This window comes from Schistosoma haematobium, chromosome 6 (genome assembly GCF_000699445.3).
Source record: "Schistosoma haematobium chromosome 6, whole genome shotgun sequence".
Classification (NCBI taxonomy): domain Eukaryota; kingdom Metazoa; phylum Platyhelminthes; class Trematoda; order Strigeidida; family Schistosomatidae; genus Schistosoma; species Schistosoma haematobium.
This window is the reverse complement of record NC_067201.1, coordinates 17658571-17730659: the sequence shown is the minus strand read 5'-3', so window position 1 is coordinate 17730659 and position 72089 is coordinate 17658571. Positions and strand designations below refer to the sequence as shown.

General features: G+C 31.7%; 1 protein-coding gene across 1 annotated transcript; it reads left to right on the top strand.

The window, feature by feature from the left end:
- Nucleotides 1-13581: 13581 nt before the first annotated feature.
- MS3_00008682 (uncharacterized protein) lies at nucleotides 13582-64579 on the top strand. The gene is made up of 10 exons (XM_051217015.1): nucleotides 13582-14477; nucleotides 43359-43420; nucleotides 45792-45920; nucleotides 47589-47687; nucleotides 50740-50822; nucleotides 52247-52373; nucleotides 55080-55175; nucleotides 57083-57205; nucleotides 59034-59198; nucleotides 61844-64579. Exons 1-10 carry the CDS (start codon nucleotides 14270-14272, stop codon nucleotides 61967-61969), a joined length of 1218 nt encoding a protein of 405 aa, XP_051065645.1. The 5' UTR covers nucleotides 13582-14269; the 3' UTR covers nucleotides 61970-64579.
- Nucleotides 64580-72089: the final 7510 nt, after the last annotated feature.

Here is a 72089-nt window from a genome sequence, read left to right as displayed (position 1 = left end):
GCATTATTTCTTGACCTTTCTCCTATCAACATTTTATAGTTTTCTTAGGACATTAAAGATAATCACTTTTACACTAGACATGCATGTAACTTTCTGCACAAATAATCGGGTTTATACTCGAATACATGTTTTCGTATAAGTTTAGAAGACAGTTTCAGAAAATTGTAATTCTTGAATCGACAGTGTAATGTATTATTCTATATGATAATCGAATAATGAGACAGAAACTGTTTATTGGTATTTCAAAGATTTTCGTTTTTAATAAACTTTATTGTCAGAAGGGGTTCTGTGGATATTGTAGTAATTTCAATGGTTGAGATCATGACTAAATTGAAGCTAGACCACCGTGGAAAACCTGGAAGCACTGAACTGCCGTTTCATCCTATTTTGGGACTCCTCAGGAGTGCGCATCCACGATCCCACCTCCCGAGATTCAAACTTAAGACCTATCAGTGTCGCGAGCAAGCGCTTAACCAGTAGACCACTGAGCTGGCACAAGACTGATAGGTCCCGGGTTTGAATCTTGCTGGGCTGGATCGTGGATGCGCACTGCTGAGGAGTCTTACAACGGCCATCTAGTGCTTCCAGGTTTTTTCGATGGTCTAGCTTCAATCCACTCATTATCCCAACCAATGAAAATATTTTATGTTAGGCAGTTTGTTATCTATATATTCTGAAGTTTAATATATTCTCATAATATTCCTATAACTAAAGCTAATAAGTAACAAATAAATAAATTACACTTGATTAGAAATAAAAAGTGAAATTTTGTGGCCTCGTTTCTTTAATTTCAGTGAAATAACTTATTAATTATATCCAATACTGAAGAAATAAATAACCTTAAATTTTTTCTTCTGCACACTTTACACACTGAAGTTGGCCTGCCTTAACAGTTTTGATGACATTTAGTGACTTAGAATCTTAAATTCCAATGTTTCAAATTATATTCTTTAGTATTATAGTCGTGTAGCCCATTGAATTTCATAGGAATCATTTGAAGTTAGAGTACAATTAAAGAAAAACAAATAATACATATTTTTCTCTCGCATTGGATAGATCAAAATAGTAAGTTAACTTATATTTTCCTAGCTTAATGATTTGAAAAAAGAAAAGACTGTTCAAAAGATATACAACATGCATTTATATTTATTTCACCTCTAGTTGATATGAGTAATTATGTCTTAAGCGTGTGGACACATATTCTATTTGATAATAATTCTATTCAATCAGATTTTCTAGATATATGAAAATAGGCTCAAAATCCATTAACTATCTATCCATAGTCTGTAATAATATCCTATACGGATATTGTAAAACAAACACAATTCTCCTATACCTATGACATCCAGATAAACAAAATACTTACTTATATCGTCTAGTCTAACTATAAATTGTTTACAATGAACTTCATTTAATTCATGATCTGTAAAAAGATCATTAAAATGAACTACATATCTTACATTTTTCTGAAGAGAAAAAAGATCAAAACTAGTTATGTAGTTTAAGTGTTCAAATAAAAACATATAAGAATGGAAGAAACAAACTTTCATATGATTAAATGTCTGTTCATGTAAATGTTTGATTGAAAATTAAACTTGAATCTAACTACTTCTATCAATCCAGTGTTCATTTTATTGTGTTAATGAGGTATGGCAGCTTGGACCGATGCATAAAATATATGTGCCTAGTCCTACGTTGTAGCTGACTGACTGAATTTAAATCGATAGGTTCTAACAGAAATTAATACTTTTTTTATAAAAAAATACATTTTTCTCTGTTCATTTTTCGAAGAAAATTTTGGTCGATTATTATTAATCAAATTAGTTTTCGATAATATTTAGATCTTATTATCGATTCTATTAGCGAGACATGAGTGTAGGATTCATCGATTCAAATTCCAAAGCATTATCCATATTACTACGAAGCCATAATAAGCATTACTTATCTTTATATTGTGTAAATTAAATAAAAGCTTAGTTAATTTAGTTGAGATTTTCTAGAATTAATTCATTATGATGATTCGCTTTATTGAATTTTGTTAGTGAAATAAGAAACTTATCTACAGTTTTGTCTAATGTTTCTATGTATTATTTTATTTTATTTAAACATGTAAAGATTGGTACAAGGAGGCACCAAATACATATGCTCCACATAAATCATTCGATTTGTGTGAGGACTGGGATACTGCACAGGTGCCCAAACTGAAACGAGTGGTTCTCTTAAGAGGCCACACACGGATCATTCGACCTAAAGGTTTGCTCCAAAAGGCAGTGGAGCAAGGTCAAAAAATTGCAGTCTCATGGTAGACGGTGAACAACGATTGGTTCATATGCCATTTGTTTCCTCAGGATACATGGGTCCATGTGCACCATTGGTTTTGAATCAGGGTTTTCCAACTCCGCTAAGTGAATTTTCCATGTCCACCGACCCGGTTAAAGTTCCGGCATTCGCTTTTCATCCTTTGAATTTCGTAAACAACAATAATGCCGTTTGAAGGCAGTGAGTAGAGCTTCTCCAGCAGTGGTTGTATACATGTGTTCATGTGAGTGCATTTCGAGAGCGAGAGTGGACTCTCCTCACGCTCAGCCTTACCAGGGCATTTGGAGGCAGATTTCGGTTCTATGTGTTCAGTACATACTAAATGAAGCTATCGATTGTCATTTTATTTCAACTTCATAATACATGGATGCAAAGTAACAAAATTAAATGTTGAAGTAAACTTTCTCCGTGTTATGTACAGTAGTTATAGCTGAATACTATGAAGTATTAAGTGGAACCTCGTTAGTTTCTAATAACATAGAAACAATAATGGTAACCATTAAAAATTAAATAATATTATAATCGTTTAGGATTCGCTTGCCAATAGACATGATATTATTATTCTCGAACTATTCAAGTTAATCAATATGCAAACAACTTTCGATTTATTCTGCGTTATTAGATCTATCGTTAAAAAAATCTTCTGTATCTGAAAGGACGTATTTTTCTTGATTTACATTGTTGACTTCAGTTTCAAGAGTTCATTAATTAATATTTCTTCCATGAATTTGGTTATAATTTTGTATCGCTTGATTAATATATGAAATTTACTCAACCAGTCAATATTTCAACTATTGCATAACCTACGGTATCATTTTCGGTCATTTCATAAATAGTACATAGAAAACATTATTTGACTAATAAGGTCAGGTAGCTACAGCTTCATGAGCGTTTTGTAATGTTAGATGCAGCATAGAACAAAGCTTCTAGAAACAATTATTTTATTGAAAATAAGACGAAGAAGTCATGTTTGCTAATAGATAGTATAGTGTGGGCTGATTCCAGTTAAATTACAGGGTACTTGTAATTACGTATCACTACAAAGAGGATTACAAAAACAGAGAGTGAAAAACAGTAGCTAAACATTACTGTGGTAGTGTGGTGCGTGCTACTTATATTGATATAAGTAGTATATGACGAGAGTCAGGAATGTAATGTCTGCCAGCAGAAGATGGGGGAAGATCAAGAAAGCAAGAGCGGGAGTAGAATGTAATTCGTATTAAAATGCAAGGAAAATGAAGTCTGAGGCATTTTGAAACAACTGGTGGACATTTTGCAAATTAACGATTCGATATATGGTCTCAGATTTTATTGAAATGCTCCGTAATTTTGTGTCAAATACGTTCGACTGTCCCCCACCGGTTCTGTTCACTGCAGTAATTCCGTCGACAGATATGTGTTGTATTGTTTCGCACCACACATTGGTTCAGATAGATTTTGTTTAAACTAATCAGAAGATATGCAACCTGTAAATAATAAATCAAATTATATTAACAGGGTACTAACTCTTAATAACTTAAAACACAAAGTGTCAGCATGATGTGAATTTGAACAAGTACTTTCAATAATAGGTGTCCACACATTTGATGTTTCATTTATTTCAGTAGTGAAGTGAGATATAATCATTGGTATATTCATTTTCATGGTAGTACCAGAAGAAAAGTTACCGATATACTATACAGACGGTAATAACGAATATGTTTTGTAGATAAATTGTGGTAGAATGTCTTATATTCTCAAACATTTGCTTGTAAAACTATTCATAGTGACCTTAGAATCAAAATCTTTACTGAAAACATTTGGTATCAGAGTGAGGAAAGATTTCCCATTTTTGATGAGAATGATGAAACTGAGTTGCTCAGTGGTCTAAATTTTCAAATTCAACCAATTTGTGATATCGATTTGAGTTGTGAGTTGCTAATTCTAGGAAGTTCTAAGCTAAAACAAAAAAGATATTGAATAATCCCTCACTTCATAGTTAACTCCACAAAACTGTAGTTAAATGGACAGCAATTTATTTTATTAGCGATTTGTGAATAATAATTGTTTATTAACATAGAATGCTACGTAACCTCCGTCTGATAATGACATTAAAAGTCTTTTTCGTCTTTGGTTTATTTTACCATCTCGTAAAACCAACATCCTGGATAAGAGATGAGAGAATATAAAATATTATATAAATTTGAAGATAAATCTGATCGTTCTAACCATAAAGTATCAAGACTTCCCATCATGTATTTGTGTTATTCTAACTTAGTACTCCTATCAACAATCATTTGATAATAACTAAGTATTAGTAATTGAAATACTGTTTTTATATTTTGCCTATAAAAAGTTGGCCGAAATGGAAATTATTTTTTAGTCAACCATTATCAAAAATGTTTTCTGTTTGATACCATAGTTATTTTGATAGAAAGAATTTTTTTGAAATCAATGATTCTTACGCCCAGATGATATTAGTTCACCGATGTTGTAAGGTTTTCTTTTAAACCGAATGCAACTATTGACAAATTGTCTCATTAAAAATGTATTTATCAAAATCAAAAGTCATATTGCAGCCAAACATATGCGTTTTTTAAACACACGTCCTTAAGAACCATTGCCTCCACACTCAAATCCCAGTGCATAAGCTAGGTAAGTTATGACATAGGTTATAAGGAAGGTAGAAAGTATAAGAGGGTGGCAAAAAGATAAGTTCACATACACACACAAACACTTAAGAAACACAACGGTAGTAATCAAGTACAAATGTTTCGGCATATGTAAACATACATGTATACTTCTACATGGGTATAAGTTAACTACGTAAATCACGGAATATTCTTAAAATGAAATACAAGAGATAGCTAGTCTAAGTAACACTTGGTCAAACATGCATGTGAACAGATTCTATTAATATATATGCGATTATAACTTCAAGTTATTGGTTCGAATTTGAAGCAGAATGGTTTTTCCTATTAAGCTTTAACTTGAACGATATCCTAAAACTTTTAAATTTTGACACTGGAACAGAGATATTATGGCCAGGGAAACTTGATCTCCATGGCTGACCCACTAAAATCTCTATATTTATGTACTAGATAGACAAGAGGGATCACTTTTGGCTTGAGCTATCTGTCGTATACTACATAAATTACCGTATAATCTAAATATATATTCATGTAACTCAAATAATGTCATTAACACATCACTGAATTCAACCTTTGCACTCTTAGAAACTTTGTACAGTCAATATCACTATTATATAATATAATTTTAAAAGTCGCCACGTATATATGCTCACGCTTTTGATTGATCATTCTACAAATACTCGAATCGAAACATTAATTACTTCACATTTTAGATCGGTAATCACAAGGGTAATAAATCACATCATCCTTTAAATTGGTTAATTGTTGGAATCTAAGCACATTTAATTAGTAATGTTTACAAAATAATGTCACAATATATATTGAACGACAATATCATGATTTCTGTACGTAGAACATATTAACTAGATCTTGGTTTCAGATATTAGTTCTTATTAACGAGTGTTTAAGCCTTTTCAATGTTAGTTTTATGATTCCGTAAATCCTGATGTGTAAAAGGGAATGTGTTTACAATTAATAATAAACTATATTCTCAAATTGCTGAGTTATGTTACTGACTTCCATTTACTAGTTTCTGTTGATAAATATTTTGTCATATTACACCACATATCTGGAAGCATCAGAAGTTATGTGCGTATATATTTATACAAAGAATGGGCTAAGCCCCAATACCTTTAAATGCTAATACTTGATTGCGAACTACTGAGTCATCATACCCATTAAAATCATACGTGAACTGGGCTGTAATGTATAAGGTACCATGATCTTATCAGTGTTGTACAGGTCAATATTCTGTGTGAATACTAATCGAAAAGTTAAATGTGGGTCAACTTAAGAGGGATCAATAACATAAACGGACCTTTTCATAAATGAAGTGGGTAAAGCCTTAAATGCATTTAGATTGTGGCTAGAAGTAGAATCCAATGTATGCCTTTTGTTTTATTTAGAAATCGTCAATTGGATACACCTCCAGTCCAGTTTTGATGTTCATATCAAAAATTACTTCAAGCCCAACGTGTTATCTACGAACTGAGTTTTATATACAAAATAATTTATCCCAACTTTTAATAATCAGTTAATTGTTGTCAATCTAGGATTTATTTAATCTGAAATCATCAGTGTTACCGTATTTCACATGAGCACAACAAAAAGATTTCAGTAATAGCATTCCATGTTCCATATGAACATCCTGACGAGCGACCTGAAAGCGAATGTCGGTATAGACAAAACTAGGTGTGAAGGCATCATGGAGAGGCTACATGGACTGTGAAAAAAACAAGAATAATTAGAGACTAGTATTTCCGTGTGCTTTTAACAATATCGTTACAAGCTGCAGTATTTCCCTCATAAACGAATATAGATAGCTACATTATTTTCACCGGACCACACTATGGGAATTTAAATCGATCACATACTCATAAATAAAAGATTCGGAAGTTCCATTAAAGAAGTAAGAACAAAGAAAGGAGCTGATATAGCTTAAGATCATCATCTGGTGGTGGCCAAGCTGAGGTTTGAGAAACATTGAACAGACCGGCAAGTAACACTAGAAAAGATCTATACAATCGTTCTTTTATTAGCCAAAATGCTCAGAGAGTTCAAGACTGTTCTCAATTCTAAATCTGACTAGATCAACCAGACGAAGAATAAACTAATATGGAGAACATTTGGAACGAGTTTGAAGAAGTGGTAATTAGAGCTGATAGGTGGAAATATGTAAATAACCTAACAATGACATTAGAAAAAGTTATAAAAAAAGAAGGAAATATGACACAACTATACGACCTAACGAAGAAGCTCGAAGAGAAATATAGTAGATCACAATGGTCAGTCAGGAATAATCAAAGAAAACCACTTAACGAGGACCATATGCAGTGGAACAAGCTTGCAGAATATTTCGAAGTGTTCTTGTGTCTACTAACATCACTAAACTTACCGGATATCGAATCAGCATAAACTGATTTCTCTATGGGCGATGTCCCATATATAATCAAAGAAATTAGCGGGAAAATCAGACAAATTAGAAGTGGTAAATCAGCATATCCAAACACTATACCAACCGGACCATTAAAGTTAAGTATAGAGACAACAGAAGTGATGCCCTACGTTCTTGTAACATTGACTTGCGAGGAGTAATAAACTAGAAAGTAGGATATCTCTTTAATATATCGAAGAGAACTATAAAACAAACGCACTACTTTCAGTACCAGGCAAAGTACCTGAAATTGTTACCATTATATGGAACTCCTAAAAGTGGCTGAATTGAAAATTCTTGGATGAAGAACATATCAAATATTTATTTCAAATGAAGACTGGTGCCAGATAAGACCGTCCATTCCCATATTTTTACTTTTTGTTAGCTGTTGGTCAGATTATGAAGAACTACACATCTCAGTAGACACGGAATATAGTGTAAAAGAGCCATACTAACAAACATATGGTGTTGGCAATCGGAAGCAGATATCATGACATTGAGTAGTACTTGATAAAAACTGAGGAGAGCCCAGGACGGAGTTCCTTGAAGATCCCTGGTCGGTGGTCTATGCTCCAAGATAAGAAGCAGGCTTCAGTTTTTAATTACTAAAAAGTCACTAAAAATTCATATCCTTTTTTCTTCTTGCTTTTTAGTTATCCACCAGCCAATTTACTATGTCAGTCAATATAATTTTTAAGCATATATTCGCACCTTTTTATAAGCAAGATAAAGGTATATAAGTAGCCATTATTTTCACATAATCTATATTATGGGTTTTAAACAGTTTATGTTCTAAAAGGACCCCACAAAATAAGTGGATCCATACTATGCTGTTCGTAGGACCAGGTAGAGTTTAATAGAAAACTTTGGTTTTCGTAAGTAGTTTTTTTCTCAACAATCCTATTTAGACTGACTTCACGTAAAAAAAACAGGATTTTCAATTAGCTAAAACATAAATACAAAGTGTTTTCTTTATCATGTGTAACATTTTAAACGAACATACGAATTAATTTTGGTTTTATGAAGATCATTTACAAGTTGATGGTAGTTTTCTTCATGAACTATTACAATAAATTCAATCTTCTATGTTAATTCGTAGATGAATGTTACCACTTAGCAGTTATAAAATTAAAACTTAATAATATACTCAATCGCTTTTAAGTTTTATATTATTTCAATAGTTGAGATCATGAGTCGATTGAAGCTAGACCACTATGGAAATCCTTGAAGCACTGGACGGTCATTTTTTCCTATTGTGAGACTAAGTAAAATGGTGAGATTATAATTTATGGACGACCTTTGAGCAACGCCGAAGTGACCTTGAGAGACGACACCTACTGATTAGAATTAAATGAGGGTTATAAAGCAGCTAGAATTCTCATTTACAGTTGATGGTTAGGGTTTAAAATTAGATTTAGGGTTTTCATCACAAACTGACATCGGCTATAATGCCAAAATTCTATTTAGTCAAATGAAGTTCACGCCAAAATCGTGATATCTGATTGGTTCGTTCATAAATTATAGTCTCACCAGTAAAATAGTTTCAGCTATTTAATTATTAGTAAATTAATATAGTTTCTTCATTATTTGTAAACTATCGAAGGAAAATTGGCAACTATACTACAGATATTAAGGCTACGGTTTTATTTTATTTTCTAATCTCTTTCAGGTTATGGAAGAAAAAAAGATTATAATCTAGCTAAATGAATTGATGTCATTTATTTATTATTCTCAATGTTAAACTTTTGATTTCAGTTTGTGTAACTCAGTAGAATAACATAAAAGAACATTCAATGCCTATAGATAACTAACAGAAATTAAAATTTGAATGATGATCACAAGAAGAAGAAGAAGAAGAAGAAGAAGAAGCAAAACTTCACTGTTTTTCCATCATTATCATCATCATCATCATCTTTGCCATTGAAATGCAATCCAATTCAATATAAATTGGTACTCCTTTTTTATCCTACATACATTTGTATACATTCATGAAACCTACATAAAGTTTATGTCATTTTGTATAATTGACAGTTGATGGATAACTTTAAAAAAATATTACTGAATTTACAATGTAAATGAACTACATGATATTTATGTAAAGATTTGAAAAGTTAGTTAAGCTATATCTAATATACAGATATACAAATAGATAGATATATACGGGCACTAATATACACTCGGTAATATGTCTATCGAGTTATTCTGTTCAATTAGAATAATAGCTAGATGAAATCATATAAAAAATTATTTACAATTTACCAAGGTTTATTATGATTATTAGAAATTTATTCTGTCTGTTTTTCTTTTTAGTTGTCAAAACCACAAGATAACTGACACTTGAATAATGGATTAAGTAAAACAATTACCATATTAGCTTTAATTCTTCCATTACAACTATTAGCACGAATATTTTTCTTTTTTGAAAAATTTAGTTACAAAGTACAGATATTTAAATTTTACAATATTATTTGTATGTAATAAGTGTCTACTGTTTCGAACTAAGCAAAATTAAACTATTGAGTATACTTAATGTCAGAAAGGGGTTTTTATGGAGTAATAATAGTTGAGTTTATGAGTCAATTAAAGCTAGACCATCATGGAAAACATGAAAGCAATGGACGGCCGTTTGGTCCTAGTATGGGGTAGCCCAGCAGTGCGCATCCACGATCTCGACCACGGGATTCGAACCCATGAAATTCAATCTCGCACTCGAGCACCACCCGTCCACCGTCCACCATTGTCTTCAGTGAATTACTATCTCACAATTTCGTGGATTGGTTGAAGTTAAACATTAACACCATTGGACCCCGGCACAGTGGTCTAGAGGTTAAGCGCTTGCGCCCGAGACCGAAGGTCTTGATTTCGAGTCTCGCAAGCGAAATCGTGTATACTTAATTTATTCTCATGATCTTGGTTCTAGTAATTGTTAGTGTTGATATAGTATAGGAGCAAGTGCAGAAACAATAATATATTTATCAGAATACTGTAAAAATAACAAATGACACTGTTATACTATGTGAACGCATATGAGCTACTTATTCCCACTGATCGAAATGCAACAAAACATGATTTTCTATAATTATAAATGATAACTATTATCAGTGATCTTTTCTGCATATAAAATCATTTGAGTATTGAATTGGAAAAAAAAGACGTGAAACAATGGCTTAAGGCATGAACTTTCTTGAACAGGGTAATTAAAAAGACAGGTAATGTTACAAGTTTGAGAGAGCTAACAAAAGTTCTTGGAATAGAATCAGTGAAAATCTCAAAGTGAATGCATCGATGTTTTTAAAGTAATTAATTAAAATTAGAATGAAATGGACAGTTAGAGTTTTTAGTAAAACTTCAGTTGACTATACTATATTGACAATTTTTTCCGTTTGAACGAATAAGTTGAAGTTTCAATAAAACTTTTTAAAATAAACTATAATAAATTATATTTTATCGATTATTAGTTCAGGTAAGTAGCTCAAAAAACGCTGACAACATGACCGTTATCAGTTAAGGGCTTAGTTATTAATCTCTTTAGAACTGTGACGCTTATGACTAATAGAAATATGATCATCTACTGTTTCTCTTGTACCTTCAATTCATATCCTTTGCCGTTTATATGTAATTTGATAAAAGCAATAAGACTAACTACTTTGGTCTGTGTTTATCACTTAGGCTTAAATTTCAATCATCTTTTTTGTTATTATTAGGGACCAGTAAAAGTTTCCCCAGTTTTTAAATTGCACCACAGTAGCCGTTATTTTTAAAGTAAGATCCGTTTTATAGCTGAACATAAATCTTGGAGTTTATATTTATCACTTATTCTTACTTGGGAAGTGATTGATTTAGATAGATCACATGGTTTCTCTCTCCCTAGTAACGCTCCGAATATGAATGACGGACTGACGTTTCAAGACTTTCAGATTTATTCCCTTTATGTTAAAAATTATCAATTTTATTATTTTCGGCTCAACATTTGACTGTTAACTTAATGAAAAATATTTCAGATCATTGTTATTTATGCATGATAGGATGTATTATGATAGTAGTCTTATAGTGGGATATACTAAATAACCAAAAACGAAAATTCTGCAGTTATTAAGTTTTACATGCTACCTGAGCGACTACTTTATGATATTTACCATTTATTGTAGGATTATTTATATCGGTTTGTGTGGAGTTATGTTCATTTTGAAGATTGCTTTCAGTATGAAACGACAACGGCAAGAGAGTCATTCCACAACTAGAAGTCATTTAATGATTAAAAGACTAATATTTAAACGAAGAATATTCTTTTCGATAGATTCTCTTCAGGTTCTACAATTCATATATCCAAATTAATAATCCGAAAAATGGCCAGGTTAAGGGCAAAGTACATCGTTCAAAGCATGTGAATTTAGGATTGTGATAAACAAAATACAATAAAATTGTTAATGTTGATATGACTCATATAGAATGTTAACTTGAATCTGCGTATATGTTAAGTGAAATTTTAAGATCCATGATCAGAATAAATATGGGTGATATTGGGTGAGAGAGAAATAATAGTGCGATTACAATTCGATCAAATAAGTTAGACATAATACGGAGGGATGAATGCGAAGTGAATGAATCATGTTTAGGGGAGATTAATAAGGATGTTTAACCAATAGTAATAATAATAACAATAATAATAATAATATAAAGTTCACTTGGTGTTGTTTTACTTGGATCTTTCCATTGATGTTTAGGACTGCAATTGATCAGTCTCTTATTGGCATATGTACATATTGCATGTATTGCCTCGATATTGCCTTAATTTACAAGCATTATAGGCAAAGATGGATAATGGCAAGCAGTGGAATCCAGGACGCGCGTTTCAAGTAAAACAATACCAAATGAATTAAAATTCACCCCGTTGCACAAGCAAGTGGCTATCAAGACTCAGTAGCTAAGTGGATAACGTGATGGCGTTTGAAGCAAACGGTACTGGGTTCGAGTCCCAGAGTGAACATCAACTCAGACTCAGGTACATCCAACTGACGAGTCTCAAATAGGATGGAACGCACGTCCTGGATTCCACTGCTAGCCACTATCCATCTTTGCTAATAATACAAAGATTTGTGAATAAAGATAATAGAGACAATTACAATTGACTACAAAAGGTCATAGTCAATGATCTTTTTTATATGCGATATTATCTCTAAAGTACAGATGACACATAATTTTGAATCAAAACACATAAATTTCAACTTGAACTTGAAATCACACACAGCTCTCATTAAGTATGTCATTATCCTAAATCACAATTATACACTTTTCATTTTTTCCAGTTACCATCATTGTATGCAATCAAGATTAGACTGAATTAATCTATTTTCACTAACTGAACTAATTATAAATTACCAATTAATTAAATAACAACACCTCAGAAATTTTAGTTTCGTTAACGGTTTAACGTCTTCTTTCGTCACTACAATCAAACTTCTCCTTTTCTATCATCAAACAGAAAAAAACACAGGATGAATTGAAAATTATACTGTCAGTTTTTTAGGATTCCATAGTGTTATAGTATGTTCAACTAACCTCGTTGGTTAGATTCAATTAAAGGTTAGATTTCAATGAGCTCAATTCATTTAGATTATCATTTTTAGATTAAATGATCTACATTTTACAGTTCAATAAAATAATATTGGATACAAGTGGGTATCATAAAATAGATGTATTATAAATTATTGGATTATATTTCAGTGATCTCATTGCACTATGCTCGCAGTAATGACTGATAGTTTCTGTTTTCCAACCTATATGCTTAATATTTTAGCGCAATCAGCACTTGAGCATATTATTTTACATCTTCATTATTATTATTATTTCGGCACATGAGAGCTAGGATTTTTTGAGAATTACCACTGCCATTTTCATAAATTAACGTCCGCTGAACAAATAGTATATGTATACGCTTATTAAGTTCAAAATTAATCATTTAGGATATATTTGAGTTATCACTTTCTTAATAAACCTATTCATCCAATTACCTCAGTTGATAGAATCTGTATCATGTGATTTAAGACATTCACAACAGTAGTGTCAAAATCGAATAGAGTTGTGACGTGTATATGCGTATTTATATAGTGTGTACTTATCCCATGTATTATACCTACAAGATGATTATCTAGTGCACACAATATGGTTTATTTGTTTTCACTTAATAATAAGTACATGAAATGCTTTAATATTTTAATGTAGCCATTGGACATGTTACTTAACATATATGTGTAAATATAAACATGTCTGTCTAACGATTTTTCATATTATTATGATTTGTTCTCCTGTATGGAGACACACATAGTATCCATAGTCCGTTAGTAAACTTCAATATTTGTGTCTAGATGTTTGCATGAACATGCAGATGTGTTATATAATGTGCACATATGGCTTGTTCGCTCAATCACATTACACTGTTATTATTTAAGTTAGTAATATTAGAATTACCAGTTATTATGGGCTTTTTTCACTTTAAAAAGGAACCAATAAATTTATGACTCTTATAACTAAAGGAATTAACCATACATTGATTTAACTATTTAAATAAAATGAATTGATAATGAAGTACTCAAATTTATTCACGTTTATGTACATATCTATACTGTAATGCAAAGGTTTACATTGGGAAATCGTAACAATCATCAGCGTGATTACCAGCTTAAAACTTAACAACTCAAAGTGATCTAAGAGCGGAACTAGACATATAAACACACACAAACATCCCTTAGAAACTAATTTTAATTATTTGAAGAAAACACAGTTTTTAGATAAAAAAAACTTTCATGAGATTTGATTTGATAATTTACGCAGTTCAAGAAAATTGCATCAAATTAAATTAAAAATTGTGAATTAATTTGAAAATTAAATGTCTGGTGATACTGAGGCCACATTTATTTTATCTTTAGATGACGATGAAAATGATATTGCATCATCTCATCCAAATCACAATAAAACAATAACAGCAGATTATTCAACAGAAAATACAGTAGTTGAATTCTCTATTTCAATTAATGATGATAGCGTTGAAGTGAAAGGAGGCGATTCAATGTCATTGGAAGAACAATTAGCTTGGTGTAAGTAGAATTCATAAAAGGAACCAATTGCATGAAATATAATTTCTTCTTTTTTAAAGTGTAGAACTTCACATAATTTTCATAATGAATTAATATAAACAATCAAATAGGTGTTCTGTAAGTTTTAAAGATTAATTAATGGTATACATTCGAAAGTGTTTCGCAGGAATTAAAACTAAGAATTTTCTCCTAATTTGTCTATATACTTATCAAACTCAGTTTTTACTGTTTTTTCAGAAAAGTAGGTTTGATTTTAAATATTCAAAACATAGTGAATGTAGAACCATTAAACTGTATTTCTTACCTCAAGCACTTATAAGCATTTGAAAACTCCTAAACCATTCATACCTTTGTGAATTTTGTATTTTCTATTTTTGAGTGCCTTTAGTGAATATAGGTATTCGAACAATAAAATGTTGTTCAATGAATGCGTTTAGATTCATTTCCTAATTATTATTTGTGAAGAACTTTTGAACTTTTGAATATAGCTTTCTCTGCCAAGTGATATTAAGTGATGATCCATGGAATCATATGGAACAATAGACAACTATATCGTCATTATTTGAAATTTGGGCCTTGAGATCTTTCAGGAGATATGATTCCTTCAAACCAATGAGGTGAAACCAGATGATCCACATTCTGACCCTAAGTTGATTCAAGATAAGCGATTAATTCGATTCCGTGATTTGGGATGTACATATTTACTATATAATTATAATCTATTTAGTTTTTTTATGAATACTTTATCTAAATGGCATTTTACTTGCATGAAAGAGTTTGATTGGAAGTTATATTGAAGACATATTCGTATAGTATAGCAAGGGTGTAAATAAATTTAATAGACTGAATATTGTAAATATATACCTTATATGATGAAAGAACATTGTGACAACAGTTCAAAAGGCTAGAAACAAGTAAACATGGATAGGAATAAAATGAGTAGAGTTCAGTTGATAAAATAAGATAGTTGGAACAAAACTCAATGATGTGATAAATGCAAGAAAGAGTTTAAGGAAAAGAAAAAAATATTAAGATATAAGGAAGGAATATTAATCACTAAGGCAAGGAAAGATTAATAACCATCACCTTTTGAACACATAAATCAGGCTTTTGGCGCCTGATTGCAACTGCTTCAGCAAACTTCACAAGACGGGAGTTTGGCTGCTTACTAATCACCTTGAATGATTGTAGGGTATCGACCTGGTGTCCTGTCTCGAGGAGATGTTTAGTGATTACACTATTTAGAGTCTTTCTTTCTCTTGTTCTGAGGCTTTATGGAACATGTTCAAAAAATCTGAGATATGCCCTCCTTTCTGTTCGGCCAATGATTTTAAATATCACAGGTTGTAAGCAGATGACGAGAACCAACGAAATAGAAATGAATTCATGCTATTCTGTTAGAATGTTTGTTCTTGCTCTTTTCAAAATGATAAAGGGAACTATGTGTATAAATGGTATTTTATTGTAATTTTATAGCTTATTTTCTTGTCTTTAGATTATGACTTTTATTTCGATTTAGTTATATAATAATTCTGATGTCTGTAATACAATGTAACATTTACATAAAAGATTAAATATGCGAAGTTTTAATGTCAAGGTTATGCAGTTACTACTTGTTATAAATAACATGAATTTCACTTGATAACTAACTAATTAATAACAAAAATAAAACTACAATCAATCAATGCGAATATTTCGATCAATTTTAAAATTAAAACAAACATCGAAATCAATAAACTTTGAAATTGATTGTTTGATCATACTAATTATTGACATGTTTTTCTTATTGGCTTTTTTGAAATTGATTATTCCTAAGAATTATTGAACTTCAACAGATTATTCCCGATATTGATTACCAATAGGGTTCATATAAATAAAGTACATTGTTTTATTTGTGGCCTAATAGTAGAATGCTATTGCATTCTATTGGATAAGGTTACCTCTTGTCACATATATATATTCCATATGACGTCTTCACACTTCATATCGTGTGACTAAATAACTAATTAACTAATTCTTGGATGTTAACTACCTCACATTGCTTGAGATACCAGTCACAGCCATTTGAACGTTGTCGTCTCACTGAATAGTCCGGTTTTTATGGGTTAAAATTAAATAATCTAATTTTGTTAATAATTTGAAATCCTTTAAAAATCTAGGGACACTGAAAAACGTATTGGTAGATAATAACGGTAGCGGCACAAGAACACCTTTGAGACAACTCAATGATGATTGCGGAATTAGAGAAATCACACTTATCAATATCTGCGAGTTACTATCACTATAAGTTAAGACTATCTCTAGTAAGACTTTATGATTCAGTGAACCACAAACAAATACAAAGTACAAACCAATCATGACTTGCAATCATGGATAATTGGAGATTTATGATAAACCACACAGTTTGATGACAGTATTTCATGTAAATCCTTCATCTTTTTTTTACAAAACAAAGTGAATAAAACAAGCATTGAGAAAATTGCATAGTGATAAATCAGTATATCTATTTCTCTACATAATTCAAAATCACAGCATATTAAAAGTAGTTCAAGTTAGTCAAATCAAAATAAGGTATTTCATAGAAAATCATGTGAATATGTTAATATCTTAGTAAAAGCAAATGTCTTCTACTTTAGATTAAATAATCTAAGTAATTATTATTTATCAGCAGGGTTTTTGTGAACATTATAGTGATTTTAATGGTTGAGATCATAAGTCAATTGAAGCTAGACCACCGTTCTCACAATAGCACGAATCGGTCATCCAATGCTTCCATGTTTTCCATGGTGGTCTAGCTTCAACAGACTCGTTATCTCAATCATTGATTTTATTACTTTATTTAATAATTTTTCAAAATACAATTTTATTCACTAATTATTTTTTACTTGAATCTTCCCATTGATGTTTAGGACTGGAATTGATCAGTCTCGTATTAGTATATGTGCATACTGTGTGTATCACCTCAATATTACCTTAATTTACAAGCATTCTAAGCAAAGATAGTTAGTGGCTAGCAGTTTTATGCTTGAACATTTAAAAATAAATATTACCTTATGATCCATCTTCAATGATCAAACTTTCACACTTTGGAAACTAAAATTCAAGTTAAAAGTTAATTTACACGAACGCTCCAAATTTAAATTCTATTAACTGTATTTGTTTTGTTTTGTTCATTTTTTTTTGTTGAGTAAAACAATTCACATATTACTAACCTGTTTAAATGTACAATAATGGCGTTCACGTATTTTTATTCAAGGACTCATACATTTTCACTGTACAGAAATGAATGATTACTAGTGATTATTTTTTTAATGCTAGTTTCACTTGCAAATTATACCTGTATCTACTCATTAGTTATCATTTAGTCGTCATTTACTCTATTTAAAACATGAGATTTAAATCTAGTGATCTTTCATGGAGCATACATTAACTTAACTAAATTTCGAAAATCATGTTTTTGATAATGATCAATAATAGAATAAAGAAAACGTATTTCAAGGTTATTGTATTTCTATTACGGTAATAGGGATTGTCCACGAGAGTAGAACGTAATAGTTATAACTTTAGACGTAACGAAAGCCATTTACATATTCTAAATGAATAATATATTTGTAATATCCCAATGAGTAGAAAAATTAGATTTTCTGACGTTTCGTGACTTAATTGCAGTCCTAAACATCAATCGGTAGATTCAAGTAAACAATACCTAGTGAATAAAACTATATTGTAAAAAATTATTAAGTAATAATCTCTGAAGAAGTGGCTTACATTAAGTCACAAAACGTCAAAAAATCTACTTTTTCTACTGATTGGGATATTACAGATATGTTGTTTATTTATATCACTCTACTCAATGCTCAATTTATTCGAAATTATCAAGTCAAACCTTGGTAATGTTATGTGTTTACATATTCATCGTCTATTTATCAAATATTATATTTACCCGGGGGTTCTTAGTCCCCTTCCTGCTGTAACCTCCTTCTACTTTCTTCATAAAAAGTGTTCTAACTTCCTTAACTGAAAGAATTATTCTGGTTGTACCTTTCCGTTTCCCCATTATTATTATTGTTACACTACCATGCATTAAGCTGTGGTCGTTATTGTTTTTTTCTTATACGCAACTTACCTTCCTTTTCTCTTCCCATCCTCATTATTTTATGTGGCGCATATATATCTGGTGCCCTCTTGTGTTCAAATAAATAAATAAATAAATAGTCCCCTTGTTTCTGATATTCAAGGTCAAATTAATTTTTGGCAGTCAGTAAATGGGTGACTACCGAATAGAACTTAATATTTGATAACCATATAAATGTTACTATCATCTAACTGTCCATTCTAAAGAAATGATCAATGCAATCATAAGTACTGATGTTTATTTTATTGTAACAGATTGGTTTTCCATGAATATTATTTTCATAAATGGGGCACTTATTTTGTTCATTAATATTGTCTTTAGAATTTTATAAGTTTTGGAAAGGAAATTTTACAATGATAACCATTTTGTTGTTCAAAGCTAAAATATTAGTCTATGTATGATGGATAAATTCAAAACTATCATCAAATTGTCATTTATAGTACTCTAATGTTTCCCTTCTAGTCATCATTTCTTGAAATGGAATTTAATTTTTTTAAAGAATATTCAATATGAAAAATATGCTTAAACTAGATCACAATTGGATCACAACGATATCCAAAAAAATTCACCAGCTAACGTTACCAATCACTAATTACTATGTTCAACTGTAATTTTATAAAAAGTAATCACTTTAAAAAGATCCTTACATAATTGGTGTTGTTAAAGATGTTTTTTTTTAAAAGTTGGTAAATCGTTTTTATAAATGATTGTGTTGTTGAATCATTTCAAAGAATAAGATAAATATTCAATAACTAACTAACCAATCTTTAACGGAGATGAGTTTATGACGAAAGTTTTTTACAGTCTATCATAAATGCCTCTGGTCTATGATGGTATCACTGAATAATTAATGTTGAAATCAGGACTAGTATTTTTCTAATATTTCAATCATTTTAAGTAATTAATTAAGATATCTTGTTCAAAATTACTCATGAACTAAAAGTTAGTAGTGTAGCATACAATTATTAGTAGGTTTATATTCAGCCTACAGTCATCTTGTTGTCAGGAGAATCAGATGAATCGAAAGGGTGTGATAATTTATACCAAAGTAGACAGAAAACTGAGAAAACGATTAGAGATTAAATCAGTGAGGGATAAGGATACAATTAAATTTATGAGTGAAAACAATTAACAGCTTACGAATATCACTCCAAAACGTTCTAGTTATTGAGCAGTGTTTTGAAGGAGTTCCATCAATTTTTTCTAACTTAACATTAGTATGTTGAACACGGTTAATTCAGTAAGACAGTTAGTATATAGCTTACGTTAATTTCATCCATTACAATTTATGTGCTTATGACCAGCACTTTCACTTACGTGAAACTAATCGTCCATTAGCTGAACAACAGTCGTACTACACTTAGTAGTTTTATGTTATTTAAGTTGGATAAAAAAGTAATTTCCCTGATCATTATATACACTATGGAATATGTTTCATGATCAGTTTTGGAGTATGCATGATCCTGAACCTGAATGTAACGTCAAATTTCTACTACAACGAAGGGCTGCATCAAATTGTTTCACCAACTGATCTTTTAAATTATAGATACATTGAATTTACTTTAATTTATTATTGTACTCTGCTTAATCATTGAAACTGTCTTTAAGTGTTTTTGATTTTAACGATATAAGAATAGAACCTACTAATTCGAATAAAATTAAGGTAATTTTTCATTCTTATCAGAAAGGGGGTTTGTGGAGATTGTAGTAATTTTAATAGTTAAATTCATAAGTCGATCTAAACTAGACCACCATTGAATATCTGGCCGTCCAGTGCTTCCAGTTTCCAATGTAGGTCTAGATTACATCAACTCATAAATTCAATTATTAGAATTGCTACAGTCTCCACAAACCCCTATTTTCATAATAATAATCACTTAATCACTAGTGATTGGATTCAAGATGGATTTCCTGGAGTTCTAGTGAAAAACCGTAACCAGTGGAGTCCAACGCGTGTCATCTAGAGACAGGTATCTACATCAAATAATGGATGAATGGTTGTGCAAAGTCATGGATTGATTGAAGTTAGGCGTCAACACCGTTGGATACCAGCTCAGTGGTCTAGAGGTTAAGCGTTCGCGCATAAGGCTGAAGGTCTTGGATTGGAGTCGCACGTACCGGATCGTGCATGCGCACTGCTCGGGAGTCCTATAGTAGGACCAGACGGACGTCCAATGCTTCCATATCTTCAATGGTGGTCTAGTTTAGAACAACTCATCAATTCAACTATTAAATTTTTGGTTTTTGCGTATAAATACGATTTTGTATTATAGCTAAAAATACTGTCTATCAAGTTACCTAGATGAATAGATACATTTTAAGTGTACTTCTCAACACATAAACTAAGATCAGTCGCTAAATTCATTAAAAATTCATTAGTATTGAATAGGTGTTTGGTTTTACCCTGGCATTTCTTAATTGTGTTGCCCATTTATGACAAAATACCTGAACAAACTATATAACTTAATATGAATCTACGAATTCAGTATCTTAAGAACAGTGAATCGAAGTTTTATGGTTCACATTTTCTACTTATCATTATTTTTCTTATCTTTACTTGTTAAAATCTAAAAGCTTAATTGAACAAACGAAGTAACATAAAGATGATCAGCAAAAATACTTTAAGATCCTAGATCTATTTAATAATTGTGATGGTTCAACAAGAATGCTTTATAGTGTGATGCTTTTATAAACTGATCGAGAAGATATGAAATCCTTTGATTTATTTTTTGTTGTTAAGTACATAGTTCATTTTTATTCATATTTCACTTACACTATACGCTGGTGTAACACCATAAAATTTAAAGATCGATATTTTGAATTTGAAACACTTAAAAAAGTAATGTAATAAAGTTTTCGTCAATATTTCCAATTAAAATTGTACAAATGACTTATCACTACAGGTTTAATACTTTTGTATCCAGGTGGTTTGGAAATTTTTTTAATGTTTATAATTTGTCAATGATAACACAAGGTGTTTAATCCAAAATTTTCTAATGATCTTTTCCTCTTCATATAATGCATAATCAGCCTTACTTACACTTATTTACTTACGCCTGTTACTCACAATGGAGCATAGGCTCCCGACCAGCATTCTCCAACCCACTCTGTCCTGGGTCTTCCTTTCTACTTCTATCCAATTGTTGTTCATTCATAATCAGCCCAGTGGAATACATTAAATAACCTAGAATATCTTTTCCAAGTTAATAAACCGTAACAATATTTCATCGTTCTTTAACAAACATACATCATTGTGATATGAATTTACCTATATTTAGATAGAAATCGATAACCTTGGAGTTAATCTTGCAAAAAGTGAAAATGTTAACAAGTATGACATCGAATGAGAGTCGATTTTTATCGTTTACCAACTAAGGTTGGAGAGTAGATTGTTAGCTTCTAAATCAGTTGCCTGAAATTACATTGTTTTTCTCAAGATATAAAGATCCTCTGTTCAACCTCATATAAATTCAATGCTACACACTGTTGAAAAAGTTACAAATGTCCAGTGCTCGCTAATTTTCAATGACCTTCGAACTGATATCTCTCTTTAATGAAAATTAGCTTCCACTATTTATATTGACTCAACATACAAACATAATAAATCATAATACATCTTTTGTGAGATTTTTCTATTGTACAATGATGTATAACCTACATTTGGCTTCCAATTTTAGTATCATAACACACATAACCTGTGCAACAATAACTTAACACTATTAATTAAGTGAAAAATAATTTTGGAACTGCTATTTATCTATGGTCGTAAAGTGTCGTTCAGTATAGTTGTTATGCCTCGAAATGAAAAACAACAACTGTTAACAGCTGTTTACTTTATTATCATTACTATCGTTGTTTATGTTAATCTTCAGTGTACCGATTCATTTAGTTTGTAATAAATTTTTACTACAGGGAATTTTAACATCAAACGTTTTAAGCAGATGCCTTCTTATCTGTGTGTGCATGCGTTGTTCACTGTATTATGCATATTTACACGCATATATTTATCATATATATAGCGGACGTGTTAGATATTTTGACTTAAAATAATCTAATGAAAATTTTTATCCTCAATTTTTTTCAATAGTACAACTGTTTTCTCACTAGTAACACTTATTCCTGGTCCGACTAAATTAACTCTCTGTGAAAGACATAATATATAATTCATTCGTCAATGGGCTTCGTTGCACTACAATGTTTGGTCAATCTCAACTATGAATAAAACTAGATAGAATAGACAGTCGAAATTTAGACACCTTCATTGACTATTCCATATTAGAAAACCGTTAATTAAGCTAAAATATTCATTTAAGTATTTGATCTAGGGTTTCGTAAATACTTAGTGGTTTCAACAACAATTTACTACTTGAGTTTTATTGAAGTACAGTATTTGTTTGGTCTAACAAATTTTCCCATTAACTAACTGATAGATATTATTGTTGATAATTATCTCTGGCTTGAATTTATCACATTAGATTACTTAACCAAGTTTATGAACTAAGCAACTGAACTTCAAATCTATATCATGACATTGGTAAATTTTCAACTATTGACTTTAAAACAGCTGATTATAGATAATTGAAATAATTTAACACTCTCAAATAAGGTCATTTGTCTGACGAATGAGGCTTTCAAACTGGATTTCAGTGTTGTGTTCATTAATATTAGTTGACGTTTTACAAAATTTAGGATCAAGCGATCATGCTTGAAGCTGAATAGTCGATAATGTTATACTTGAGTAATTGAAAACATATTTATCTGGAGATTCCGGAAAAGAAGCTTGAGTCTCGGTCTGTTGTAAACTTTTCATTAATATCATGATCACATCTTCCGTATGATTTTTGCTAACAATATCAATGTAATCTTTGAATTTGAAACGTTTATCTTCTGACAAATCAAATAATTTATGTGAACGTAATGAAATATTCCGTTCTAATTCTGGTATTCTAGACGTAATTTCATAGACATAATTCACGGTGAAACGTTTCAAAGAACGGTGATTTGAATGGATGTGGTTTTGGCGTAATGATTTGAAAAATGGTCTCGGATATTCACGTTTGTCCAATCTGAAAGTCTCATTCGTCAGACAAATGACCTTATACCAGTATCTAATAAAGATTATGGGTATTTCAAATCAACTCTTGTAGACTGCTGTAATCAATATGTAAATAAAACACTTCCAAATAACTTACATTGTTTCTCAATGAACTAACTAGAATAATTATTTAGTTTAAATAAAGAAGTGATTTAATAATATCAGTTAATTTAGAGCGTTCTTCAACACTTAACGAAGAAAAACTAATTTCAGATTAGTAATAGTTAGTTGTTGGAAAATTCGATTTCAACCAAAAGTCAGTTCTCAACTAAGTCCCATACACATGATGAGCACGTTGTTTGTTCATTGAATATCGTTATCAGTATGGGTTTGTGGAGATTGTTAAGTTTTTGATTGAGATCATGAAACGACTGAAGTTAGACCACCAATGAAAACCTGGAAGCACTAGATGGCCGTTTCGTCCTAGTATGGGGCTCCTCGGCAGTGTGAATCCACGACTCTGCACGTGGGATTTGAACCCAAGACTTTCGGTTTCTCGCGCGGGCGCTTAGCCTGTAGACAACTGAGCTGACATCCAACAGTGTTAATGCCTGACTTCCGTCGATCCAAATTGTAATCTTAAGACGCTAACGAGCACTTTAGCATAACATTGATTATTACCTGTTTATAATCCCGAATTCCAATGGTTGAGATCATGAGTCAATTGAAGCTAGACCACCATGGAAAACCTGGCAGCACTGAACGACCGTTCCCACTTCGTCCTATTGTGGGAACGGCCGTTCAGTGCTGCCAGGTTTTCCATGGTGGTCTAGCTTCAATTGACTCATGATCTCAACCATTGGAATTACTGTAATATCCATAAAAAACTTTCTGATATGAATTTCGAATTCCTTAAACATTGATCCTAAAAAATGAGCATCAATAGTAATTTGAGCTAGTGACACTGATTAGTAGGTTAGAAAGTAAAATAAAAATATTTTTATATCAGTTATTTTTATTTATTATATTGAAATAGTTTCTTCCTTGCTTTATTAGTTGTTATTGTGTAACTTGTGAATCTGTTATATTTCTAAAAATCTATTAATATTCATCATTTACTTGAATACCCCAATAATTTAAGTTTTCAAAGTGACAGTCGTATGATAAACAATCTATCATGTTATTTCCTATTTTGTTGTTTATAAGAAAACTACCGTCTGTTGTTTGCAATCATGATAAATGAATTTACTCAAAAAATCAAGCAGTCACATGCATAGGATGTCGTCATGTTCCTTTGTCATACTAACAGTTAATGGGAGGTTAATGATTCAAGTCTGTAACTTGACATACAGAGTACACTGATGTTACTTGTTAGTTGGTATTCATCAACATGGTAACTGACATCCCACCATAAAATTCGATCTGGTGACATTTAGTGTCATAATTAAAAAATGTTAATGATCCATCCTGTTCGTGACTGACTTCGTACAAGAAGGATTTTGATGTGTATACTAAGTGATTTATAGGTAGTAAATGATCTCATTTTATGTAGTCTTTAATTTCTTGTTAATAGGCGACAGTTTGTGCAAAACTCTTGTCTTTTTTTCCCGAATTAATTCAATACATTTAACAAAGTACATAAAAAATAAATCACATTGGCCATGTGAAACGACTAGTAATTGGTGCAGAGAAGAGCACACAGAAAATTCAATCGAATTACATTACTTAACAGGTCAAACGCATTGATCTTCATTATAAATGTGACAGTTATTTATATCAACATATTTCATACATTTGGGCAAATTACCATGACCTTAATATCACCTTACCAACTAATATCACAGCAGTAACAAATCATGTAAATACAATAATAATATGATGAAATTATTAATAGTAACAGCAAACTTTGTCACTGATTTTTTGAATACAATGTTATTTAAAAATAAAATCTCTAATGGTTACATATATGTTAATTTGAGGTTAATTTTTAAAGATATAATTTCTTGTTGTGCCGGTAGATCAAATAAAGAACATTGTGATTAATCATATAAGTTTTAAGAAGAAACAATCTTTTGTTATTTATTCAGTTGTAATTTTATAAACTGTGATTAACATTCATTTTATCCTACATCACCATTATCAAGACATTTTTCGGTACAATCTTCACTATTACTTAAACATGTCTAACGTTGTAAAACAATTGGTATCTATCCAGTCGTTGAATTGCTTTCTTCTAGATGTCCATGTGTGTTTGAAGGTGAATAAAACAATCCTGGAGTTCTAGTAAGAAGCAGTGACCAGTGGAGTTCAACCGGGTCAGTTTTGAGATAGCAATTCACTGATGACAATGGTGGATATGTCCCTCAATTTCGTAGATTAGTTGAAGTTAGACATTAACACCCTTGGATGCCTGCCATCTCAGTGGTCTAGAGGTTAGGTAGTCGCGCGCGAGACTGATAGGTTCTGGGTTCGAGTCCTGCGAGGCGGTGTCGCGGACGCGCACTGCTGAGGAGTGCCATACTAAGACGAAATGGCCGTCCAGTGCTTCCAGGTTTTCCGCGGTGGTCTAGTTTCAGTTGATCTTAACTACTGAAATTACTACAATCTCCACAAAACCCTTTCTGAGTTTATTATCTAATGAAATAGTAAGAAAACAGTTAATGATTTGAATATATGAGAAATTATTATAGGCATTCGTATCTAGGAAAAAATCATGCTTTATTTTGTTATAGGTCATTGGTGAATATACTTATAATCAATAAACAGTTATCGACCATGTGAATCAAAATATAATCAGCATTATTATTTAGTAATTAATTTCTTTTAGTTAAAAAATCACTTAACTTGTTTATAAAAAAAGACAACAGTGTTAACTACCTCCAACCACAATCTTATCTCAACATAGTGCACGCAATGTCAAGTAACTTAAACTGGTGGTCACATTGCAACTTGATCGATAGGATTCGATCTGCACTAAAAAGGACTTGACATACATGATATTGATCACCACCCAGTGATCAATCAACTGTAAAAACAACACTTTTTTAATATAATCAAATGTATTATTATTGAAATGAGAAAGATAATATTTACGAATGAAATGATAAAATGATTTCTGATTGAATATGAAATGAATTTTACAAAATCTTCAAATCAATTCATTTAGTTTAATCATAAAATGGTAAATTTAATATTCAAGAAAAGTATATTCCATTATTTCTTTATACTTAAGTAATTTAAATACTTATAAAAGTTTTAAGAATCTAATTGTCAATATGATCAGTAAATATTTATTGTAAATTAGTTTGTTAATTATGTTCTATTCAATACACTGTTGATTGAATTGGATTCTTAATAGTTTTCTACGAAGTTCTATTGTAAATAATTCGTATACTATTGATTCTCCCATTAAAATCGGTCATGTATCCATTTATCGACAGTTGTTTAAAACAATTTGAAGATTAATAAATATAAATTGAATAGTTTATCAATAATAAATCTAAAATGAGATACAGACAAATATGAAATAGAAATACATTAACTAAGAAATTTAGAATAGTGAAGTGTTTAAAGATAATGAATTCATTTTTGTATATTGGCTGTAGCCAACGTTCGTTTTCAACTCGGATACGGGAACATGTCCCAGTTTGGTTCTACAAGGGTGAGAGGAAAACAGTTAAGAGTTCTATATTTGAACACCTAATCGACTGTTACTATTCTACGAATCCATAGTTTGATTTTATGGTTCAAATCTACCTAGATTTTTTCATATCTAAAACAGCCGAACCTCTTACCATCCATGAGCTTAAACAAGGACTATGCGTACAAAAGAAGTACGTTCTATCGTTATCATTACCTTGGCCTTAATTAATAGTATTATTATTTAAAACAATTAGTCCCATTGATAAATTGCGTCTTCTCATTGGATTATCGAAAATTATTATTATTATTATTACTGCATTCCCCCTTTACTTATGTCTTATATTCTCATTATTTTATTGATAAATACTCATCATATCATCTTATTTATTTTTACACCTCTATGACCTTTAATTATTATAACAGAAACATTATCAATCATCCTATTATATTCACTAAATCTATTGTTATTATTCATATTACGTAATCTAGTCTTATAATCTTTATATTACGTCATCTTGGTTAATTGTGTTCACATTTCCTCACGGAATTAGCACTTTAACAAAAACCAAAAAATTTTTCATAAATATACGATTGTACATCTTGATAATCAATTCGCTGAAACGAGATCCCTTCGCTGAACTTCGTGTTTTTAATTTTTATATTTGTTTGCTTGATGACTTACAAAGATCAGCTTAATTATGTGTTGATGAACTGTTGAAAATCAACCAGAAATAAACAGAATTATCTTTAAACTACTATTTGAAAATTCTTTTATTTTTGTAAAAAAAAAAGTGAATTTGTTTATCTCCACTACTACTATTATTAATTAACTGTTTGTTTAAGTAAATGTTCCAATTGGCTTTTAGAATCACTCTGATATTCTATTAGATTTAGAATTATTTTTAAACCAGATGATTTAGTAGGTAAGGAGTAAATTGAACAAATGTACTTTACATCTGCCATATGTATATAGTGAAAACATTTTTTTAAACAATACAGTACCGTTCAATTGAACAATTTGAAACCGGAAAGAATTTTCTAGTAATCACTTAATCCTATAAAGAAAACAGATGTAAGTGATGTATATAAACTTATTTTCTGAGATTGTTTAAACAGACTTATTACATGTATTGTGATGTGTGAAAGAGATGTGCCAGCCACAATAACAACATAAAACAGAAACATCATTAACTGTTGATAGATAGTAAACATGTTAATTACTACTTTTTTATATCTTACAATATCGGAACATCAAAGGGAATATTTTTCCATGATAGCTTAGATTATTTTGTATTAGTATTTACGCAGCAACTGAATTTTGTCAGTTGACAATGTTTATTTCTTCAATCGTAGTTCACAATTACTTCTAATGCTTTCATAAAGCCTGCTAAGATCTATACACTGAACGTTTGAAATATCGGTTTCCCAGGAGTTTTAAAGACATTCTGAATCTATGGAAATCGGAGATGAAAAAAGTGAAGGAAACTTTTATTCTTAAGGCTAAGCTTAACTACCGAAAGCTGAAAGGGACTTACTAGGTCATCGACAACCATGAGTTTCTAAGTGTCTCTGAAGGTGTTCTCAGAATTTCTAGTACTTATTCAGTCACATTAAGGAAGGAGCATGAAATCTCGGTTTGGATTGTTTACTAGAAACGTCCCAAAGCTGATAACTTGCAGAAAGGAATTTTAGGGCTTTTCAAATGATATAGTTTATTAATTTTATAAATTATTCATTTGGTAACTTCCCAGTATGGATTTGCGGAGATTGTTGAATTCCCCTGAAATCATTAACCGATCAATGTTACACCACCACTGAAAAACTGGAAGCACTGGTCGGCTACTTCGTTCTAGTATGGAAATTTCAGGTTGAAGTCCCATGTGTGGATTTGTGGATGCAAACTGCTGAGCAGTCCCACACTAGGATGAAACTAATTTTCAGTTCTACCAAATTCTTAATGATTCTCCGGCTTATTTCCGTCCGTCATGAAAAATATCCTCAAACTGAACTATGGTTTACCCCAAAAACCTGAAATTAAATTAAATATTTCTATTTGGAGTACGAAATTCTATGTTCATAAGAAACATTTTAAGAAACCGACTGCAGATAATGGTAAAAACCATTTTCAAGGTGCTTAGTTTGTTGTATTTTACCATTTAATATTCAGGGAAAATAAATATCAACCAGCACTAGAAAATCCAGGGTAAATCATTAATAAGCAGTAAATAACTACGATAATATTACTACCTAGATTTTAAACATAATGTTAAATGTAATGAAATAAATCAATATTTTGGGTTTTCTTCCCATAGTTGTATACAAAATGTAATAAACAATTAACTATCTAGTTCAGTTCGTTATATTTCCAGTTTTAAGTTAACAGAAACACAAGTATTCAGTTACTGAGTTGATCTAGTGCCTACATTCTTATTTCATAAATTGACACAAATTATACGTATACAATCGACTAATATATATGATAACAAATTGATTGTTTGTAAAGAAAATATATGACTTCAGGATTGTTTATTATCTACTATAATTACAATATAATCTGAACTCTGTCCACATATTATTTATTATTTAAAAAGGCTAAAATGGAAAAGAATAACATTTTGGCGATAAAAATACAACTGACTAGTTAAAATTAAACAGTTATCCGAAGAAATTGACAACTCATACAAACTTATGAAAAGTGTAAATTCTTTGTGATGTATACTCTTATTTGAATTTACTTTACTTCTTACAGGACAAAGTGATAAGACTGTGTGTTATTTATGTTTTGCGGTGAGACACATTTACTAGTTCTAGTAAAAGTCAGTCAACAACTAAGTAGCTGAGTGATAACGTTTCCGATAGTAATTAGGAATTGACTCCCACTAATAGAAAATTAGCTCCTTCGAGATCTCAAATACATCTTGTTGATGAGTGCCAAACATAAGCGAAACACATTTTAATATCGATTAAATTACACAGGTAGATATATTACTAATGAGTTCGTAGAATTCAGTAAGCATTAAAGGCTGGGATATACAACAATGACTGCTAGCAAGTAATAAATTAACGAAAACCTTCTTTCATGAGAAATTACAGTCATATATATAACTACTGAATACGTCATACGGAAACGAATTAGATATACAGAAAGTCGTGTTGTATATTTCATATAAATTTTTTACGGAAGCAAAATCTGTTGAGATGAACTTCAAATCTCTATACCGTAGTCACTTACTATGAAACTTGAAAAAATATATATATCTTTATCAAAGAGTGGAAGTGAATCTCACTTAAGATGCAGATATTTAGATATAATCTGTTATATTAAAAAATGTTATGAACCTACAACAAATTGTACTATATTTGGTGAGACTATAGTTCATGGACGACCTTAGACCGACGCTAAAGTGACTTTGAGAGTGTCTACATACTTACTAGGGCTAAATAAGTATTACAAAACCCTATTTAGCCAAACGGCTGAATGAATTTCGCGCCAAAATCAAAGACCTGTCATCGCAAATCTAATTGGTTCATCCATGAATTATAGTCTCGCCCTATAATTCTATGATCTCAACTTGATTCACAGCTTGATATCGAAATACATCCATTAATTAATTAAATAAATTGTTGATTATTCTACCATCCTAATGTACATATTATTTTCATCTTATATTTTCTATTCGATATAACCATATATGTTATCCTTGCATTCATCATTTTTTGTAAATTCATTCTGGAAATTAATCAATAAAAGTATTACGTAGGCAAAAACAATTAAGATTTTCAATGGTTAAGATCATGAGTCAGTTGAAGCTAGACCACCATGGAAAACCTGGAAACACTGGACGGCCGTTTCGTCCTAGTATGAGACTCCTCAGCAGTGCGCATCCACGATCCCGCACCACGCGGGGCTCGAACCCAGGACCTACTGGTTTCGCGCCGGAGCACTTAACCACTAGACCACTGAGCCAGGTTTTCCATGGTGGTCTAGCTTCAACTGACTCATGATCTTAACCATTGAAATTACTACAATCTCCACAAAAAAAAAACCCATCTGAAATTAAGATTTTGATTAGGTTTTTTCATACATCAGTAAAATTGACATTTAAGACTAACTTTAATATTTCAATAAAATAATTGAATAAATAATGTAGTCTTGATCTTTGTTAAACTTTAAAATAAAGAAAACCAGATAAGACAACAACAGATCAGACAGTAAATATTGGAATGATGGCATATGGTTCAATAATTTCTAATCTGGTTGTTTATGAATATGTTATAAATTAGTGTAGATAATCTTCACTTGATATTGTTTACTTGAATCGTCCCATTGATGTTTAGAAGAGCAAATGATCAGTTTCTTATTGATTTGTGTGCATACTGTGTGTATTTCCTCGATATTGCCCTAATTCACAGTCATTCTAAGCAAAGATGGATAATGAATAGCAGTCAATCAGTCAGTCAGTCAGCTGCAACGTAAGATCAGGCACATATATGCATCAGTCCAAGTTGCCATACCGCATTAACACAACATGATGAACACCGGATTCATAGAAGTAGTTAATTCAATGATGGTAATATATAAAAGAAAGATTACATATAAGGATATAGTACAGGAAGAAAGAACTAATTCGTAGAAAGAAAGATATGAAGCGATGTTAATCTCATAGTTTGAAAGAAGACAGAGAGTGTATACACCTACGCCATTGTGGTCGATTCTGAGCCATGTCACATAGAGTCTCCAAACATTGGTTACGATAGTGACGAGGACCCCAACCAACTAGTCTGCATCTACCAACATGGTTCAGACTAGAAGTTAGTGACTTCAAGCACTGATGCCATGCTTTGATTTAGTCAACCCTAACTTTCTTCCAACCATCACCAACACTATTCCAGGATGCCCGTTTCGTCCTATTTGGGGCTCGTCAGCTGGGTGTACCTGCATTTCAGAGTTGATATTTGTTCGGGGACTCGAACGAGTACCGTTCACTTCAAGCGCCAGCACGTTATCCACTTAGCTACTGAGTCCTGTTAGCCACTTGCTTGCTCGATGAGGGTGAAGTTTAATATTACCTGGTATTGTTTACTTGAATCTTCAGCATTTATACATATGAACATGTAACATGTGGTTAATTTATGGATGAATTCTGAACTGGTGGAGGAAGTACAGGGAATGCACACACAGTTAATGTAATTTAACAGTGTTTTTTACGCTGAATATAAATTATCACCAAAGATGTAAATTGAATCATACACCTTCATCGTTTGTTTCATTGACACCAATCAAGCCCTTCTTCTAACTGACCAGTGTTTTTTACTATAATTAGGAATGAAATAAACCATGATAACATTTTGACGTGATTTATTCCGTAAATCGCTAATACAAAATGAGTAAGTAAGTAAGCTATTTCCGTGTAGGAAAATGAATATTTTTAAAAAATCAGTTTAATTGTAAACTTGATTAGGTTACTCTGTAAATTGCTAACAAATCCTCTATGATTATTGTAAAGGTTTGATAAGGGTATACCCTTGCAAATCCATGCTAAAAACAACAGTTATTATTTAGTATCAGAAGGGCTTTTGTGGAGATTGTAGTAATTACGATAGTTGAAATCATGATACTAACCAACATATGCTCACTAAAGACTGCCTTCAAAATGTATATCCTGGAGCTCTAGTGAGAAACAGTTACCAGTGGAGTTCAACCTGGTCAGCTGTGAGATAGTAACTCACTGAAAACAATGGTAGATGTGCTGCTCAATTTCGTAGATTAGTTGAAGTTAGACATTATCACCGTTAGACGCCAGCCATCTCAGTGGTCTAGAGGTTAGGCATTCGCGTGTGAGACTGATAAGTCCTAGGTTCAAATCACGTGAGTCCCACAATAGGACGAAACAGCCATCCACTGCTTTCAGGTAGCTGGAAAATGTGCGATTTCCATATTTTTAAGAAAGTTGATCGTCTTATAAGCAAAGATGGATGGTGGTTAAGTGTGGAATCTAGGACATGCATTTCGTCCTATTTGGGACTCGTCAGCTGGGTGTACCTGCATCCAGTTAATCATCTTGTTGTATGTTATGTAGCTTGGACGTTTTATGTTTTTCTGTGATGGTTAATTGATTCCTCAGTGTTCCTTCCAATTATTATCATATCAAAGCTAACCGAAATAGTCACATGTATTTAGTGTCCATGGTAGAATAATAGAAAAACTTCTTTAATATTATAAAAGCCTATTTCAACAGATGCTGAACACATTCAGTTTTAACAATAAGAAAATTTAATGGGTAAGAAAACTTTGAAGATTTTTTTCAAATACAAGCACATTACCATTCGAATTTCTCCATTTACATTTGTTTATGTAAACGGTGGTATTTTAGTCTGAAAAAATGTCTATGGGTGTATTTCACTTTATCAAATGGTACTGATGTAGTATTACTCTGAAACATTTTTTGTACTGTTTGTAGAAGAAATGAAAATTTTAAGCGATTTTCGACAAGTCACAAAATAAATTCTTAAATATATTCTGGGAAAAAAAGCCAATACATATAATCATTAAGATATATATATATATATAGTCCATTTTTCCATGCAGATACAACACATTATCATCAGTCCCATGCATAAACTTACGAACAATATAACATTATTTTTCTAGTCTAATTTATTTTACTTTTCGATTCAAGATGTCCATCTGTTTATAGAACAGCAGGTATATCGTTAGAAATTGGTTTTAAATTTATTTATGGATATAAATAATGGATTATGAAAGTAGAAAACAACTATATGTCCAAAGACCTTATCATATGTTTAGTTTGAATCAGCCTTTGTGTATGGTGAAGCTATTCCGATTAAATACAAATAGCAATGCAGTATAGAATATTTAATACTTATTCCCTAAGGTTATTACGATAAATGTTTCACAGGCACAATGAACAATTTCTCTAAAATTCCATACTAGCAGGCATAGTAGAAAACTAGAAAATAAATAATAGAACTTAATACGAGGAACAGCATCAGTCTAAAAAAACACTTCTTAATTTAATCAGTGTGCAATAACATCATCATACAATGGCATAAGAGATGTCCGACTTATTTCCAACCTGGTTGAACATCATTAATCTGGAGTCTCGAATTAATTAGTAGACATCACTATTAGTCATGAAAAATTTTCAGTGTCAAAATTTTTTCACAAGTTCATCACCAGCAGCTTCATCTCTAACAACTAAAATAAATTTATCAAATAATGAAAGAATAATTACGCGTAAACATTTTCACGTAGCAAAGTCATATGGAAATCATACTTTCAAAGTGATCAATAAAACACAACATGTGTCTAAAATCTTTAAGATATGCATAGAGAATAAGAATTTCCGACTTGAACTTGTTCAACATTCATATTCTTTGATTTATGATCTTATGTGTAACAAGAGTGAGGACTCAGTATGATCATTTTAATTTTGAACATCAGTGCTATTCATTTTCTCTGTCCTAACTACGTTATGTTTGAAATTGTTAACTAATCATCTGAGCTATGTTAGTAGATGGAAACTCCTTAATTATGAACCAGCTACTTTATTTTACAGTTATAAACACTGGTGACACTGTCATGAATCCACCTATTCGTAATCTTTCTCCAAATCTTGTTTCGTGTTTCGTATGTTTCAGTTTCACCTGATCTTTTCCAACTAGTCATTTATGTTTAACTTTTCCGTTCATCGATGTTAGTATTTTTAAGCAATTGTTTTATATCTTCTTAACATTTTCTGATTAATTTGTGATAACATCGATCGATACACGTTCGTGTCAGGCTCTACACTGTTCAGGACTGATTATGTTTGAATTCAATTTTATTGAATTTTTCTCTAATGAGTACATACAGGCATAGTATCTTGTTCGTCAAAGTAACTTAGACCGACCTCAAGTAAAAATTCTTGCTACTTTCGTTTTCAGATTTCCTTGAAATTACATGTCATCTTTACCTCATTTCATGATACAAGTCCAACTCATTGATCTGCTTGACTTAATTTCTTTTTAATTCTTCTCATTAATCACTTTAACAGGTTAAGAAATGAATTTTATCTAGCTGTAAATAATGTGCATTATAGTGAGTGTTTGGCTAGTTTAAATTAATTTTTCATAAAAACAAACAACTTTTCTAATAAGATGGTGTTCTAACATCAATCAGTTCATGATCGCAATCAAATACTTAATAATTTCCACGACCCTATACTGATTATTATCATGTGCTCACTTGTGACTAGCTTCGTGAGTGAATTCTCGGATTTCTAGCGAGAAGCCGTGACCAGTGGAGCTAATCCGTGTCGGGTAGTGACAGGTATCTACCTCAGCACAATAAAAGATGTTCACGCAATTTCGTGGATTGGCTGATGCCGACTCAGTGGTCTAGAGGTTAGGTGTTCTCATGCGAGACTGAAGGCCTTAGGTTCGATTCCCGCTCGCGGGCTCGTGGATGCTCACTGGAACGGCCGTCCAGTGCTTCCAGGTTTTCAATGGTGGTCTAACATCAATCAGTTCTTGATCTCGATCAAAAACTTAATAAGAACAATAATAGGCCATCGTATCCTAACACTAAATTATATGTATAAAATGAATGTTTATATTTTGATTGCATAAGGAGAATAACAAAAAAAATGAAAATCTACTCCTTACAAAATGTGAACATAAGTAAATACATGCTAAGGACATATTTCTGTTATAGAGTATTAAATTATGTTAATCTGTAACCTTATTTCAATCTTTGTCTAAGCTGAACAGAAATCTGTACAACATTATTGATAAATCAGTCTAGCTCAGACCGACTCATGAATTCAACTGTTAAAATACTTCAATCTTCACAAATCCTCATACTGATGAATCATTAAATGTAATGAGTTACAGAAGTAAATAGAATTACTTTACAATATTCTAACATGTAAACTGACTTCTTGTTTTAGTGTTATTTCTTCCCCGCTATTCAGAACAAACAATAAATAAATAAATGAACACACTCTACATACATCTTTAGTTTACTTTCCGAATTGGATAGTCAACTGTGTTAATATTTCTATCATCAATTCATAAGACAATATATTAAGCATAGATAGATAGTAGATGGCGGTGGAGTCCAACACGTGAGTTCCACCCTATTTGAAGCTCATCAGTTGAATATACCAGAGTTGAACTGGACCCAGTATCGTACACCTCAAACGCCATCACATTGTCCATTTAGCTACTGAATCCAGATAGCCAGTGGCTTGTATAAATAATACAATATAGTTTTCAAACTTCTTTCTCACTTCAATGCACATACTCTTGTAATTACCAATTTTTTTAAAGCTCGATATGATTAGATCTAATATGCTCTAGCTAATCTAGTGAAATCATGTTAGATGAATTAAGACGACCTGTCGAAGATTATATATATATACATTTACTTCAAGCTGTGAATATGCTTGACTAAGACAAAAAAGATTTTTTTGGTTCTGTATTTTTTTTTACAATAAATTTTTCAATGTAAAAGAAATAGGTTGAATACAAATTATATTTCGACACAAAATCGTTTGTTTAATTTAATTATCTTGTCTTAATGTATTTAAAATAGGCTCATAGAAATAATGAACTGAATGGAATAGATTTGATCATATGAAATTAGTTCATTGGATTCTGCATCATTTAATCTGTAAAGCATGTACTAACTGAGCTGCTGTAACAAAAACACATTTTTAAATGATTATAGATAATTCTAACAGCAGAATGGGATTGGACATAAAATCTGAAATGAAAGTATTATGTTTTAGTGTACTGAATTTATCAATTGCATGTTTGTATACTCGTATTTAAGTCAAATGTTCCGTGTATATATATGTGTGTGGGCTTGTGGCGCCATATACCCTTTAATTAGTAAATTAAAAGATAAATAAGTAGGTATCTTTAATACATTTTAGAAAAACAACACAAATATCAGATCCATTTCATAAAATGTTTTCTTCTAACCTGTATGGTTGATTTTATTCACCAGCTGTTATAGTTATAAGTAAATATGTATGAAATCCACAGTGAAATTTTATTTGCTTGTTTTTTCTTACTGAGAGAATTGCTAGCTAGCTACAATTTTTATATTCAATTCGTTGATTTTGTTATCATAAATTAATCAATAATACAGTGTATTATTTCTTTTAGCATTTTACTCTACGTTTGTGCATACTATGAAAGTACTGTAGTTTCTACATTTTCAATTGTAGATGATGATGATGATGATGATGATGATGATGATGATGACAATAATAACAATGTTTCTTTTATTCATTCAACTTTCATATTATGTCTGATAATAATGATTGACTGAATCCTATTTATATTCAGGAAAAATAAAGTAACCATTGACTTTTGAGCATTATATTAATGTATAACCATTATGAGTTGACCATAATCAACTGTAAACAGAATTTATTTAACAGAGCTTATTGTCTATTTAATCATCTGATAGAAAATATCTAATATATATATATATATATATATATATATATATATATAAAGGTAAATTACTTGTCTGTATCTGTCTATGATAAATAAATTTCACGTTATCCATTGACAAAAGTCTAATTCCTTTGATCAGGGAAAACAATTCACAAAAAAATAAAATCTTCCCATGAAATATGATAAATCACCCAGTTGTTTATAGACATGTCTACAGATAAATAATTCGAAATATCAGCTACTTATTGTTGTTAAGCCTGTTATACAGATTTTGTTATTGGATTTTGTTGATCTGCTTAGCGAAACAGTTTAACTAAAAATATAAATTAATGAATTCGAAATCAATTGTTTAAGTGAATCACTCCGGTCACGAGACTGGTGATTGATTTCTAATTAGGCTGTACCCATTTACTGTTTACGGTAAATCAGTGGATGAGGTTATGAATCTTCATCGACCAAGATGGTTGGGACACGTGTCGTGTATGCCTGAACACCGATTACCACGACGCGCGATGCTAACCGATGTTGGAGATGGTTGGAAGAAAGTTAGGGTTGACTAAATCAAAGCATGGCATCAGTGCTTGAAGTCACTAACTTCTAGTCTGAACCATGTTGGTAGATGCAGACTAGTTGGTTGGGGTCCTCGTCACTATCGTAACCAATGTTTGGAGACTCTATGTGACATGGCTCAGAATCGACCACAATGGCGTAGGTGTATACACTCTCTGTCTTCTTTCAAACTATGAGATTAACATCGCTTCATATCTTTCTTTCTACGAATTAGTTCTTTCTTCCTGTACTATATCCTTATATGTAATCTTTCTTTTATATATTACCATCATTGAATTAACTACTTCTATGAATCCGGTGTTCATCATGTTGTGTTAATGCGGTATGGCAACTTGGACTGATGCATATATGTGCCTGATCTTACGTTGCAGCTGACCGACTGACTGATAGGACTCCCTGGCCCTCATCGGCTGTCTTATTGATGTCAGTCAATAAGAAATCTCTTTAGATGAACTAATCCTGACAAACCAGTAATTGAACAAAGCATATATGTACCACTAAATTTTAAAAACAGCGAAGTATGGAATTCCACTAACTAGAAGGTTCTAAAATTTGTTCCAAGTTAGTTCCAATACTAAGAGGACGTTTTTTCTGTTTTAACCTCCAAACTGTAACATTTTGGTCAAATTGAATACCATATTTTAGTTGAAGTAAATTAGTAATATTTTCAAAACTACAGAAATATAGTAGGTATTCTAAAATTCTAGAAAACGAACTTCTGTTCCATTCTATACAGCATATAGTCTCTTTCTAATAGAACTTACTTCAACCCTTGTAAATGAACAATGATAGATTATGAATAAGAAAAACAAAAACACATGGATCTATTAAGTTACAAGGGTCTATCGACTTTACAAAGTTGTTTCATGAGTTAAGATCATTGATTGAGAAGATTAAAATTTCATTTTTCAATCGAGAAGTACTTATAGGTTTACTATGACTGTTATTCTTCCTCTCAATTATAACAACCTGTGACATGAATAGGAACTGAATTCAAATGTCAACCATTGTGCAATAAATAATCCGTTGATTTATTGAATGTATACTTATGTGAGCTAAATCTGAAAATTGTGTAGGTGATGATTTATAAAACTACTGAACGTTAGTAATTTTTCGTTTAATTCAATTATCTTCACTTATCACTAATTTCAAATGGTAGAACACTAAGTAAGGTTTTTCAAGGAATGTCACATAAATATTCGAAGGGGTTTTGTGGATACTATAGTAATTTCAATGATTGAGATCATGAGTCATTTGAAGCTACATCACCATGGGAAACATGGAAGTACTGGACGGCCGTTTCGTTCCATCGTAGGACTCCCCAGCAGTGCGCATCCACGATCCTGCCTCGTGAGATTCAAACGCAGGACCTATCAGTCTCGCGCGCGAGCGCTTAACCTCTAGACCACTGAGATGGCCGGCATCTTAGGGTGCTAATATCTAGCTTCAACCAATGCTCACAAATGCCATGGAACAGTCGGGAGTGGGGAGAATCAGATTTCCCTCTCGAAATGCACTCACATGAACACGTGTATACAACCACTGCTGGAGAAGCTCTACTCACTGCCTTCAAACGGCATTATTGTTGTTTACGAAATTCAAAGGATGAAAAGCGAATGCCGGAACTTTAACCGGGTCGGTGGACATGGAAAATTCACTTAGCGGAGTTGGAAAACCCTGATTCAAAACCAATGGTGCACATGGACTCATGTATCCTGAGGAAACAAATGGCGTATGAACCAATCGTTGTTCACTGTCTACCATGGGACTGCACCTTTTGACCTTGCTCCACTGCCTTTTGGAGCAAACCTTTAGGTCGAATGATCCGTGTGTGGCCTCTTAAGAGAACCACTCGTTTCAGTTTGGGCACCTGTGCAGTATCCCAGTCCTCACACAAATCGAATGATTTATGTGGAGCATATGTACTTGGTGCCTCCTTGTACCAATGTTTATATGTTTATATAAATCAACCAATTCACGAAATTAAGCGACTTATCCACCATTGTCTTCAGTGATTTACTATCTCACGACAGATCTGATTAAACATATATATTCATTTATCTTGAGACACCTTAAGATGATTTCATAAATGATCATATATTAGCGAAAGCCTGATGATCGCCTAACCCAATATAAATTACTGATTAGTGTAACAGTAAACTAAACAGGTGAATCAAAACATACTATCAGTTTAAAAGCTTAGTTAAATATAAACTTTCTGAACAAATTTCATTAGTTTCTTTATGTGAAATTTCTTATTATAACATATCATAAACATTATCTTTCATGATCTACTAAACAGAAATAACAGAAACAACTAAACAACTAGATCTATATGAAATCATTCAACATATCAATACAAAACTTATTCAAAGTACATTTTCAAATTATTGTACGAACATTTTGTTTTAATCATTATCAAAGGTTATTTTTGTTTACTTTCGGGTTTTTTAAAAAAGAAATACACTAATCTAGTTTACATTTTGTTTATTATTTACTAATTAAAAAAAGAAAAAAAGAAAATCATATTTCTATTTGGATTGATTGACAGAAATATTGTTTATTTGAAACTATAATACAAAACATTTTCACTATATTTTAAACGATTAAATGACTATTCAATGAAAATGGTTTTTATATGATTTTTGAATTTTGCTGATAACACATTTATTTTCATTAGTTATCTTGTTTTAAGTCTCAATTCGGATATTATGATTCAGAGTTCTGGAAAATTCTATCATTTATGTTAAGAAAAAAGAAATGAGGAAAGAAAACAAATCGAATCTGGTTACCATTATTCACCTTAACTAATATGACCTAAAGAATAGTATAATATATAAGACAATATATTTTAAATGAAATTGAAGATAAACCATTCAATAAGTAACATAAATAACAAGATAAATGAGGATCATATTTCCAAAATTTTTGATTTAAAAAAAATGTTAATGCACATTATAGTAAAAAAAAACTGACAGATTTAAAGTAAAAATTAGGCCCCACATTGGAACAGTTCGAATCTCCATGGTAATTTTAACAACTGAATTTCTAAGGTCATTGAACAGTTGTTCATTCTCTGAAAATATAAAAATAACATTTAACTTGTATTTATCAACGAGAAATTGAAAGTAATACTGAGATAATTTCACAAAATTTATGGCCATAAATTACTGCATTCTAAAGAGAAAAAAGAAAGAAAACAATCGGTTAGATCACAATAAACCACAGAATTCGATTTCTTTTCAAATACCAACAGCGAATTTATGTCGGATGCTTTAAAGCTGGAGGTCTTGATCTCATTATTCAATAAGAAATAGTTTGTGATAATATCAACGTTTGATAGTAATAAGCTAGCGTCAAGGTGTTTTTTTCCTGGGTCTGGTTTCAGACACTTCTGTGAACATATATTGCCAACGGGTGTGCGGAATTTAGGTCAAAAGAACTTGATTTTCAGTTGTTGTTTTTAATGTAAACTTTACAGTGTCTTAGTTAAAATTATAAGAATGTGTAAAAACTTCCGAGGTTGTTTAACCAACGGTTAAACGTTTTTTTTGTATGATTTATCAATTTTAGTGAACATTTCAAAGCGGATATCCTTTTTCATTTAGATCCAATGAATAAAAATGGAGATCATGGAAAACAATTTTTCCACAAACTAATGTATTAAAATAAATTAAAACACCTACAATCTGATCAACAATGTCATTGATGACATAAAATTCACTTCGGTAAAACATTCGAACAACAAATTATCATCATTGAATATACTAATCACTAGAACTCCTACGAAAAAAGCTGGAAACTCAAGTATATTGGCAGCCAACCCACTCAAATAATCATTTCTAGTAGCGACAACCCCAGAATTCACAAAATCAACTGCATACAAACTACATTTAGGAGGGCGGGAACATATACGAATAAATCCATCTAGTGACTACCTTTAAAAAGAGTGGCTATTGACACAGGTTCATCAAGCGATATCAATACCACTCATTAACAAAAGCAAAATTCGATTATGGAAACCGACAAATGGATCATCCTACCGTGTGTAAAATACATGTCAGAAATTACAATGGTATTGTTGATTCAGTTTAGAACGTGTGCAGCACATAAAGTGGCAAGATTACTTCAATCAATCTTATGCAAGGCAAAGGACGATGTGACAAATAAGAAAAAACGAACATCTACAAAATAAACTGATACAATTCCGTACAACACTACATCGGAGAAAAAGAACGCCCTCTTCATCTTCGCCCGCACGAACATCAATTAGCAGTCAAACTTCATGACCTATCCATGCTTATATCAATGCACGTGGACAACTATGGAAACACTTTCGACCGGAAGAATGTTGAGATCATGGATAGGCGGAATTCCAAAAACACTAGGGAATTTTTAAAAGCTTGGCACTCAGGTCAAACAGCAGTCAATAAACACATCGAAATAGATCCAATCCATCAACCAATAATAAAAATCATGGACAAATATAGGAGGAAGAATCAAGTCAAAGGGAGATACAATCAAAATAATGAGGTAGACAATGATAGGTTAGAGGTCAACAACGGCCGATCACCCCTCCCACCTCTTTTTCTAAATATACGCTTCACTGTTCAATTATCCACACACTCCTCATTACGTAATCTTATAGATTTTATGAATGTTATTCCAGTATCTATATTTTTTAAGTAATTGACCTATTTTCCATGATGAAACATGGATTCAGTGCTTAGTTAGTCTCATCACAACTAGTACACCTATCATCATGTTAACGACTTGTATTCTTTACTTATTGTATTTATTTATGTAATTTATTCCACTGTTATCATTAATTCATAAACAGCTTTGATTTTTTTAATAATTTCATATATGCATATAAATATTACTGTATATTAGAGTAAAGCCTGATGAAGATCTAATTGAAAACAATATTGTTTATTTAAATATTTTGTTTTAATTTATCACATTAACCACTGAAATTATGGTTTTCTATTTTTCTATTTTGTTTTTGTTTACTGATACATTTTAGTTGGCGATTATCTTGAAAAAGAATCTCGTGTATTTGAACAAAAATGGTCACACCCAACTCAAGTGAGTTATGAAACTTGAATAAATGATGAATATCAAGGACATATTGTTTCATTGGTTTAAATAGTGATGATTTAACAAATTTAAAATATTGAGCTTATTCTCTGTCTATTCTGTTTGTGAATCTCTTTATTTTATTTTTAATATTTGACTCTCGGTTAATTGAAATATGCCCATTTTCATGGATGGAATTTTGTACACCATTTTTAGAAATTAGTTTATATTCAGTTCGATAATTTCCTGGACTACAGCGGTCAAACTTAATTAGAGATGGTGAAGATTTGTAGCTCAGATGGATGATTTAATTGGAGTTTTGTTCTCTGACGAAACCACCCAGCCTAAAGAACAAAACTCCACCTAAAACTTAATTAACTTATGAATGAGATTGTATTTCTTATTTCGACTAAACAGAAACGTATTTAGTTCATTACTTATATACACGCATAAATAATACAGGCAAATTGAAACAGTAATATATGTAATTCAGTTAAAACCACGTTTTTCCAATCAAACCAACTGACATTGAAAACTACGTTGACTTTTAGTTTTTATTATAAGATTTCTGTTAGTCGTGTTTAAGGGTTTATTCAAGACACTAGTTTCTAAAGTGGCATTACAATTACGCACTATTTACAAATCAAATTTAGAATTGTAACCGAATTAAAATCCTTTGAATTAATGAACTTGGATTCCAGTGGTGGTTTTCAGACCAATCTTCGAAACTGATACTCAACACTTCAGATTCCACCACATTGTTCACCAGATCACTTAAATACGATAAGTAATATTACTATTCACTGAGTAAAAGCTATAATAAAGTTAAAAGTTCAAACACCTAGGAATTCTTTTAAGGAACTCATATGCTAAAAAGAGACCATTTAATCTAGTTTTGAATATGATCTGCGGTAAAATGAAAACCTTTAAATTTCTAATTCTCAGAATTGTTATCCCTCTTGTTTTGATTTTTATTTATTTATCTAAAGTACTGTAAGACCTGAGATAGTAAAATGTTGGTTTTCGCTCCTGTTAGAACTCTCACTACTAACTCAGAAACATTAAACTAATAACTCTTAAGTAAAATCAATCTTAGGTCATGACGTTTCATTCTTTTAACCCACAACGCGGTGAGAAACTCAAACGACGTCACTATTAATGAGCACTTGTAAGAAACTGATAAATCAATAGAGAATTTTTCAAAAACTAATAATTAACATGGTTTTTGTAACTGAACATACAAAAAATTACCATCTTGCTGAAATGTGTATAATTTGTAAATTTCCAAGAACTATCATTAAAAACCTCTTAATTTTGGACTTTAAGTAGTCCGAATTCAATATGTATACGACCGTAATGCCAGCAGTACAATGTGAGTATTGTTACATTCTTTTGAAACTTGGTATTTACACAAAATTACGAAATATCGGTTATCAGTTGCTACTCATGAGGTGGCTGAATGGTTAAGGTGTCCGATTTTCAATCACTAATGAGTTGCAGCTACCGCCACTAACCTTCAAACTTAAAGTGTGACTTGATGCCAAGTACATGAATCTGTATCTGCGAAATAAGTTAAATAGTTCATATAAACTTTATTAATTTGTCATTTCACTCTACATGAACGAAATGGGGCTTAATGGTAAGTTCAGATAGACCATATGATGGACAAATGTCTAATTAATATCATTCATATTACTAAATTGAGTACATTGAGTTCGTTCAAACAACTCATCTATAAACACATAAATGCTCGGCTACAAAGTACAATAACACATAGTAACAACCACAAAATTACAATTCCACGTCAACATTAAAATAAATATCCTAAGCCAAAAAAAGATTACCACTACAAATGATTCATGCTGTAGACGTGATCATAACTGTCTGAAGAAATAAATCTTTTTGAATCTATTACCTGAATAAAATAATCCAGATTAGAATAGTTTTCTCATATATAACTTTCGTTTAACTTTATTTAAACTCATGCTGACCATATCTTATACTTTATTTTACTTAAAATGTTTAAATTAACCAACGTCTACCGATTGGTCTATCAAATAAACAAATACAATACAGATTTTTAAGATAAATCTATGTACGATCGTTTACATTTCACAAGTCATTGACATCATTGTATAACTTTTACATATTTTAGGTAAATGAAATGATGTTTACAATGTCACTTAGGAACAGATTTCCATCATGAATGAAAATTATTATTAATTGAATATACAATGTTATTTATTGTCTTTGATTCATATTAAAATTTGTAAATTTATTTAAAACCATAGAGAAATATATTTTATTAAATACACGGACATTGTTATATATCCTACTTCTTTTCTCTCTTATTTTTTGCATTTTAACTTCCATTTGTCAGAGTAATGCAACCTTGAATCAGTTCGATCGTATAAAAACACTTGGTACAGGATCATTTGGTCGTGTCATGTTAGTGAAAGATAAAAAGACACAGATGTATTATGCAATGAAAATTCTAGAAAAACAAAAAGTAATTAAACCTATTTTTCTTCTATGTTTCAATTCTACTGATTATCAAATTTTTGTCTTGATAAAAATTAAAATAAATTTAAGCTGATCTAATAGTTAAGCGCTCACTCGCGAGACTGTTAGGTCTTGGGTTCAAATCTTGCGAGGAAGGATCGCAAATCCGCACGGCTGAGGAGTCCCAGAATAGGACGAAACAGCCGTTCAGTGCTTACAGGTTTTCTATGGTGATCTAGCTTCAATCGACTCGAGTTCAACTATTAATCTTTCGAAATTATTATCAATTTTATATCAATCACTGAACAGTGTTCAATTGATAATGATTCTTAATTTACGTATATCACCACTGTGGGCACTGGAACATATTATTACCGAAAAACTCAAATGCTTGTTGTCCACTAAATTCATATAGACGTTCATTAATGACATGATGATGTCCCGTTATCTAATAATCAAACAAGCAACAATTGAATAAATTTTAAGTAATTATGAAATATGACGAATGAAATTTTTATATTTTTCTGTATCTACGTAGTTAGTTAGTCGGTCATTCTTGTGGTGTAGGTTACTTATATTCACACAAGTAGTATATAACGGTGGTCAGGCATAGAATGTATTTCAATAGAAGATCGATGAGGAAAGAACGGCAACGGAACAAAATTGGTAGGAAAATGCAGGAACAATGAAATATGAGACAATGGATTGATATTTGCAAAAGAAACAGTCAAGTTTGAGACGATGGGTTGATATTTTGCAAATTAACGATTTACTATATGGTTCTCAGATTCTAGTGAAATGCTCTGTAATTTCGTGTCAATTACATTTTGGTTGTCCCCACTCGTTTTCTTGTTCACTGTAATTCTATTTGGTTTCTGTTATGTACTCGACATGAGGCTGCATTATATAAACAAGTTAACATTTCGGTCACTCCATCTATTCTGATTAGTTCAATAATCAACTAAGTCTTCATAATGAGTTTCTGATCATTCATGGCGTTAAGAAACAAGTTATAAGTTTTAGATCGTTGCAAACTAGCATTGATACTCAGGTAGAGAATTTCGTTCTCCTAGATCATACTTTCGTTGATAGATAGCTCTGACTAATCATTACATTGTAACCACTGATCTATGTATCGACTGAAAATTCATTTAAACTAACCTGTAGTATATATGCAACTTATATTGTTATCATTATCAACAACATCAAGAAGTAGCATTAATAAAAGATGGATAGTGGCTAGCAGTGGAATCCAGGACGTGCGTTTCGTCCTATTTGGGGCTCGTTGGCCGGATGTACCTGAATCTCAGAGTTGATGTTCATTCTGGGACTTGAGCCCAGTATTATTCGCTTCAAACGTCACCGCGTTATCCACTTAGCTACTGAGTTTTGATAGCCACTTGCTTGTGCAATGGGGTGAAGTTTAATTCATTTGGTATTGTTTTACTTGAATCTTCCCATTGATGTTTAGGATTGCAATTGATCAGTCTCTTATTGGCATATGTACATACTGTGTGTTTCGCCTCGATATTGCCTTAATTTACAAGCATTATAAGCAAAGATGGATAGTGGCTAGAAGTGCAATCCAGGACTCGCGTTTCAAGTAAAACAATAACAAGTGAAGTAGTATTAATAGTTTCCAATGTTTTTTTCGTTGTTTTGAAATTTGTCACAGGTTGTCAAACTCAAACAAGTAGAACATACATTGAATGAGAAAAAAATTTTACAAGCAATCAATTTTCCTTTTCTTGTCAGTATGGATTTTAGTTTTAAAGTAAGTAAATGTCAAACTAATAATTTCTTATTAGCTACAATGAATAAAATTATCAACATTTTGTTTAATATGTAAATATGTGTTGTTGTTTTTAAACTTACTGTTCATTGACTGATGACATTAGATAGAGATTGTACTATACAAGAAAATGATTAAAGTTAAAATCTTATCATTTGAATGGGTCATATTTATAGGTAAAATTAGGAAGTATTAGATTTTAAACCTGATGAAGTCGTGGATAGACACTGTCATGATTTCCTAGTTGTTGTTTTTTAATATCATTTTGAATTCTGTTCCAATAGACGTTGGTTGAAAGTGAATGTCACTTTAAAACTAAATAAATCTTTGTAATAATCTTCATAATACTCTCGATACATAGATATCAAACTATTTTCATTAACTGTTTTTAGTTAGCTTTTAATGACAACCTGAGTTTTTCCTCAAACGAACGTGACTTTCACCCTGATAAAAATGATCTGTGCATATTTAGCTACATGTTCATTGTTGAATCAATAAAATTTACGATCGTATTCGTTATCTGATCGGTAAAATTAGCAAACAATAAGAGTCAAACAACATAACAATTGTTTATATTAAAGAATGATTAACATGATCATTTTGGTGGTAGATCGATGTTAGAAACGGGAACAAAAGTTATGAGAAGAAGAACAGGACACAAAATGTATAAACATAGTTAAGGTTGATACTTATTTATATGCTGGAGAAAATAATCTTACAGAATACAGGGAGTAATGTGATCATTAATAATAAACATCTTTAAGAAACAATGAATGTGTAGTCAGAATGAAAATAGCTAATAACTACATAATTACTGAGTATTAATTAAAACTAAAATGAAATGAATATGTTATCAGTGATTAAAAGATGTAAGAGATAAAAAGAGGTTGAGAGCGAGAAAAGTTGATTAAAGAAGGTTATTCGATCTCAATCATAGTCATAATTGTAAGGAGAGGCGATGCATGATCCTCTTCTGTTTACATATATCAGAACGGAAACGTGTGATAGCAGTTGTCTTATCGAACCAACGTAAAATTAATGTTGGTTGTTTGTTAATTATTTGAATGAAAGACTAATATTCACTGTATGTTTACCATCTATCAAGTACCTTCCAACTGAACTTGTGCAGATTATTGCTTTTCAAACGTACGTACCGAGAAATCTGTTTAAGAAACTTAGTATAAGTATTTCGGAAAGCAAAACCTTCGTATTCAATAGTCTTTCAACAATACTGAAGGAACAAGTGATAGGAGAAATATACCTCTTACTAAGTTGATTTTTCTATACAACACTGAATGTTCGTTAGATAATTCAAAGGTAGATCGGTACATCTCCAACATCACTTTCAGTTTAATATATGGATTTAGATGTACCTGCGGTAGCAGCGTATATTAAAAGGATAGGAAAAAGTTTCTACCAGGTTTCATGAATACTCTAGACAAGTGATAGATAATAGACATGTTATAGATATCAGTCATCCCTTCAAATAATTAACGAATAACCAATATCAATTTTACTCTGCTTCACTATAACAATTGCTAATAAACGTTCCAGATCTGACCTGTGTGAAAAGAAGAGTATAGTAATAATTATTTCAGTGCTTCCAGGTTTTTTATGGTGGTCTAGCTTCAATTGACTCATGATCTCAACTATTGAAATTGCCACAATCTCCACGAAACCCCTTCTGATACTAAGTTATTTAATTATTTATTTCTAATAATAGTTATCGAAAAATTAATGCTCTCCCTAAACAAATAATTCGTTATTACTATGCATTGTCATTTAATATACCTTTTGGAATACTTAGCAATTCATGATGCGACAATGTTCATTCTTTAATTTATTAGGCTAGTGCTAGCTACTTTTCATTTAATTTGTAATAAACAGAATGCTTATTGATTTCCAAGTTTTTGATGCCAAAAAAAATACACAACAATTTTCCAATGATTTTCATCATGACACAAAATAGATTCAAGCATAATTGTTGAAAACAACATGTATTAAAGTGCAATTAAAAAAAAGTAACGTAACATCGTCATGAATGTAACATTACAGTGACAAATTGAAAAGAACATAATATAGACCATTATATTTGTAAAGTTAAAAGTGTAGTTTGAGCTGAGATCGCAAACCGTAAACGTCATTATATCATTCTAGGCACTATTCTTAATGTAGTTTAAAAATACTTAAAAATAGTGAATCCATATATACATAGTGCCAATAACTGCATGCTTACTACTCAGATTGTTTTTCGTATTGAGATATATTAAAGTAGTATGTAATTATGTCTCAGAACTAATTAAGATTCAGTATATTTCTGTATGATCTAAAGTTATTATTTATTACGAAACATAACAACTGAAGAACTTCAGAAAAACAAGGGGTTGTTGAACAGCTATTTCTTCCTAGTTATGATCACATTACAAATACAATTCTATGGTCACTAGTAGGATTCAACCACAGACCTTAATATGTTGAGGTGATCACAATATAATTAAGCAACTAAGGTAAAATCCAATGATGAACATTTTCAATTTAATTCGTTTATGATATGGTGTGATTCGTACTCGAACAAATGACTAGTATTCATCCATCTCAATACTTCATCTCGAAAACCATCTTGTTACGTAATAACTTGATGCTCCCTATCGACTAACCTTAAAATAGATTTCCAGAGTTTCTGATACAGTACAGTGACATGAAGAGTCAACCAATTAGAAAGTAAAATACTAACGCAAAGCTAGTAATAGAAACGTATAGCTGTATATGACAAAATATCTGTAGTTAAAATTGAAAAACTTTGGCATCTAGCTTCATAGCTTGTTGTAAACTTTTTGTCGCATCACGACCACATTTGTGGACGCAAACTACAGGAAACTTACAAACTAGAATGAAAGAACTTAAGATATAAATTTTAATTTTTTTCTCTTTTTCTATCCTGATGACTGATTAACATAATTGAAGTTCAACCTAAATTTAGCTATAATTTGTTTAAATTTGACTTTCTTTTATATGCTAAAATTCCAAATCAAAGGATAATTCAAATTTGTATATGGTACTTGAGTTTGTCAGTGGAGGTGAAATGTTTTCCTATTTAAGAAGAGTTGGGAAATTCAGGTAAGATATACAAAGCTTTTGTAACATAATAACTTTTTTTCATTTGTATATAGCTCAAATTAGAAATGTGAATTCGTCAGTACTTCTGCTCAACATGATCATTTTTATTACTAGTTACTAACTAATTTCGAGAAGCGTTCAATACATTCCATTATTTTCCTTTGTGACAATCTTTAGAAAATAAGTTTAACAATTGAATGTGTATATGTTCAGTTGTCTAAATAATAATAATTGCTAGTAAAAAGTCATGGCCATTGAAGAACAACCATTTTTATCGAAAGACAGATACCCATCTGTTATGTTCTTTATGACCCTGCTTATTATCACATGACTAAAACGCCGATTAGAACACCGACGTATATGAGCTTAGCCTGGTGCCAAACCAATGACGCGTTAAGCGGTACGAGCTTCCTAGAGCCTACTCTGAGTCCTTAATATTTCTTCTTGCCTTGCCCTGCTTGTTGAGTCCAGAACGCAATCTCAGCATCCACTGTATGAATCATGTATTTCATACATACGCAGTCCATATACAACCAAATCAGACCGTATTATACCATAAAACAGAAAATAACAATTATACAAGATCAAGACAAAAGTAGATGTGAGTGTGAGATAGTGTAACGAATAAATCGGAAATAAGTTAAGAATTGTAAGTCGTATAATAGTAGCTAATAGGTCAACTAAAATCATATGACAAGAGAAATATGAATATGTATGATTTAGCTATTTAGTAGTTATACAATAAGAATGTATATATAATGACTAATTAGTATTAGAGCTGAACAATCAGTAAAACAGACCAAGTTGTTTGTACACAATAGTTCAACATAATTTTAGAGGAATTCCTAAAACTGTCATTCTCCGATTTCAACACGACGTAGTGAGTCTTTATAAATACTACTAAGTTTTTACTTTGTATAAACGACTTATTCCAACAAAATTACAACATTTCTGTATCGACAAAACTATTCAAAGTATAAAATAAATCACACCTCATATCTTGAACTAAATCATCAATCTTAATAATCAACATTGCATGTATAAATTTGTGCTCCAACTATGGTCACAGCAGATAGTTCGATTAAGTAGTAATTTGCTTATGAGTAAACTGTTAAATACTTAGAGGCTATTGATAGAAACTTAGAAATACAGATGTCATACTAGCTGACATATTTCATACCCTAAAGGAACTGATACTTTTACTAGGAAGTTTACCTCTATCACCTAATGACACCAACTTATAAAAAGGGTCCTCTTCATCCGATATGTACAATTGTGAATATGTTTAAGTCAATGAAATGCTATGTATCAGTTAGACAAATTGTTTCAACAAGGCTTCAAACAATACGTTCAGTTTCTTTTTATTAAAGAACTTATTAAATATACTAAATAATTGTTCTTCTCTATTTCTGTTCATATTCTAGTGAAGAAGATTCACGTTTCTATGCAAGTCAAGTTGTACTGGCATTTGAATATCTGCATTCTTTTGATTTAATCTACAGGGATTTAAAACCTGAGAATTTATTGATTGCTAGTGATGGTTATTTAAAAGTAAGCTGTATGATTAAACAACAAAACTAGTTAAAATTGATTAGTTCGACTTTTATTTAGGTCCAATGTACAAACATGATCATATATTTCATTATTTGAAGTATTGGCTAAATGTCTGCATTTCCAATAAATGAATCAATAAGTCAAATATTATCAATTCCATAAGGTTAGAAGACCCATAAAAACCCCTGCAGTTTGTAGTAAACTGAAGATACAATTTAGGCTTTAACGTATCAGAGGAAGGTATCAACAGTACATGCTTCAGTGGAATCCAGGACGTGCGTTTCATCTTATTTGGGACTCGTCAGTTGGATGTACCTGAATCTCAGAGGGTTGATATTCACTCTGGAACTCGAACCCAGTACCGTTTGTTTCAAACGCCATCGCGTTATCCACTCAGCTACTGAGTCCTGATAGCCACTTGCTTGTGCAACGAGGTGAATTTGAATTCACTTGGTATTGTTTGGCGTTTGAAGCGAATGGTACTGGGTTCGAGTCCCAGAGTGAACATCAACTCTTTGAGATGCAGGTACATCCAGCTGACGTGCCCCAAATAGGACGAAACGCGCGTCAAACTGGATTCCACTGCTAGCCAATATCCATCATTGCTTACAAATAGCTTATGAATTAAGGTAATATCGAGGCATACGCACAGTATGCACATATGCCAATAAGAGACTGATCAATAGCAGTCTTAAACATCAATGGGAAGATACAAGCCAAACAATACCAAGTGAGTACATGCTTCAGTATAGATTCCAGTACTTCACGAAGTTTTGATATAAATAAGCATTTAGATGATTTTGGTTTTTCTACTTTCTGTGAATTACCTTTGAAATCATCACCCTTAGATGAAAGGGACTAATAAGTTATGTTATTATCGACAGCATCATTTAGCTAACGGAACTTTTCTTTAAGATTATCTCTTAACATATACTAAAGTAGTAGAAAGAGATTAAAATATTTAACTTTCAGTAGGGAAGATTAGATATTTATCCAATATTTAAAGCAACAGTTCTTTGTTCAAATCTCATCTTATAGATGTGTTTGGATATAGTAGGTATGATATTCTCCAATTATCCACATTAGTGAATGGAGATTGTTTGAACTATTAAAATTGTTACATTTTACATGTTACATATTATTCTCAAGTTACCTTTGTCATCAATAAATACTGAATACATTCTCAATACCCCTTTATTAGATCTGTTGGATGAACCTTCAGCATAGCAAAAAGTATTTCACTGAAATGTTAATAAGGCCTTGATTTTAACATATCTGTTACGCTTATTGTTCCTTTTTAAAGTTATGAACTGATTCCTCAATTTTTTTGTGTCCATTTTATAAAAAAATCATTCTAGGTTAGTGGATTCTCATATAGTCATACAGTCAAGTTCATGTTTTGTTTTTCAGATCGAAACCTCTATATATTCTGAAGTCATCTCCCATAAATGTACTTTGATAAGATAATCTACATCAAGCAATGTTATCCTGATTAATATGCAGATTTGACTGAATATATTTGATTGATTCAACTTCTTTTCCCTTTAAAAGAAAAAACAACCCTGTTACTTTTTTATTTATTATTAACCATTAGAAAATACATTGAATTCTGAATATAGACATTAGTTTAAATGTTATAAGACAAATATGTTGTTGGTTATTTTGACTATTTAACAAACCAGGTGCACTGATAAATTAGTTTATCCTGATATAAACAGACTGTAGTTACTTTTTTTCTCAGCATAAAGCAACGTGAATGACAAAGAAACATGATAGAATCAGTTCATTCCTTCAACATATCTAATCTAATTAACATTATCCTTTCAAATTTATTAGATAATTTTCAAATATATATGTATCAGTGTATCCAATAGAATTATTTAGATATCACTATTACTTTTTTGTAAATAGTGAGCTGTTCTTTCTCTTTTCACCACTCAATTTCTAGTTGAATAAACTAATAACCAAGTATTCATTAAATACTTCAAAATATCAGTATAGGATTGTGGAGATTGTTAAGTTTCTGATTGAGATCATGAATCGATCCTGCTCGCGGGATCGTTGTTACGCACTGCTGAGGAGTCACATAATAGGACAAGACGGCGGTCCAGTACTTCCATGTTTCCAATGGTGGTTTAACATCAATCAATTCATGATCTCAATCAAAGACTTCAAAAAATATTTCTACGACATTTTAAGGAGAAAATATAACTTGAGTAGACAATCAAGTCATAAATGAAACAATAATTTATTCATAACATTGAATAAAGATTACTTTCTATCATTGGTTGTTACATACTGGTTAAAAAAACTTCAAACTAGAATTCTCAGTTCCTAAGTTGACTTCAATTAGTAATAAACATCATCATCAATATACAATGAGTTATTCATTTTAAATGGCCTACTGAGTAATGTAAAGTTTATATTTTGATTTAACGTGAAATGTTCCGTTGTATTGCTACCAATGACAAACGGGATATCACTTAATGAATGTAGGTAGTTTTCCTAAAATTCTGATCTCATTGCCAAACATCGACTTCTTTCAATGTAGTCATTGGTAATTTTTTGTCAACCTATTCAAACGTTAAAGGCTATCTTCAAATTTTTAAAAGCTATTTAAAAAGTGAAGTAAATCTTTTCGTACATTAAGAGTTTGTTCATTACAAATATATATAATAGGTACTTTTCTTCTATTTTCATTAGGTTACCGACTTTGGATTTGCCAAAAAAATCAAAGGACGAACATGGACATTATGTGGAACACCAGAATATCTTGCCCCCGAAATTATTCTAAGCAAAGTGAGTATTATTTATAATGTACATGGGATTGTAACTGCGATAAAGTTACTTAAGTTATATAAAATGCATGACAATAAAACACTAACCAAAATCTGGTTGTCGCGACCCAATTTGCTTATTGCTCTAATTAATCAGGCATACCAGAAGGTGTCAGCTGCTTCATGATCGTAGATATGTCTTATGAAGTTAATATTACGTTTCTTGCAAGATGTCCTATCTGATTATTATCTCATTCTCATTGTTGTAGTTTAAAGTACCTACACTCTTTTATCCCTAGTCGTTGATACTGAGTGATCACCAAAGGATAGTTATAGACCAACTACAATATCACTTGTTCCCAACGCGATTACCAATCCTGAAGAGACTATCGTTCTTCCTTTGTTTAAGCTTGTTAGGTCTTATTTTTTGAAATAAAAAGTAATGAAATTGAATGCTTTAGATGCTAATCATAAGGCATACTGGAGTTGGAATTATCTTTTTTCGGTAGTATTATGTTCATTAAGAATTATCACGTCGGAACCAATTTTAAACAGTTAAAAGAAAACATTCTGCTAACTCTACAAAATACTGAAAACTAATAACCGCGATAACCATAAACATTCTTGATTATCATAATCATAAAATGTGATAAATGATCAAAGTAACGACCATCATATTATCTGACCTTTAAGAAATGTATACTACAAATATTGGGAAACTATGAAAGGGAATGGAACAAATCAAATACTTCTATTGTTGCATTTTCTGTAACTTTATATTTCGTTTTGACTGTTGTTAACATGTTGTAACACGAATGTTAGCCCATTAGCCTTGATTAAGGTTGATGTTATGTTCATACCTTAAGTATAACAAAGTAGTACACTCCGGTGTAACATATTCTAACAAAAAAATCTTAAGAACGTTTGTAATTATGCTGGCTATAGCTTGATTTGTTCCGCTTGTAAAAAGGTATATACTTTCATACAACTTTGAGCAAAAAACCTATTTATTAACCTCCGTTGAAGGTCTAGAGGTTTCATATAACAAGACAGGTTTACGTCGAATATATTCATGAATTATAGTAATATGTGTTTGATAAATTGGTTATTAAATTAATCAGCCAAGGGATATTACCAGGAATACAGGCACTAAAACAACCGAAGATTACTTATGGCATTTAAAAAATGATTGTGGTGGTATTAATTTATAGGTCGACAAAGGTGTCTAGTACAATAATGCGCTTTTTATGCCATTTGAATATAAAACTTACTTCAAAAGTCAATAAAATCCATTGTATGTAGAAATGTATGTTGGTTAGCAGTGGAATGAAGGATGCGCGTCTCATCCAATTTGGGACTCTTCAGTTGGACTTAAGGCAATTCCGAAGCAATTCACACAGAATGCACGTATGCACGCAAGCTAAAGATGTTTAAAATATATTGAAATAAACCTTGATGCACATCCCTTAAGTTTATTTGCAAAAAATACAACCTGAAGCATAAAATTATCAATACAAGTAAAACGAAAGAAACTCTTGCAAACTTTTACAGTTAACTTAAATAAGTATCTTTTAGTAACATATAAATGACAGAAATTCATGCTAATTAGTAGAACCGCTATTAACACAGTTCATTATTTATTCCATACTCACCTATTTACCGAATTTTTAAGGAAATACATGTCTAAATGAGTATTTTTGTGCTATAATTAACCGTTGAAAATCTAAATTCAGTGGTCATATAGATAACACAAGGTTTACAAACATAGATGATTAGTTTAAGAAGGAACATTGAATGGTTCTCCAAAACACTATATTTCAAACACCAAAATTCGTGGTTCTGAATTTCGATTTATAATGTAATTTTTTGACGAGTTCTTCCATTTTTCTACTGCTTTATTTATGAATAAATCGATAAATGAAACTCTAGGGCTACAATAAAGCTGTGGATTGGTGGGCACTGGGTATTTTGATCTATGAAATGGCTTGTGGATATCCACCATTTTTCGCAGATCAACCTATAGAAATTTATGAGAAAATTGTTGCTGGTAAAGTAAGTCTACTGTGTTTGTCACTAATACTTTCTAATAACTTCAGAATAAAGTATCACATTCTTTCTATCGTCACTCGGATGACCAATAATAGCAAGACTATAATTTATGGATGGACCAATCAAATATAAAATAACATGTCTCGGATTTTAGCGCGAAATTCACCCATTCATTTGGCTAAATAGAGTTTTGACAATATAGCTGATGTCAGTTTGTGATGAAAACCCTAGATCTAATACCTAGCCTAAACCATCAACTGTAAATCATAATTCTAATTCCCCACACTGGTTTATAACCCTCTTTTGGTCCTAGTTATTAGATAGACACTCTCAAGGTCAGTTTAGCGTCGCTTAAACGTCGTCCATAAATTATGGTCTCACTTCAATAAGTCTCTACAAATTTAAAAAACTGCTTGTGTATAAAAAAGGGCTTAAATCGCATCGAAGATGTTTAAAAATACAATAAGGTACTCTTAATACTTGAACGTTCCCTAGATAACAGTCAGTAGGCAATATAAATATTGACATGCTTTTCGATGATTTCTTAACACATATGAATTCACTGCTAAGCATTGATTTATTCCAAACACGATTGTTTATAATTTTTTTTCATAATAAGCTGTATATTGACTTACAAACATGATAATTACGTCAAGGATTCCAACCGAAGCGTATTTTAATGCGATTTACATGTGGTTTGTGAATAATGATATACACAACTCCATCATATGACGGTATACGTTGGCATATGTGACTTGTGTTTTAGAATATGATTATTCTGCTTCTGTATATAAACATGGTTGTTTCTTCAAAGTACAATGTTTATCCTGAGAGATAAACAGTCTATCATTGTTTACTTCTTATCGTCTTAATGCATTATGAAGGTTGTGACATTTCAGTTTTGAAAATAACAATCACAATAAAAACAATAATAAGTAATCAAACAAACATGTGGAAATTGATAATTTTTTGTTCAGCATCCATTTTCCACAAAAGCTTCTTCACGCCATATCATGAATATAATTAGAATCCGTAAAAACTTTAAGATAGCTTGATTTGTCTATGTCCTGACACTTGCACATCTTATTTTCATTTCTGATATTTTCACAAACTACTGTATCAATGGTTTATCAGCTATCATTATAATTAATATAATTCAAAAAAAGTTGGCTTATATGATCTACTAATTAGATATAATTGATCATCATTGAATTTGTCTACTGGTTAAAAATGCATATAGACTTTTCCTATTTTCTATTCATTTATTAAGAGCTCACTTTCAGATTCATGCAGAGACAAGCCTACAGCTTTTGAGATATTAGTGGTAGTCATGGTACAAACAAGTCACCAAGTTGATACTTAATAATTAGCATTTTGCATTTCGGCTTAATATAAAATATAAAATGACTATGGCTGATATCGTTATTGAGCATCGATTAGCATAGTCAAACATACAGAGTAGTTCAGTTAATTAGTATCTGTATTCTCAGCTATGCTAAGCACAAATTCATTCAGTCATTACCTTTCCAGTTATTTTTTTGTCTGGGATAGTTTGAGAAGACACATACTTCTAACAGAACAAATTCAGATACTGGTACAAAACCAGTTTTACAGAAGACGCCAAAATAACAAATAAGTATTGGTACCGCATAGCTATTAAATTATTAAGTAGTTAGATGAATGCTGATTAGATGATTGACTAGCCTTGAGAAACAAATAAACATTTCTTTAACAAATCTATATTATTCAACCCCAAATTAATGTATAACTTATTATTTATTCATTTATTTTATAATTAATTTAATTTCTTTGTGTTTTGTACTTTTATTAGGTGAGATTTCCCGGACATGTTAGTAGTGATCTGAAAAATCTTCTTAAACAATTGTTACAAACAGATTTAACAAAACGTTACGGTAATTTAAAAAATGGTGTCGATGATATCAAATGTCATAAATGGTTCCGGCCAACTAATTGGGTTGCAGTTTATCAAAAAGAAGTGGGTATTCATTATTCCTTTTGCTAACACTTTTGTACTACAACATACATTTCGTACCTTTGGTGGTTATGTGCACAACCCGTACAGTTTTCCATGACGAACAGTATCTGTAAAATCAGTTCAGCATTAAAAGATGAATTAAGATTGTTTGACATACAGAACTGATATTAGTACGGATATGGGGGTTGTGGAGATTATTAAGGTTTTGATTGAGATCATGAACCGACTGATGTTAGACCACCATTGACAAGTATCTACCTCAGTACAATGGAAGATGATCGCGCAATTTCGTGGATTGGTTGACGTCAGACATTAACACCATTGGATGCCGGCTCAGTGGTCCAGTAGGTTAAGCGTTCGCGCGCGAGATTGAAGGCTCTGGGTTGGAATCACGAGAGGTGGCGGGACCGTGGATGCGCACTGCTGAGGAGTCACACAATAGGACGAAACGGCCATCCAGTGCTTCCAGGTTTTCAATGGTGGTCTAACATCAATCGGTCCATGATCTCAATGAAGAACTGATATTAGTTAAAGCAAATGGTAATGGTATGACCTAAAAGCTTTGGTTAAACTTAGTGAATGTTCATAATAAGAAATTGATTCATGCTTGTCATATAGTGCCATGTATTTCACTGATTTGATTGAATTGACGGATGTGAATCGAACACAATATATTTCGAATCTACAATCATAGACAAGTTCTATTTTGACATTTAGAATCGATCCATAAATTATTATAATAAGATGTCAAGACAGATGTGTAACCAGTTATCACAGAAGGTTACCGGTCTTGTCAAAGTATCTTAATAAGATAGTCCATTACGTGTTTAATTTTAATTTTATGGAGTGTTCAATGTGATTTAACTTTATTTACATCAACCAAAGTTTTACAATAGTGGTGGATTGGAATAACTAATTTTGTTTATCGATTGCGTCTCTTCTGATTGAGATTATAATTAGCGACCCATTATTTATATAGAGAGATGATTCTTGTTAGTATAACCAAGTTAATGGAGATTGTAGAACTTTTATAATTTGAACCAAGAATTAATCTTAGCTAGACCATTACTGTAAACCGAAAAGAACAAACAGCTGTTTGGTCCTCACATGGGAATCCTCAATAGTGCTAAGAACAGGAGGCTTGAAATAACTATACACTGATCCTCAAAAAAACATTTTCAGCCTGTTTACTTCTTCAGATCACTAACTAATACTTATATCAAAATGATTACGCCGAATACCTTTTTTACTGGAATTTTTTATTCGAAGCCAACCTACTATTAATAGAAAGCTCTGATATCGGAGGTAAATCGATCCTTTCCCATTAGTGAGCATTAAATAAATTTAACCATTTATCCGAAATAAAATGTGTAATATTGTATGACTTTATAGTAGTCAGTAAAATTTCTAATAATCTCACAACCATTCTTTTGCTTGATATTTTGGAGACAATTCATACACAATGTTAAGTGATTTTAAACTTGCTGTCTTCCTTCCTAGAAATCATTTCAATCTAAATGAAAATGAACTGAATGGCAACTACTAATATTTTTTTTGAGTATAATTATCTTAGAAACCATATTATTTTATTTATTTTTATTTAAAACAACCCTAAATCTACTAAAGAATAGATGAAATTCTTGCCGTTTTATAATCTATGTACAACACTTAGTGCTTTTATTTAAGACTATGGAGGTATAGATATTATGGTGTATAAATTTATTATTAGTTCGCCTTTGTATGTGGCTTCCTTTTCATTTCCAACAACTTAAAAAGTGCCATATGCAAAGGTATTATCTACTGGTCTTATAAACTATTACTTCAAGAAACGGATTACAGTGTGTAGATTATGAAGCATGCTATTTTCACCGATATGTTTGAAAATATTCGTCAGTGGAATTTGATTTAAAGATAAATGATTAAGACAATTGTCTTTAAACCTGGAGGACATGAATGTGACCACTGTTGGTATCGTGGGTCCTTATTGCCTAGGAACCCTGAAATAAGGGTCATAATCGCCCATTGTTAGGAAGCTCGAAATTACAGAGAGAGAACTACCTGCAGCTACATGGTCTTCAGTAGTTTTTACCCTTATATCAGTTTATGACAGAAATAATTTTCAAATTAAACAAAACTTCATAAGACATCATCGTAAATTGTAGGTTTATTATAATTTCTAAAGGGGAAAAATCGTACATTTAAGGAATCAAGTAGTTCGATAATACCACTAGGCTAAGTGACACAATGGCTCAGTACATTTTAGCCACAGTTAAATAATAAAAGCAGCTAAAATTAACTAGTGGATAAGTCTGAACTGATGTCACCGCCATATAGTTATAAATTGTTAGCGGAATACACTTTTTCCTAAAGTATTATTCCACATATCTCTTCAAAGAGCTGTTTAACAATCTGAACCAGAAATAATGCATTTAATTTTCTGTCTCACTTTGTTACCTGAGCATACTTACGCTTAGTAAAAATAATCAACTAATTTTGGAAACTGATGCATTAAAACTACCTTGTAACTTCGTGATCGATTCACAGAATCATCCCCACTTATTTTATCATTATAACTATCATTATGATTACAGTTTTTATGATGATAACGCACATATTTTAAAAACTTTGTTTTCTAACGTTTTCAGATATGTGCCCCATTCTTACCGCCATGTAAAGGGCCCGGTGACACAAGTAATTTCGATGATTATGAGGAGGAACCACTTCGAATATCTAAAACAGATTATTGTTCAAAAGAATTTGAAGAATTCTGACGAAAAACGAATCAAAGTGAATGAGTTAAATACACAAAAGACATTTAAATCAAATCTTATTAACAGTGCTTATTTTTTATTTCCAGGTTTCACTTCAAATCCCAGTCTGTGTTTGATACACTCGTCTGAAACTTTGGGGCACATGGAATGAAAATAGACGAAAGATAAAACATTAATTAGGCACATGGATTTGTGTGTGCAAATACAAGATCCTTACTTTTCGGTACTATTCAATCATTCATTATGTGTATATGTGTGTACAAGTATGTAACGAACACATTTACACCTAAATATGTTCTGATACCGCCTTTTATCACGATACTTTTAATGAACAAATGATGCCATAAAATATCTAGTCTGATTTGTATATTTTAAGCCTTTCTATCATTTTGTATGGATTAATACAAGTTCACTAACTTCTTAGTTTATGTGGTTGAAACTACTCAGAATTTTATTTTCTTTGTTTTCCCTGTAAACTATCATATTTTTATTCTGTAAATGAAGTAACAAATAATCACTGAATGTCACTAGTTTTTTTTGGGGGGGGGAGTATTCGCTATTCATCATAAATGTATGTTTATTGTATATCCACATATGTTTGAATACTGAGGTATACATAAATATTTGTGTAACCCAAATATACTACTGTCTTTGTTAGGTACAAAACATGTCTATGGTTGAAATATTATTTTATTTATTAGAAGAAAAAGTTACAGAAAGTATTCTATAACTGTATAAGCTTTTGAAAAAAAATTTTCTCTCTTTTTAAATCTATATTTTTGAGTTTTATTAGTAGTATAGAGAAACAATAATTAATTAACGTTGGTTTTACTGAATACCTTCGAATGTTTGTCACTTTTATCTATCAAGCTGACTACTCACAAGTAGCTAAGCAAGTATTTAAAAACTGTGACCGTTATTCATTTACATGAAAATCTATTAACAGTCATCATTTGAATTAGATAAGTTTTCACAGTTACTCCTCATTTATATGTGACGTTCTTAATAAATCCTAATTCAGTAAATGTGTACAGCCGTCAAGATTTGGACATCAATAAAATGTAGAACCCATCATTAAATACTCCCCTGGATTATCGGCATAAATTAGTACACAGATCATTCATTGTCCAATATGACACACGATTCTCATGGAGGCCGGGGTTAAAGTCCTCTAGAATATTCCTAGATTCGATTATCTTTTAGATCAAGTTCAATATGAAGTGATTCTGTAATGAAAGAATACAGTACTATTAACGATGGAAAGCAATAGTATCAAAATAAAATGATAAGTGAAGTAATAAAAATGAAAATGGTGCGTAACACGAGCAAAGGAAAACTACTGAGTGCAACAGTAGACCATTTATTCGCTTTTTACTTCGTAAGAGTCTTATTTTCTGTAGTGTGATTCTTGATCAAAGTACGTGTTTGTCGATCTGTTAATGCAATTATTAATGAGTTCTTCTCAAATTCGAATTTTATGCCGCTGAATTTGTCTGAAATTCCTCTCGAGTTCCATTATTAGTACAAAATATATTAGTCCATAAAGTCTCGAAATCAACTAGTGATGCTACATTGTCTAACTAAAGGTGAGCGTCTGAGTCATTAAATTTTGAAAAGTGATTTTAAGAGGCAGCACTCTAGAGTCAGATTATGTTTAGAGATTCCATATTAAAAATTAGTGTGTAAGCTAGTTGGTTAATCTTCCTATTTTCAATATCTGAATTAATTTATACACCTTATACTATTGATTTTAAAATACTTTGTTCGAAATATGATATTGAATTTCTCTTGAGAGTATACTTCCCTAATTGTTTACGGCTAAAGATTGATGTACTTTCATATATACTTTCCGTCCTGAATAATTCATCTGGCACTTCAACTTTAGAAAAATAACTTTGTTGATATTTATACAGTCTGACCAACCAACTGCAGTCCAGTATTCTTGTACTGCACTTAAACCTAGGAGTATTATATTTGGAATTTTGTTTTGTAAAGATGTTGTGTTTGTAACCAACGAAGATAACTTTTTACATTATTGTACGCGTTATTCTAACTTCAGTTCAATAAATTCACATGTGTAAATGGTTATACTTTTTACTTGAATAATGGTCTACTTTTGACTATTAGAGTACATTTTGAAAAAATCCTTGGGATTGCTAGTTCAAATACTACATTCATTACTATTACTACTTATACTAGAAGACCTGAATCATTTCGATAAACGTCAATTTCGAACACACTTATAACAAACAGTTTTTACAATTTCACTTTTATCTACAATACTAACTTTTAATACACATATGTACGAATATTGTCTGTCATTTTTATTAAGCCCCTTATCTTATACTTTAAAATACTGGTCGTATGTAACTTTCTAGCTTATATTGCATAATCGTGTGGTATTTAAGTAGAATCTTTTCCACTTATTTATTATTACACTACGTTGTTAACAACTTTTCTAAGTTAATATAAATTTCAAGGACTCTGTTTTACTACAATGATCATCTCTGCAAAAATAATGCATATCTGTTCTGACATTAGTAAATATAGTTAATGTTCAAAACTTGCCAAATCATCAGACACAGCAGTACATCTTATTATTTCCGTTAGTGATGTCAACTTTAACAGTTAAAATTAAATAATTTGCATAAACCTGAGAACTATATATATATACGTCCCATGTATCCGTCAATGCAAACAGATTGTAATAGGAAAGAAGCTCTTCAGAGAACGCAAACGTGCAAACTCAGTTTAATAAAAGATGACTTGATATTTATGGTTTGAAAGAAAAACAGGCTGAAGACGTATGACGAATAGAGTAAGCGTTAAACGCACACGTAAACATACGCTCAAATAGAAACAATCAAGATTACAAGTGAATAAATGATAAGACCAAGTATATTTGTGGATATTGACTCGAAAAAGAATAAATTAATTGGACCATCAAAATGCTAGAATAATCCACTTGGGCATGAAATTGTACTAAATGCTACAAATTGACAAACTATAAACCATATAAAGCGTTTAGAATTCCGATAACATTAATAATAGCTTAGGAATATGATAACTCATTTCAGAGAAATTAGCATCAGATAATATTACAATGTGTCATTTTTCATAAGCTAAGAAACATGGAAACTATTTTTTAAAAACCATAAAATTTGAATTTATTTCTAAAAATCTGCATTATCGAGACATTCAGAACTTTTAGATAGGCCTCTGAAAGCGTGTGACGCTACAGGAAACTATGAAAAAACTTTCGTGAAATATCTACTAACTCAAACTGATGTAATAGGACACCTCTGACAAGTATATATATATATATACATATTGGTTGTCTTATATGCATAGAAAGAGCGACTAATATATTCAAATTCTTTTTACTTGTCCATGGAACTGAAATTAGTCACGTTCCTGTCAAGCGTGTGATATGATTTAGTTTAACCAGAAACTTGTTTTCGTTGCACGGGCTAACGGTTGAAGATGCCACAGGTATTAGGAGTTTGACAACGCTTTAACCAGTAATATCTAATATGAATCGTACCCACAAAGTGAAACCAAAAGACAGAAGTGAAGTGGTTCGAAGATATATTTGATAGGCTATCAATATATCTGGGATCGTCTGATCTAATCTGGCTAGCGATTGCAGGGGATGTTGAGCACGGCGTTACCACACGTGATCTGGTGCGGATGCATGACCGAGCGCCTTCAGCTAGGTGAGTCCATTAAAACTAATGTGGTCAGCATCCAATGTCGAAGACTTACAGAGCTACTTATTTTGGGGATTTATTTACCGCTACAGATCACTGCCGCCCTAGTGGGCTAGTGATGACCCTAAGACGTGGCCAGCCAGAATTGTAAATTTAGCGAGTTTGTCGTTGATAAACACTCTTCTGATATCTTGCTTGGTTTAGCAGCGTTTGGTCGTCTTTCCTTACTTTAAGGGACCATGAAATACAATATAGTAAAAAAAATAATGTACAATGAAAGTTTTTGGTTCCTCGTAAACCTCATCGTTCTTTTTATCGTCTTTTCCAGCTGTCCTGGAAAAGAAAAAAATATGTAAGTGCATGTCGAAATAAACTCGTACGTGCTTTAAGACACAAAGTGGGTGAAAAAAGAAAATAACGCAAAAGCGGTTTATACAAAATGTTTTTTTGTTTTAAAAATTTTTTTTTATTATACATATTAGCCAAATAATAAATATATATATATAAGCATATAAAAATTGATTTTTTTGATGTTATATATAATGCCATAGAAAATCGAGATGAAACAAAATGTTGACTGGTCTCTTACGTGCAATAGTCGTTTAAATGTTTTGGGAATCTTACTCTACTTCCAGAACGCGTTGCTTTATGTTTATTCTCTGATATTGCCGAAGTATCATCGTGCGTGGTAGCTGTCGGATGAGGCATTATAAGTGTAGGAGCCGTGCCGTTCGATTGTACCGAAGGAAAATCAACGTGAATAGGTTTTCCTTCCAAATACACTGCTTTGAGGTGATCGATGCTGATGCTATCGTTGGTTCCGTTCTTATCAACTGTATAGTATTTGGGTTCGCACTGTAGAACTTTGAAGGGTCCTTCGTGTGCTGATTAGAGAGGTCGTCGATGTGAGTCTCGACGAACTAAGACGTGTGTACTATATCGTAAGTCAGGTTGAACAAAAACATCAGTTGATTGCGATCAAGAGGAAACAGGTTTAACTGAACGCATTGTGTTTGTAAGCCTGTTCGTGTAGGAGGTTAGATCTATGTTTATTGAAGAAGATGAAGGATCCGCGAATTCTCCTGGAAGTCTAAGTGTCGTTCCATAAACGAGTTGAGACGCAGTGTATCCAATGTCAGCTTTCACTGCATTGCGGATACCTAGTAAGACGAGTGGAAGAGCGTCGGTCCACTGTGAAACGTTTGCAGCTGATAGCGAAGCTTTTAGTTGTCGGTGAAAACGTTCTACCAACCCGTTCGCTTGTGGGTGGTAGGCAGTCGTTCGGAAGCGAGTGATTCCTAAAAGTGTGGTCAGACAACGGAAAAGTTAAGATTCGAACTGGCGTCAACGATCTGTATTGATGGTTGAAGGGCAGCCGAAGTTTGCTACCCAACGTTCGACGAAGGCGCGGGTCACAATTTCAGCAGCAATGTCCTTGTTAGGTACAGCTTCTGCCAATCAAGTGAAACGGTCTACGCAAGTTAAAAGATAAGAGTATTGTGGTGTTTGAATTAACTAATGATTCTTTTGTACTTATTGAATGCTCGAATCCGAATTCCAAATACAATATATTCGTTTGTGTTGAGTCTCACTTCTTAATTCAGTTGCGTTATTTCTGGGACTCTCAGTTCGTGCTATAATTCAAATAATTCAAAACATTATATTGGCGTCGCGATGGAGCCTGTAATGGAAAAGTTAGATATTAATTCAATTTCGGAAGCTTTTGAAGATTACTTTGAAAGGTTCGAAATCTGGGCTATGACCAAGGAAGATGATGAGGATGTTAATATTGTGGCACATTTCCTCACATTCATTGGAAAAGAAGCATACAACTTATTAAGAACTCTGGCTATGCCGGAAAAGCCCATTTCGCTTCCTTATACAGCTCTCAAGGAACTGCTGCTAGACTATGTTCAGTATACAAATTTCGAATTTCGTAAAGGAGGAAGATTTCGTAAAATGATTCATGAGGATATAAAAAATTCCACTACGTTACGTCATCCCAACCCAGTTCATACTCAAGATTATGCAGACAATTCATTGAAGAGTTGCAGTGCATTTCACGAAGATGGGCACAAGTTTAGTCAGTGTTTGTCCTGTGGCAAGTTCCACTCTTTTAGTTCATGTAAATTTCGTAATTCTAAGTGCTTTAAATGTGGTGATATTAGACATATTCATTCAGTCTGTAATACTAATGTTCATCTTATTGCAACTAATATTAAGACTTGTAATTCTGATTCTACTGAGTCGAGTATTTATAATGATGATTTATCTTTATCAACGATTGCAATAGACAATGTAGAGTCACAAAGTAGTTCAGAGTTAAATGAAACTCAGAATTCTTCCGAGACAACAGTTTCTAACCAATCGATTTATCAGATTTCTCATGTTATCGTACCAAATATGGCTTTTCCTAATGATTCATATATTTCTGATGAAATTTCTTACAAACCTGAAGAAAATATGTTGAGTGAACATAATTATGATCAGAAACCTGATGTATTTTTGATAGATGCTGATTTTTCTAATGATCCTTTAATCTGCAATGGCATTCTTAATGAATTCGAGGAAATTAATACAGAAGAGTCAAGTCTTGATGTCATACCAAATATTATTTGTCCCCATAATTCATTTGTTTCTTGTGGGAAGCTTGTTCAATGCGAAGCACGAGTATTAAATAAGCTCCATTCTGATTACAGTTCAGATTATTTCACATCAATTGCTGTTAATCCTTATCACAAATTCACTTCCAATGTATACTCCAATCAATGTGAGAAATATGTTTTAAACGAAGACACATTATTTATAACTTGGAGATATAAAGATCCAACATTATTTCGTGGGGGAGGATAGTGTTGAAAAATCTATGGTTCTAATTGTAGATACTAATGATTTCGGTACAAAATCGACATGCTGATTGTATACTATTCCAGGTGAGTTTGTTCCGATTTCGTTTGTTCATTCCAATACTAATGAGCTCATTCTAGATACTACAAAGTTTTTATCCAATACAATGCCGGACAGACTCAGGATGAACTTAAGAAGAAGACGCACAACCGATTACAGACACTTATACTCCTATTTAAGCTGTGGCGGATGTGGTGTTTGAATTAACTAATAATTCTTTTGTACTTGTTGAATGATCGATTTCTAATTCCAAATACAGTACATGCGTTTGTGTTTACGTCTTACTTCTTAATTCAATTGCGTTATTTCTGGGACTCTCAGTTCGTGCTATAATTCAAATAATTCAAAACATTATATTGGCGTCGCGATGGAGCCTGTAATGGAAAAGTTAGATATTAATTCAACTTCGGAAGCTTTTGAAGATTACTTTGAAAGGTTCGAAATCTGGGCTATGACCAAGGAAGATGATGAGGATGTTAATATTGTGGCACATTTCCTCACATTCATTGGAAAAGAAGCATACAACTTATTAAGAACTCTGGCTATGCCGGAAAAGCCCATTTCGCTTCCTTATACAGCTCTCAAGGAACTGCTGCTAGACTATGTTCAGTATACAAATTTCGAATTTCGTAAAGGAGGAAGATTTCGTAAAATGATTCATGAGGATATAAAAAATTCCACTACGTTACGTCATCCCAACCCAGTTCATACTCAAGATTATGCAGACAATTCATTGAAGAGTTGCAGTGCATTTCACGAAGATGGGCACAAGTTTAGTCAGTGTTTGTCCTGTGGCAAGTTCCACTCTTTTAGTTCATGTAAATTTCGTAATTCTAAGTGCTTTAAATGTGGTGATATTAGACATATTCATTCAGTCTGTAATACTAATGTTCATCTTATTGCAACTAATATTAAGACTTGTAATTCTGATTCTACTGAGTCGAGTATTTATAATGATGATTTATCTTTATCAACGATTGCAATAGACAATGTAGAGTCACAAAGTAGTTCAGAGTTAAATGAAACTCAGAGTTCTTCCGAGACAACAGTTTCTAACCAATCGATTTATCAGATTTCTCATGTTATCGTACCAAATATGGCTTTTCCTAATGATTCATATATTTCTGATGAAATTTCTTACAAACCTGAAGAAAATATGTTGAGTGAACATAATTATGATCAGAAACCTGATGTATTTTTGATAGATGCTGATTTTTCTAATGATCCTTTAATCTGCAATGGCATTCTTAATGAATTCGAGGAAATTAATACAGAAGAGTCAAGTCTTGATGTCATACCAAATATTATTTGTCCCCATAATTCATTTGTTTCTTGTGGGAAGCTTGTTCAATGCGAAGCACGAGTATTAAATAAGCTCCATTCTGATTACAGTTCAGATTATTTCACATCAATTGCTGTTAATCCTTATCACAAATTCACTTCCAATGTATACTCCAATCAATGTGAGAAATATGTTTTAAACGAAGACACATTATTTATAACTTGGAGATATAAAGATCCAACATTATTTCGTGGGGGAGGATAGTGTTGAAAAATCTATGGTTCTAATTGTAGATACTAATGATTTCGGTACAAAATCGACATGCTGATTGTATACTATTCCAGGTGAGTTTGTTCCGATTTCGTTTGTTCATTCCAATACTAATGAGCTCATTCTAGATACTACAAAGTTTTTATCCAATACAATGCCGGACAGACTCAGGATGAACTTAAGAAGAAGACGCACAACCGATTACAGACACTTATACTCCTATTTAAGCTGTGGCGGATGTGGTGTTTGAATTAACTAATAATTCTTTTGTACTTGTTGAATGATCGATTTCTAATTCCAAATACAGTACATGCGTTTGTGTTTACGTCTTACTTCTTAATTCAATTGCGTTATTTCTGGGACTCTCAGTTCGTGCTATAATTCAAATAATTCAAAACATTATATTGGCGTCGCGATGGAGCCTGTAATGGAAAAGTTAGATATTAATTCAACTTCGGAAGCTTTTGAAGATTACTTTGAAAGGTTCGAAATCTGGGCTATGACCAAGGAAGATGATGAGGATGTTAATATTGTGGCACATTTCCTCACATTCATTGGAAAAGAAGCATACAACTTATTAAGAACTCTGGCTATGCCGGAAAAGCCCATTTCGCTTCCTTATACAGCTCTCAAGGAACTGCTGCTAGACTATGTTCAGTATACAAATTTCGAATTTCGTAAAGGAGGAAGATTTCGTAAAATGATTCATGAGGATATAAAAAATTCCACTACGTTACGTCATCCCAACCCAGTTCATACTCAAGATTATGCAGACAATTCATTGAAGAGTTGCAGTGCATTTCACGAAGATGGGCACAAGTTTAGTCAGTGTTTGTCCTGTGGCAAGTTCCACTCTTTTAGTTCATGTAAATTTCGTAATTCTAAGTGCTTTAAATGTGGTGATATTAGACATATTCATTCAGTCTGTAATACTAATGTTCATCTTATTGCAACTAATATTAAGACTTGTAATTCTGATTCTACTGAGTCGAGTATTTATAATGATGATTTATCTTTATCAACGATTGCAATAGACAATGTAGAGTCACAAAGTAGTTCAGAGTTAAATGAAACTCAGAATTCTTCCGAGACAACAGTTTCTAACCAATCGATTTATCAGATTTCTCATGTTATCGTACCAAATATGGCTTTTCCTAATGATTCATATATTTCTGATGAAATTTCTTACAAACCTGAAGAAAATATGTTGAGTGAACATAATTATGATCAGAAACCTGATGTATTTTTGATAGATGCTGATTTTTCTAATGATCCTTTAATCTGCAATGGCATTCTTAATGAATTCGAGGAAATTAATACAGAAGAGTCAAGTCTTGATGTCATACCAAATATTATTTGTCCCCATAATTCATTTGTTTCTTGTGGGAAGCTTGTTCAATGCGAAGCACGAGTATTAAATAAGCTCCATTCTGATTACAGTTCAGATTATTTCACATCAATTGCTGTTAATCCTTATCACAAATTCACTTCCAATGTATACTCCAATCAATGTGAGAAATATGTTTTAAACGAAGACACATTATTTATAACTTGGAGATATAAAGATCCAACATTATTTCGTGGGGGAGGATAGTGTTGAAAAATCTATGGTTCTAATTGTAGATACTAATGATTTCGGTACAAAATCGACATGCTGATTGTATACTATTCCAGGTGAGTTTGTTCCGATTTCGTTTGTTCATTCCAATACTAATGAGCTCATTCTAGATACTACAAAGTTTTTATCCAATACAATGCCGGACAGACTCAGGATGAACTTAAGAAGAAGACGCACAACCGATTACAGACACTTATACTCCTATTTAAGCTGTGGCGGATGTGGTGTTTGAATTAACTAATAATTCTTTTGTACTTGTTGAATGATCGATTTCTAATTCCAAATACAGTACATGCGTTTGTGTTTACGTCTTACTTCTTAATTCAATTGCGT

Bases quoted from the DNA above. Each gene is read 5' to 3' on its own strand.
- MS3_00008682 (XM_051217015.1), top strand. From the start codon at position 14,270: ATGTCTGGTGATACTGAGGCCACATTTATTTTATCTTTAGATGACGAT. The intron at 45,921-47,588 runs GTAATTAAACCT...AATTTGTCACAG, and splicing joins AAATTCTAGAAAAACAAAAA to GTTGTCAAACTCAAACAAGT. The intron at 47,688-50,739 runs GTAAGTAAATGT...TCCAAATCAAAG, and splicing joins GTATGGATTTTAGTTTTAAA to GATAATTCAAATTTGTATAT.